Source organism: Geotrypetes seraphini, chromosome 16 (assembly GCF_902459505.1).
Source record: "Geotrypetes seraphini chromosome 16, aGeoSer1.1, whole genome shotgun sequence".
Classification (NCBI taxonomy): Eukaryota; Metazoa; Chordata; class Amphibia; order Gymnophiona; family Dermophiidae; genus Geotrypetes; species Geotrypetes seraphini.
The window spans coordinates 5,622,190-5,694,278 of NC_047099.1; the positions used below are offsets into that span (position 1 = coordinate 5,622,190).

Here is a 72,089-nt window from a genome sequence, read left to right on the forward strand (position 1 = left end):
AAGTTATAAGGGTGCTAGCCAAAATTCAGTGCTGGCATGAATGGACTGCTTTTTATGTGGGCCTATCTGTCTGGTTAGGTATATGGGCAGTGGCACTGAATATCGCCGGTGTCTTCATATCTAGCAGCTCCACCCTGGTGCTAACTGGACGTAAAGGAGAGGAAAAGTCCAAAAGAGACTGGTGAACTCAAGATATTGCACACAATCCTTTATTTCTTCAATACATCATATATCGACTCGACGTGTACATGTTTCGGCACAAAAGGCCTGCCTCAGGAGTCTCACAGGTCTGTATAAAGGTCAAGAAAATGCATCCAACGACCAATATAACGTAACTTAAATCACACTGTGAAAAAAGCCAACACTTGCAAACTGCATATTGGCAGTGGACAGTGCCATAGTGGTCATACCAGATTTTTCACCAGCATTTAAGCGGCTATGGGTTATTGCATAAAGACAGGACTAACTTTTTAAGTGATCTTATTTATGCAGTTCCCCCCCCCCCCTTTTTACAAAACCGCAGAAAAGGTTTTTAGCATCGGCCGGGGCGCTGAATGCTTTGCACTGCTCCAGTGGTCACAGAGATCCTATAAGCGTCGGAGCAGGAGCATTCAGCTGATTGCACTCCTAGAATGCCCCTAAAGTAACTGGTTTTCACTTAGGTTCTAACCACTAATTTTCAACAGCGATAATCAGTTAAGTGTCATTGAAAATTAGCAGATAGCCCCAAACGAGCGATTAAACTGGTGAGCGGCCATTTCTGACTGGTTAAATCATTTTGAATATCGACCCATTTATGTCGATCTGTATACTGCCTTGGACGAATCTCTTCATAAAGCCTAAGAAATAAATAACTAAAATAAAATATGTGATGATTTCAAGGTGGCAAAATGGTGTGAGTGCTGGGACGCTCAAGGGCAGGTATAATTAGGGAAAAGAAGAAAGCAATAATGCCTCTGTAGGATGTTGGCGAGACCTCAGCTAGATTATATTGTCCAGTTTTGGAGGCCAAATTTCCAAAAGGACACAGAAAGTCTAGCATCAGTCTAGAAATTTTGTATCAAAATGGTGCAGACTCTGCACCAAAAGCCCCTTTTCAAACTGCTCCAGGAGAGACCGGGTTACTCCTCTTCTGAATCAATTACATTGGCTGAAGATTGAAAATACAGTACATTTATAAATTGGTTATACTTATATATAAACTGTTGCATGGAATGGGACCAGAAGGTTTAATGAAGTATAAAACTTTCCCAATAAACAGTCCTTGAGGCTTGGCTACTCTATAAGTTCATAAAGTTGTTTGAAATCTTTGATGAACAAATCTTTTGAGTTTATAGGAACCAGGCTTTGGAATGATCTTCCAACTGCACTAAGAAAAGTTTCTTCTTATTTTATCTTTAGAAATTTGTTAAAACCTTTTTATTTTTAATGATTGTTAAATGAATTATTTTGTATGGACACAATATTTTTAAAATTGTTATTATCCACCTAGAATCTATTGTGAGAATAGCGCAGAATATGATTATGTAAGAATAGAATAGAATAGAGATCCCTGGGGCACTCCACTTCAATCCCTCTTCCTCAGACAACTTCATGTACTTCTACTTTCTCTTGTTTTGCCATTGAACTAGTTTATAATCCAGTCCACAACTTCGGATCCCAGCCTCAGACTAGTTAATTTATTTATGAGTTTCCTATATGGGACAGTAATGTTTTGACCTAACGTTGTCTTCATCTTTTTTTCATTTTTCTCTACCTGCAGGGTCTGGGCGGTGAAGCTGAGATGACCGCCCCATGCCCTTCTCCCCGCCATGGACACCCTTAAATCCCTTTCTGTTGCTGGACATGATGAGTGCTTTGCCTCCTTCTGGCCTGAGGATTCCTCCCTCCATTTTCACAATCCACTCACCAAAGATACCCCCGAACCACTTTCCCCCTCCTCCACCTCAGTGAACAGCATGAGGCCCTCCACGGAGCTCTGCCGCTCTCATCCTGGCCCCGAGGCTGCCAGCTGTGGGAGTAATGCTGTGGAGCTCACAAATGGCCTGGGCTTGGCTTCCTGCCCCCCTCCACCAAAGGAGACTCCTAACCCTCCACTCCAAAGCCAGAAAGGGACAGAGAAGGAAGATGAAGAAGACCAAGATGACAACAGCAATGCTGAAGAAGATGCACAGGATCTCCAAGACTGTGTTTACTTCTCCCAAGATGGTTCTGCTTACCTCCTGGACCACACTGATGGAAGTAGAATGGCTGGCTTGCCGGGACTCTTCAACCAATGTCTACCAAAGGGCTCGCCCAGAGGAGATCTAGAGCTTGCTGTGCCACCAGCTGCCATTTCTACTCTCCATGTCCACCAAGGCTTTATTACTGACCAAAAATCCCAGCATACCTCAGCCGGGGGAGGGGGCCCACCCGCCTTCTACACCCTCCATGTGACCAGCGTCCGACTCCGAAGCAAAGAAAACTACCTAAAGCAAAGCAAGGCTGCCAAAAACCAAGACGATCCCAAAGAAAACCATGAGGAGGAGGAGGAGGAGGAAGAACAAGACCAACAGTTGACTCTTTGTGAGGGGAATGCGCTTCCCCATGGGCTGAAGCCTCTCTGGATCTGCCTGCTGTGCAAACTCTCCTTCCACCATGGTGGCTCATTAGCCACCCATGCTACACACCTTCACCAGCTAGAGGTGCTGGAGGAAGAGCAGGAGGTCCTGGAGTCTGGACGAACCTCGGCCATAGTGCAGAGCCTCGGGAATGGGAGGGGACCTCTCCTCAGCTTTCTTCTACCAAAAACAAACAGCATCAGCCCCCACTCTGCTGAAGCTGTCTGGGAGCTACCAGGCTCCAATGGAAACCTCAGTGACGTAGCAGCTAAAATGTTCAACAGATCGGTGAATGTAGTTGATGCCAGTGCACCTGGCAAGATGCCGGCTAACCAGACCTCCTCCAGTTTGGAGTTAGGGGTCCTCAGTGGCCTCCTAGCTGAGGAGGACCAGGATGGGAGTTCAGAAAGCCCTGCAACCCTTTTTGGAGAGTTGCTTCCAAGGACTGCACCAGACACCCACCTTGACCCAAATCCCCAGAGCCCCAAAGAATCTGGTGACCCAACTGAAGCCAAAGATTTGACGGTTGGTGAACTGGACTGGATTCCTCCCTTCGATGGGGCTAGCCTCTGGGGAGAGATGGGAGAGGAGGAGACGGTGGAGCCTGAGGGGGCTCCAGTCCCTGAGCAACTTCTTACAAACCAAAGTGTATGTGAAAGTCCAGTGTTACCTGTGCAGGCTCATTCCCATCCAAAGGAAGATCACCCTGTTCTCCCTGCCTGTTCCCACCATGGTGACGAGACAGAGGACCAAAGCAACAGCCCCAAGTCTGTCAGCCACCCCAGTGTGAGGGAGAAATTGTTAGCAGTCGAAGACCCCACCAAAAGTTACAGCCCATCTGAGAGGACTGGGGCATCTGGGGGCCCTTCTAGCTTCAGCATCTTAACCAATGATGACTACGTCCCGACCTCAGGACCCAACGCCTTCCAAAGTCTCTCTCTCTCCAACCAGATGTCCATGCTGCACTCTCGCAACTCCTGCAAGACGCTCAAATGCCCCCGCTGCAACTGGCATTACAAATATCAGCAAACCCTGGATGTGCACATGAAAGAGAAGCACCCGGAAGCGGGCAGGAGCCACTGCGCCTATTGCAACTCAGGCCAGCCTCATCCACGTTTGGCTCGGGGTGAGAGCTACAACTGTGGCTACAAGCCCTACCGCTGTGAGGCCTGCAATTATTCCACCACCACCAAAGGCAACCTCAGCATCCACATGCAGTCTGACAAACATCTGGCCAACTTGCAGGGCTTCCAAGGCCCCGGGGCTGGCCAAGGGCCTGCGGTATCAACCAGCGGAGGCAATGGCAGTGGGACTGGGAGTGTCAGCCCCCCTGAAAGCAGCCTTCCCTCACCCCAGGACAAGCAGCCAAAGCAGAAGGCTTGCTGGCAGTGTAAAGTGTGCAACTATGAGACAAGCATCTCCCGGAACCTGCGGATCCACATGACGAGCGAGAAGCACATGCAGAATACACTGCTGAGGCACCAGGGCATGCCCCTTGGCCTGCCAGGGCTTCTGCAGCCAGGGCCTGACCTCTATCAGTACTACGGCCCTCAGGGGCTGCGTCAAGAAAAAGCCTCAATAGACTCCCATCTTCTTCTCAATGGATTCCATCTAAGCGCTGCCAACAGGAAGGGAACAGCTGCAGTTACAACCACCAGCCCCCCAGGTGAGATTCTACCACAGCATCTACCATCACAGCCAGCCCCCCAGGTAGGACTCTACCACTGCAGCTGCTACCACCAGCACTCCACAGGTAAGATATTGCCACTGCAGCCACCCTCTCCCCCCTTGAATAAAGTTCTGCTATTGTCATCATCACTGCCAAATCCCAGGGAAGATTTTCTCACTGGAGCCACTCCCACCACTGCAGCTGCCATTGTCAGCCCTCCCTGGGTAACATTCAGCCATTAATATCAGCACTTTCAACATCCCCAGCTTCCCCTTCCTCTAGCTACGGTTATGTTATTGCAGTGCTCCCAAGTGAGGGTTTACCTTCTGTTTGTGAATTTGTATCTAGCTCTCTGCTTAACTCTCTCTTTATGACTCCTCAGGCTGCGGCACTTCATCTCTGGAGACGCGCTCCTCAGTGGGACAGCACCTACCCAGTGTACCTTCCTCTGCTGGCCCTCCTCCGCCATCACAGGAAACCTCCACTTCCCCTCCATCCCCAGAGGACCCTTCCCTCAGAGTCTTCCGCTGCCTGGTGTGCCAGGCCTTTACCACAGACAACCTGGAGTTACTCCTCTATCACAGCAGCCTGGCTCGGAGCCTGCCAGAGCATGAGTGGAAGGAGGTGTCTGGGGACACGCACCGTTGCAGGCTCTGCTCTTATGGCACCCAGCTGAAGGCCAACTTCCAGCTCCACCTCAAAACTGACAAGCATGCCCAGAAGTACCAGCTGGCAGCCCATCTCCATGAGGGGGGCGTGGCTAGTGCCACTGCTGACCTGCAGCTGGCCAGCTTGAGCCCTGTCACTCCACCGCTCCATCTGCGCTGCAACCTCTGTGACTTTGAATCCAACAGCAAGGAGAAGATGCGGATCCATGTCCGAAGTGGGGATCATGAAGAGAACTTCCATATCTACAAGGTACTTGGTGTGGTAGGGGTGCAGGAGACCTCTGAGACCTTCCTTCCACAACCTACATTCTGAATTTTGGCAACCAATGGTATTCTGCTGTACCCTAGCAGATCAATGCTCTACAATTCCTGCTATATCTCTTCACAGCTATGCAAAAGGGCTTCAACCCCCTTCCCCTTCCCTCCCCCCCGCCCCCGCCTATTGGGTTTTCATATGCATGACAGAGACGATAGGGCTTTGGAAAGTTGTTTCTTGCTTCTTGTCACTCTTTCTTGTCTTTATCTCTTCTGCAGTTCCTGATGGATCTAGAGGGGGCCTCCTGCGGAGATCCTGGCCCATACCGCTGCACACTCTGTGACTTCCAGAGCAGTTCCAGGCTAGGTGTACTTCAGCACCTGCGCAGTCCCATGCACCGTGAAAACCAGGCACAGTGGAAACTGAAACTGCTGCACAGCGGGAGGGTGGCCGAGGAGGGGCTGGCTGCCCTTGAACGAATCATCAGCCTAGCTGACCCTGCCCTGAAAGAACCCGGTAAGTTCTCAGATGCTCTGCCTTTTTTCCCCACCTATGCCTTTCTCTGTTTCCACCCTTTGACCTCCTTTTCTTTCTCTATTGCTATGGCTGCGAAGTTAGGATAACTTAGAACCCAGGCCTAGATTTACTAAAGTCAGCGATCTTCGCTAAACCTGTTTTCACAGCTTTAGCGACTATCGCTGCTAACTGACCCGATTCACTAAACAGCCCATCACGTGTTTTTCCCCTCGATCGCCCATTTTCCGATTCGGCCAGGCAAATCAGTAAGACGGTTAGGTAAGTAGCATAACCTTAGATGGTAGTTTTCAGGATGATAGGCTGACATTAACTGGCTGTATCCTGCAGGTTTTGCTTGGCCAGTAGCTGATAAGGTTTCATAAATGTTAGATTTAGTTTAACTGGCCAGGTCTTGCAGAAGTTAGCTACGGCTTGTTGTTTTCCTTTCTCCTGTTCCTTTGGGTTTCTATCCTGTGGAATAACCTTAGCAAAACTGTCCAGGAATTGTTTCTCTATGTCATATCCCCTCTCAGTGAAGTGACAGCCTTTGGCTGAGGGCCACTCGAAGGTTCCTTTTGGAACCTGCTATCATGAGCCTAGCCACTAAGTGTAGCCATTGCAAGGTGACTGAGCATCCCTAAGCCTCTGCAACATCTCTAGACCTAACCAGCCCTGAGAGTGGAAGACCCAATAAGGCAATAAAACCCAAGTTCTTTGCATGAAGCCACTTGGCTAAATCTTGAACTAGCTCAGTATTGCAGGAATTAATATTAGCTGGCTAAGGCCCAGATTCTCAAAACTTTAATGCTGTTGCTAAACTGTTTTCCGACGATTTAGCCTACACGCATTTCAGCTGCGGATTATCAAAACGGATTATCTCTGTCTTTAGCGAGCTTTCTAGCAGTCTCCGACAATGACATACAAATGGGCTCTTCGACATTGAAATGAGCACTCTGGTGGATTATTGAAAATTGCTGAGCCATTTTCTAAGAGCGGCGTCAGCTTTAGGCGACAAATATCAGCGACTGGTCCAGGGGTGCCAGTACAGTGTCAGCACTATTAAAAATGCATCTTGTGGCGTGTGTTTTACATTGGCTAATGAAGAAAATAAGTTACATGAGTCTCAAACTGTAGTCATTTTTTTTTCCACAGGAGAGGTAAAAGCACGCTTCTTGAGCGCGTGTATGATACCCGCGTCTTATGTGTTTCTGGCTGTGGTTCATGATAAAATTTTACATTAAAAACAAATTACAAGATTTACCTGAATTATAGAAAATTTATAGGAGAGAAAGGCGTGCTTTATGCGCGCTTGTTAAAAGCCGACATTGCTTCTCTCCTTCTCTCCCTTCCTTTCTTGCTTTATTTTCACGCTGGGCTTTGCAACACGAACTGCTCATACTGTGCTTATTGCGTTGCATTGTTTTCCCGGCACATGCGCAAATTCACGCCTCTTTCCTGTGCATGTGCCGCTCAATATCAGCAGTGACTCGACGCATATAAATTTAGTCAATCTCCGCTACTGTCCGCTAACCTCATTTACATGCGTGATTTTTTGAGAACGACTCGCGCTTTTGAATTCGCTACAAGATCGCCTGTGACAGTGCCCGGTTGTTGTTTTTAACGCGGTGTTTTGAGAATCCTGGCCTAAGTCTTTTGAAATAAGGTTAATAATAGCTAAGTCTTGTGAGAATGAAGGTAGCGCTCTTTTGGGAGTTAGGTTAACATTGACCGGTTAAGTCTCATGGAAGTGATAACGGATCCTTGCCTTCTCTCGGACGCTCTTCTTCTGTCAGTCTGTGTAATTTTATTCTAATTAAAGATTATAATTGCTGAAAATATTACCATGGCCTCAGATTGATGGCGCTGTCATGGATGACTGGAGACCCCATCTGCACATGGACACACATTAATGAATATGAGATGAGATATGGGAGTGGTGGAACACTTCTGTAGGGAAATGTGACCATCTCTCTACATGTGTGCGCTTGGATCTAATGTAATTGAGGGAGAAGGAGCATGCATGTGTGGCTTGTGTGTGCATTATGTGTGCAGAATGACAAAGGAAATTGACACATTCATATCCATCTATCACACCGTGACTTGCGCCCTCCCTCTCACCCCTTCTGTCCTCTCTCCCTTTCTCTACATCCTTCCTTCCCATCCCTCACGCCCTTGCTGTCTCCATCTCCCCCTCCCCTCCGTCCCTTCCCCCCCTCCATTCTGCAGACTCCGTGTTTAATTTTCACAGCTCAGGGTGGATAAATTGAAACTCGCTTCCCTGCAGGAGGACAAGGCCTTGTGCCTGCAGAATGGATTGTGACAGAAACACCCAACACGTCTCTTAGCAACCTGGGAGACAGCTGGAGAAAAGACAGAGAGAGACCTACACAGAGAAATAGAGTAGAAAGGCAACAGAGAGAGAGAGAGTGCAAAAGGGACAGATGTGCAAAAGGGTTTTTACTATTTGTGGGAAAAATGCTCAGTATGCTTGTTTTAAAGAGAGAAAAAAAGAGTTGGGGGGAGAAGAGAGAAAAAGAGACACACACACAGAGTGATAGAGAGAACGAAGCATAAGATGAGGGAGCTGAAAGCAGGTTCGACAAACAAAGAGCTGTTTTTCCTGTGACAGAGACACATGTGTAGTGTGAAACTGGGTTATAAATGTGGTAACAAAAGCGCCCCCCCCTCCAAGCTTTCAGCATTTAAATCTGCAGGCATCTGCTACAGGAAGGATGCTTGGCTGTGTGTAGCGCCTGAGGCTGTGTAACTGTGCTTTGTGTGCGTGTGTTCTTCATGCCTGCTGTTGCTGGGTATGCATGCACTGTATTATGTATATGCATGTCTTTGCATGTGTGCTGGTGCTTATCTCTTTGTACTGGGTATGTGTGTATATGTGGATGTTTGTCTCAGCTGTGGATCATTTTCTTTGTGTCTGTGTACAAGATAAAGGGGAGCGAGACAGAGAGGACAAACAGAAGTGCGAGAGGCGCAAAAGGATGAACAGAGAGATAAAATGAAAGATGGCTACACAGGTGAAAGGCTGTATAAGTAGAAAAATAATGACTGCTTGATGGAAATCTGGTACCTCATTGTGATGGATGGATTAATATTTTGAGGACAGTTATGAAGGAGATTTATGCATGTGAAAAAAAAGGTTTCACCCGTATTTAATTACTATCACAAAAGTGCTAAAATTCTGCACCTAAGTTCCCTCTGAGAATTGGTGCAAAGCCCACAGGTAAAAAGTATACATGCTGTTTGCCCCAAAATGGATGGTTAGAAAATCACTTCCTTATCAGGTAGGTCGATGGATGGATGGGAAGAAAAGGGAATGGATAAGTGGAGGAAGAGATAGATACAGATGCATAAAAAGATGGAGGAATGGATGGCTGTAGAGTAGGGTGTTGCATAGACAGGAAGCTTGGGGGAGGCTGGGGGAAAAGATGAATATTGGCTAAGGGAACGTATGGTTAGCAGGCTGGAGAAGCAGATGGATAGAGCCTGGGTAAATAGATGGTTGCAATCTAGGGGAATAGATGGTTGTATATCAGGGGAGACTGGGAAAACAGATAGTGTGGTTGAGGGAAAAGATAACTTATATGCTACATTGCAGGCCATATGCCAAGAGAGCTCTGCAAATTTACTTGACTAGAAGTAGGCATTTTCATCAGTCTGGGAAAAAACAGGTATATGGTTTCTAAGCCCACACTATGTAGGGAGAGAGGTCTATTTAGCAGCAGCAAGTCTGTGCCATCCTATTCTGGAGAGAGCTAATAACTTCTGGAGTAGAGTCAACTTCCTTTGTTTCTCCGAAGGGCTTCTATACAGACCCATTCTAAATGAATTATCTTCAGATGTGGTCTTTGTCAGGAGACTCTCTTGATCTCCTGCAGCTCCCATTGTTTTGGCCATTGGTTCCCAGCCACTGAATTTTCAGGATACGCATAATGAATATCTATGAACAGGAGGTTCTGATACAGATAGATAGAGGTTAGATTAGGTTAGAAAATGGGGAAAGGTGGGTGGGAATGAATAGAGAGGCAGGATGGATGGATAATAGGAGGATGGAGGAATGGATAGTTAGAAGACTGGAGGAATATATTCATAAGAGGCTGGAGAAATGGATGGAAAGGAGTCAAATATTGGATAAACAAAGATGGATAAATGGATTTGTGGGAAGCCAGGTGAAAAGTTGATCGAGTTTTATGGCAGGAAGCCAGGTGACAAATTGACTGAGTTGGAGGAAGCTATGTAGATGCATCTTTGCCAGGATTCTGGTCTTTTGCTACTGATAATAAATAGATGGCCAGTGCATGAATTAGCATCTGAACAAATAGAATGATTGATTTGTGGAAGAATGGGCTAATGGACAGATGAATTGGTGAATTCAATTCATGGACCAGTGGACCAAGATCAGAGAGACTGAAAATGATTGGATGGATTATTAGCTGAATAAATAAGATGAAGAAAATACTGATTGACAGAAATTTAGATGGGCCAACTAATGAATGAACTAGGATGATTGGATGGATGGGTAGATGAATCAATGAACTAATTAATGGATTATGGATGCTAGATAGACAAGGGATAAGCTAGTGGATGGACTGATAGAAGGAACGTCAATAAGTTTAATTTATGGACAGGTGGATAGACATTGACTAGAATGATTGTTGGATGAATAGGGGAAAAGATAGAAAGAAAATCAACAGATGAACCAATGGATGTACTGAAGGGCTGATAAATAGAGGCTTTGGTTGAGAAACAGAAGGTTGTAGAAGCTGAAGGAACCTTCACTCTGTGGCTTTGATCTTATTGGTGCATTTTGCCATACACTTTCATCCCACACCCTTCAGGAGTGTGAAGGCAGGAGAAGATCCTAGGTGTCACATGGTGGAGGGGGTGTGGAAAATCATTCTATACCTGGTGAGGTAAACTAAAATGTATTTCCTTACATATTTCTTTAAATGTTTATTTACCACCTTACCACACTAAGGGCTACTAGCAATACATCCCCACGTCCAAGAATGATAATAAAATAAAAATTATATTTAAAAGACCCAAAACATGCCCACCCAGAGAAGAAACAATCTTCCATAACCCAGCTGTTTGGCCTGGGATTCACCATAGAGTAACTCAGGAGCTTCTGTTGAGGTTAGCCCTTCCTGCCCTGGCCTGATGCCCTCAGGCTCTTGCCTGTGACGCTCTTCCTTCTCTCACAGTGTGTATGTGTAAGGCAAGGTTTGGCTAGGGGAATAAGAGAGCCAATAGGGTGGAAAGGGAGATAAATACCTTAGAGCAGTGCTTCTCACTCAACCCAGCCGTTGAGGCACACCTAGTTCCATCAGGATTTCAGGATATCCACAGTGAGCATGCATGAGATAGATTTACATACCAAGGAAACGGTGCACACAAAACTATCTCATGCATATTCATTCTGGATATCCTGAAAACCTGATAGGATTAGGTGTGCCTCAAGGACTGAGTTGAGAAGTACTGCCTTAGAAAACCCCAGCAGAAAAGAAGATGATCCTTTATGTTTCCCATAGAAACAAAATGGCAGATAAAGGCTAAATGGCCCATCCAGTCGGCTCATCCACAATAACCATTATCTCTTCCTCTCTCTAAGAAATCCCATGTGTCTATCCCAGGCTTTCTTGAAATCAGACACAGTCTCTATCTCTACCACCTCTTCCGGGAAACTGTTCCACGCATCTACCACTCTTTCTGTAAAAAAGCATTTCTTTAAATTACTCCGGAACCTATCACCTCTTAACTTCATCCTATGCCCTCTCATTCCAGAGCTTCCTTTCAAATGAGACTCGGCTCATGCGCATTTACGCCAAGTTTGGTATTTAAATGCCTCTATCATCTCTCTTCTCTCCTGCATTTCCTCCAAAGTATACAGATTGAGATCTTTAAGTCTCAATCTTTAAGTCTCAATGATGAAGACCATGCACCATTTTAGTAGCTTTCCTCTGGACTGACTCCATTCTTTTTATATCTTTTTGAAGGTATGACCTCCAGAATTGTACACAATATTCTAAATGAGGTTTCACCAGAGTCTTATACAGGGGCATCAATACCTCCTTTTTCCTACTGGCCATACCTTTCCCTATCAACCCTAGCATCCTTCTAGCTTTCACCGTCACCTTTTCAACCTGTTTGGCCACCTTAATATTATCACATACAATCATACCCAAGTCCTGCTCTTCTGAGTGCATATAAGTTCTTCACCCCCTAAACCGTACCATTCCCTCGGGATTTTGCAGCCCAAATGCATGACCTTGCATTCCTTAACATTAAATTTTAGCTGCCAAATTTCAGACCATTCTTCAATCTACGCCAGGTCTTTCTTCATGTTAGTCACACCATCATGGGTGTCTACTCTATTGTAGATTTTGGTATCATCCGCAAAGAGGCAAATCTTACCCAACAACCCTGCAGCAATATTGTTTATAAAAATGTTAAAAATAACAGGTCCAAGAACAGAACCTTGAGGCATACCACTGGTAACATCCCTTTTCTCAGAGTGTTCTCCATTTATTACTACTCTCTGTTTCCTTCCACTTAACCAGTTCTTGACCCAGCCCGCCACTTTGGGACCAAAACCGAGAAAAGAACAAGACTACGATGGGAGAAACCTCAAAGGATGCTTGTGGGCTGGCAGGAGAGAGGGATGGACTCCTCCCCTGCTTTGTGTAAGACAGACTCCTCTGTCCTTGCATTATGTGACTGCAACAGAACCAGGAAATAGAGAATGACATGGGGATAAATTTTTCCCCGTCCCCGCAGGAACTCATTTTCCCATCCTGTCCCGGCGAGTTCTTTTCCTGTCCCTGCCCCATTCCTGCAAGCTCTGTCCTGATCTGCACAAGCATCAAACACTTTAAAATCATAAGTGTTCGAGTGTTGTGCAGTTAAGGCAGAGCTTGCAGGAATGGGACAGGGACAACGACAAAACTAATGAGGATGGGATGGGGAAGCTGAGTTCCTGCAGGGACAGGGAAAAATTTGTCCCTGTGCCATTCTCTAAAAGAGACAAAGCTAGGCAGTGACCCTTCCTGTCTCTGCAACCTGTAAGAAGGATTCCGAGCTGAAGATGGACCCTCCTGTCCCTGCAGCGTGTGAGAGAAAGAGACAGAGCCGGGGAAAACCTCCCATTGACTGGAACTTAATTGAAATGCCGATACAGTGACTGAAGCTAAGAGCCTGAGGGGACCCCTGATCAATAGCTAACGATTTTGGCATGTGCTGGTTGCTGTTAAAGAACTTTAACACGTTAATTAGGCATAAATTCCAGCAGACCTGTCAATTTCACTAGAGTAGCAATATCCAGGAGCCAGAGCAAGATTTTGTGCTCAATTCTTTTCTGTCTCTCCTTCCTTCCTTCCCTCTCTGCCAGCTTCATCTTTCTCCTTCTCTCAGATTCAGATACAGGACACACTATTGACGATCATTTGTACTTGTGTTATCACAATATTTCACAAAATGGTTAACTCTAAGAGGAGAAAAATATATAAATACTAGTGAAAACAGTAAAATACAATTACAGAATATGGAAAGGACAATACACATCCCTCTCTGTGGTTCCTTCAGTCTATCCCTTTACTTTCCCATCTCTCTCTTCATCTTTCCCTTTACCATAATCTCTCTGTCTCTCCATGACCTGCTGGGAACATAGGTAGGGCAATTCTATAACTGGGAGCCACAAGTTTTGCGTGCCTCGCATGCATAAATGCCGAGACAACTGGCACTTATACGCATAACTACAATTTTCACTATTATGTAAGGGTGATCATGTCTTAGGGCAAACTACAAGGGGGTGTACACATGGGAGGATGGAAAGGGTCTCAGAGCATCTCCGCTTATGTGCGTAATTAAAAGGTGGAGCTAGGGAAGGGCATGGGGCATAACTGAAATGGGTGTACACATAGGCAGAGCATGGGAGTGGCATGGGCATCTCCACTGATGTAATTGAAAGGGGGAGTACACATGGGTGGAGCATGGGAGGAGCATGGACATGTCTCCACTGATGTGCGTAATTGAAAGGGAGAGTACACATGGGTGGAGCATGGGAGGGGCATGGGCGTGTCTCCACTGATGTGGAAAATTGAAAGGGGATGTACGCTTGGGCGGAGCAATGGAGGGACATGGACATGTAACTAAAAGAGGTGAATACAAAGGCGGCGCATGGGAGGGGCATGAGAGTGTCTCCACTGATCTATGCAATTGAAAAGGGTGGAGTTAGGGAAGGGCATGGGTGCATAATTGAAATGGGTGTATACATAGGCAGAGCATGGGAGTGGCATGGGCGTCTCCACTGATGTGCGTAATTGAAAGGGAGAGTACACATGGGTGGAGCATGGGAGGGGCATGAGCATGTCTCCACTGATGTGCGTAATTGAAAGGGGGAGTACACATGGTTGGAGCATGGGAGGCGCATGGGCGTGTCTCCACTGATGTGCGTAATTGAAAGGGAGAGTACACATGGTTGGAGCATGGGAGGGGCATGGGCATGTCTCCACTGATGTGCGTAATTGAAAGGGGGAGTATACATGGGTGGAGCATGGGAGAAGCATGGGCATGTCTCCACTGATGTGTGTAATTGAAAGGGGGAGTATACTTGGGTGGAGCATGGGAGGGGCATGGACATGTCTCCACTGATGTGTGTAATTGAAAGGGGGAGTACACATGGGTGGAGCATGGGAGGGGCATGGGCGTGTCTCCACTGATGTGTGTAATTGAAAGGGGGAGTACACATGGGTGGAGCATGGGAGGGGCATGGGCATGTCTCCAGTCCACTGATGTACGTAATTGAAAGGGAGAGTACACATGGGTGGAGCATGGGCATGTCTCCACTGATGTGCGTAATTGAAAGGGGGAGTACACATGGGTGGAGCATGGGAGGGGCATGGGCATGTCTCCACTGATGTGTGTAATTGAAAGGGGGAGTACACATGGGTGGAGCATGGGAGGGCATGGGCATGTCTCCACTGATGTGCGTAATTGAAAGGGGGGGTATACATGGTTGGAGCATGGGAGGGGCATGGGCATGTCTCCACTTGTGTGCATAATGTATAGAATACTATAAGTTATGTGCACTGCAAGGCACAATAAGGTGCATCCATTTATGCCCTCCTCTTCACCTGGTGTAAATGGTCAGGCCTAAAAGTAGGAATGGCAACTTAGTTCTATGCCATTATTTTATAACATCTTGGCGCACTAATGCTGTTATAGAATTGGTGCTCAGCGAACAGCATCAGCACACCTAATTTGATGTGTCAAAGTGACTCCCTCAGGGTTACATGTACAGAGAGTCATGGCAGAGCAGGGGATTGGAACCGAATCAGAGGGTCCCACACATTCTGTGTAAGAGTCAGGGATTAGAACTGAGGCACAGGGCAATAAAGTGACTCCAACCTTCAATAAGAACTAAGTCCAGGATTTTCAAAAACCCGTGTTAAAAAGAGACGGTCTGCTAATGCAGCCGTTTTGATACCGAATCTTAAAACCCAAGACATTTTTTAAAAAATCACACATGCAAATAAGATCGGCGGACAGCAGTGAAGTTGTCCTACATTTGCATGTGCCGTGCAGAAAAATGCACACTCTCCTGCTGCACTATTGGATGAATGAAAGGGAGAGGAGGGAAGAAGCAACGTCGATTTTTATCAATCGCGCATAAAACATGCCTCTCTCGCCAAAAAACTACTGTAATTCAGGTAAATCTTGTAATTTGTTTAATCACTGCTAGAAATACACAAGACAAAGGTATCATACATGCGCTCAAGAAGAAACGTTGGTTTTTAACAAGCACGCATGAAACATGCCTGTCTCTTCCATAAACTCAAAAGAAGCGTGATTTTACTACCCTCCACTTATAAAATATATAGATACACTTTTTTTTTTCATTAGCCACTGTCAAAATACAAGTGCTGGCACTGTAACGGCACCAGTCGCCAAAAGCCAACGCCGCTCTTCGAAAATGCCTCAGTAATTTTTAAGAATCCACCAACGGGCTTATTTCAATGTTAAAGAGCACATTTGCATGCCATTGTTGGAGACTGCTAGAAACCTCGCTAAAGACAGAAATAATCCGTTTTGATAATCCACCGCTAAAATGCATGCAGGATAAACTGACGGGAAACAGTTTAGCGACCACACTGACGTTTTGAGAATCTTGCCTTAGAAGTAAATGTAGCTGAATCGTAATCTTCATTCCATGTTGTAAGCTACATTTCCCTTCAGACCTGATTAAAAACAAGTTAGAAAATACACTTAGAAGACACCTGTCTTCCTGCCTCTCCCCAACCCAGGACAGGCTGTTTGGGCTATTTTCCCTGAACTTTTTTTTAGCAGGTAAGAAGATTTCTTTTCTTAGACAGTACACGAAGTATATCTCAGACTGCTAGGTCTCAGCCCAGTTCCTGGGACACATGCAGTCAACTAATTTTTTCACTGCCACCACTGTATGCACGCTATCTAATGTATATTCATTGTGGAAATCCTGAAAACCAGAACAGTAGGGATGAGAACCATTGGCCAAGAGCTGTAGGGGACAGGCTCCTGTTAGACTGTATCAGAAGATAATACCTTAGAAACATGCATGTATGGAAGCCTATCAGAGAAACAATAGACGCAGACTATCCTACAGTCTTCCTCCAGAATGATATGATCTTGGAAGCCAGGTATCTACTTTTCCCCAGATGAAAAGACCTACTTCTAGCTAGGTAAATTTGCAGAGTTCTCTTAGCATGTGGAGTGCAATTTGGCTTCTATTCCAGAAGCAGCAGCTAGAGAAAGAGAGAGAGGGAGAAAAGAACTTTCTCATGATTGATGTAAGAACAGTGCCACTTTCAAAACACAGTGTAGGAAGAGACACGAAAATTACCTTTTTCTAATGAAAAATTGAGTGACCCTACCTGCAGGAAGGTGCCTGAATTCTGTCTGCTCCTGTGACAGAGGAAATAGCTGGCAACACAATAGAATTTGAAAGTGGTATATCAAAGGCCAACTCATCAGGGCTTTCTATTAACAATCCCACTTTGGGACAGCATCTTTCGAAGAAGTCCTTCCATATGAGGATAATCACTCAAGGGATCATGGGATATCTCACCTCAAATTGTGCTGATATTAAAACCTTGTACTTCACTCTTTTAATACTCCCTTTGTAGAAAATCCAAAGGTCGAGGGATAATAGCCACTGTACAGGAGAGTTTCTTTATAATTTACCACCTAACCTTATTCTGGAATAGACTACATTGGTGAAGTTGTTCCTTAACTACAGAAAAGTTACCATTGCTTTATCTGGAAATCTTTTTAGTGCTAAGGCTTGCTGAACAGAAATGTCAGAGCCACACAACCTGGAATACCAAATTCTCCATCAGGGACAGGGTAATAAGTCCAGGGAATGATGTACCAAGTACGCAAAGTCAATTAGTGAGAATACTATCGACTCCTCTCCAAAGCTCTCTTTTTGAGCCATGTGGACCTTGTTAGGATTAGGAAAAGATATTAATTAGAAATTCCACAGTTCCAAGAAGGTGTCTGTCATTGAGACACTCGGATAAGGAGCTCTGATCTTGTATTGTAGAGGAGCAAGTTTTGGGTCCAGGTGAGGCTTCTACTTGCTTTCCCATTTCCCATTCTGCTTTTAGGGGTCTTTTATTATATGTACTGCCAATGTCACGTTATCTGATCGGATAAGCTTTTGAAAATCCTTACAACACTCTGAATATGGCTCTTCTCTTTAGCAAAGAAAAGGATCTGGGTGTCATCGTAGACAATACGATTAAATCTTCCACCCAATGTGTGGCGGCAGCCAAAAAAGCAAACAGGATGCTTGGAATTATTTAATGTTATAATGCTCCTGTATCGCTCCATGGTGCGACCTCATCTGGAGTATTGCTTTCAGTTCTGGTCTCCTTATCTCAAGAAAGATATAGTGGCGCTGGAAAAGGTTCAAAGAAGAGCGACCAAGATGGTAAAGGGGATGGAACTCCTCTCGTATGAGGCAAGACTAAAATGGTTAGGGCTCTTCAGCTTGGAAAAGAGACGGCTGAGGGGAGATATGATTGAAGTCTACAAAATCCTGAGTGGAGTAGAACGGGTACAAGTGGATCGATTTTTCACTCCGTCAAAAATTACAAAGACTATGGGGCACTCAATGAAGTTACAGGGAAATACTTTTAAAACCAATCGGAGGAAAAAAATTTTCACTCAGAGAACAGTTAAGCTCTGGAATGCGTTGCCAGAGGATGTGGTAAGAGCGGATAGCGTAGCTGGTTTTAAGAAAAGTTTGGACAAGTTCCTGGAGGAAAAGTCCATAGTCTGTTATTGAGAAAGACATGGGGGAAGTCACTGCTTGCCCTGTATCGGTAGCATGGAATATTGCTACACCTTGAGTTTTGGCCAGGTACTAGTGACCTGGATTGGCCACCTTGAGAACGGGCTACTGGGCTTGATGGACCATTGGTCTGACCCAGTAAGGCTATTCTTATGTTCAATTATAGATAATTTGAATGCTCTAAGACAGTGGTTCCTAACCCTGTCTTGGAGGACCACCAAGCCAATTGGGTTTTCAGGATAGCCCTAATGAATATGCATGGAGCAGATTTGCATGCCAGTCGCTTCCATTATATGCAAATATCTCTCATGCATATTCATTAGGGCTAGCCTGAAAACCTGATTGGCCTGGTGGTCCTCCAGGACAGGGTTGGGAACCACTGCTCTAAGAGACCATCATTTCAAAGTGACTGCTGATATCACTACTCACTGAACTGGGCTTAGGAACATTTCTGAGTTTTGGTTGTAACCCCAGGAGTGAGTATTTGACCTTTGTAGAGAGACTTATCAGTTTACACAGGTTGTTCTGCTCTTCTGTCCTGACACCAAAAACAAGTCACCTTGGTCTCATGCATTAGCCCCTGTCTCTACAGACATTGTCTTCCAGTTACCCTTGCTGCTTCCTGCAGCTCTTGGAATCCTGTCCATCTTGTCTCAGGTTAACAATGGAATTGTGTTATGTATAGTCCTAGAAATTGTATTTCTTGTGTTAGAGAAATATTCCTTTTGGAAGTGTTTCTCAACCAGCAGTGAATCTCTGAGTTTTGAGGGGGGGGGGTGTTCTTTTTGCATACTGAACCTGGAATTTTTTTTTTATATAATCATCCAGCTGTCCAGGTATGGTGTTAAGTCTGGTCTTTCTTCCTTTTATGGAGCTACTACTATGGCTGCTGTTCTCGCATAGGCTCAGGTGAGAAAGGCTGAGGCCTGGTTGAACATGGTGATTAGACACCGCAAGCCCAAAGTATTTCTGGTACGTTTGCAAATGCTTGTGTTTTGCATTTGTTGATGCAAAAACCTCTCCACTCTTCCCATAGACTGCTGCTAGTAGTTCCCTTTAAAATGGTGGAATTTCAGGTCTTGATGCAGCTCTGTGAAGTGAAGATACACAGTAGAATGCCTAATTCAACAATTTTCTAACTGGAACCTTCCTCTCTTGCTCTCATGTTTATACACAGAGGTCATACCTGGATGGATCCCCTACCTTTTATCTGGCTGGTCTATACCCTTTTAGCAAGAGGTTCAGTCTTGCTGCTGCTCAATAACTTGGACTTATGCTGATTTCTCTAACATCTGTGTCCCTGAAATCCAACTCTTGTCTGCCTTACCATTATACTTCAGCATCCCTAAGATATCCTTGCTTGATTCTTAGCCTTTTTAAAACTAGGGTAACATAGAAACTCTACAAAACTAACTGATAGCAGACTGAAAAATAACTTAACAAAGCCATAAATTGAAGCCTTGTTGCTGGAAAATGCAGGGCAAAACATCTATCATAGCTAAGTTTAAAATATGAGAGTGTTAGATAACTTTTTACAGGACAGGCCCATTAATAGTTGGTGGCCAAGCAGATACTGGAGAAAGTATCCTCTTGCTTTTGGGAGCAAATGACAGGGAAGAGGATTCCTCTGTTAAGATCTGTCAGATACTTCCAAGTGGTCCTGATGGTCCACCAAAGGTCCAACTCATCATAACATTCTAAGATTTCTCTCTTGACCTTCCTAACCATTTCTGTCACAGTAAAGGCAAAGATTTAATTTACTACACAATGTGCTATGCTGGGTAATAGCTGCAGAGGTCCTTTGTTGCCACAGGGACTATTGAGTGTTGTTGGGTGACCAAGATGTTCAAGGGGCTGGAACTTCTCTCATATGAGGAAAGGCTACCAAGGTTAGGGTTCTTTTACTTGGTAAAGAGACAGCTGAGGTATATATGGTTGAACTCTACAAAATCCTGAGTGGTGTAGAACAAGTGCAAGTGAACTGATTTCTTTACTCTATCAAAAATTACAAAGACTAGGGGACATTCAATGAAGTTACATGGAAATACTCATATTTTTCACTCAAAGAAGAGTTAAGCTCTGGAACTCATTGCCAGAGAATGTGATAACAGCGGTTTGGTTTATGTAGCTGGGTTTAAAAAAAAGAATTGGACAAGTTCCTGGAGGAAAAGTCCATAGTCTGCTATTGAGACACAAATGGGGGAAGCCACTTCGTGCCCTGGGATCATAGAATATTGCTACTATTTGGGTTTCTGACAGGTACTTGTGACCTGGAGTAGTCATTGTGAAAACAGGATACTGGGGTAGTTGGACCATTGGTCTGACCCAGTATGGCTAGTCTTATGTTCTTACATTATGTTGCTACTTTCTCACTCAGAGTGGAAGCCTATCATTGAATTGTAAACCTCTTAAAGATCTTTTTTTAGGTTGAAAGAGTTAAATTACCATGGTGGCTTCTAGCTGCTACTATCATGATGCCCGCTGCTACTGTGGTAGCCCCCCTCCCCCCCCGGAGAAGATGATAGTCATTACTCCAGAAACCGTCTTTGGGCAGCTGCTGATATCTGGTAAACTGAGCTCTTGCCTGCGATGTGAGTTTACTGCTTATCAGGGAATCCCTCCAGCATTGCTGACCTGACACATCTTCCCAGAAGAAGAACTGGAGAGGAGGAGAAACTGGTTTCACCTCCACCTCGCTGGATCTCAGACAGAAGTCATACATCCTTCAGACAGGAGGAAGGCCTTTGCCTGACTGTTAGTTCATTTCCATTTAATGAAGGGAGCAAATGCACGGTCTGGGCTATTCTCAGTGTAACATTCAAGAAATAGAACATAAAAACTCGGGGGATAATGTCTTCGAATGAGTTAGTAGCAGTGTATAAAAAACAGAAAAGAAGGTACCAAATGAGGTTCAATGTGGATAATAATAATAACATAACATAACTTTATTCTTCTATACCGCCACAATCAAACGATTTCTAGGCGGTTTACACAGAAGAAAAACTGGACAATCAGCGAAATACAGAATATTAATGATAAAAGTACAACATGTTACCTAAAGAAAGACAATATAATATTTTTGTTGTAAAAACAAAACTTCGGTTAAGAGATTAATTTATCAAATTGTACATTACATTACATTACATTAGTGATTTCTATTCCGCCATTACCTTGCGGTTCAAGGCGGATTACATCCAAACTAAAACAAGAATTACATTCAAAATTTGAAGGAATAGAATAAGCGATGACATAAAATTTTTAAGGTAATAAAAAAACGTTGGGTAAAGAGTTACCAACGGGAAGTAGAAGTCTTTAGGAGATAAGAATAGGGTGAATTATGGGGTTTTAGATAACATAGTACAGTCTTAATTTCTTTTCGAAATGCGCCATAAGACAACATGGCACCACTAATATAATTACCCAACCAGGACGGTTGTTTACTTGCTTGAAACGCAATCATCCTATCCAAATAAGACCTGTATTAAGTGTATAAGTGTAAAGCGATGCATGTCGATAACAAAAATCTCATGCACGAATACAGGATGTCCGGGGTGGTACTTGGAGAGACCTCCCAGGAAAGAGACTTGGGAGTTCTGATCGACAAGTCGATGAAGCTGTCCGCGCAATGTGTGGCGGCGGCGGCGAAAAGGGTGATCAGAATGCTAGAAATGATTAAGAAGGGGATCATGAACAGATTGGAGAAGGTTATCATGCCGCTGTACCAGGCCATGGTACGCCCTCACCTGGAATACTGCATCCAGCCCTGGTCGCCGTACATGAAGAAGGACACAGTGCTACTTGAAAGGGTCCAGAGAAGAGTGACTAAAATGCTTAAGGGGCTGGAGGAGTTGCCATACAGTGAAAGATTAGAGAAACTGGGCCTCTTCTCCCTTGAAAAGAGGAGACTGAGAGGGGACATGATCGAAACATTCAAAATACTGAAGGGAATACATAAGAACATAAGAACATAAGCAATGCCTCTGCTGGGTCAGACCTGAGGTCCATCATGCCCAGCAGTCCGCTCACGCGGCGGCCCAACAGGTCCAGGACCTGTGCAGTAATCCTCTATTTATACCCCTCTATCCCCTTTTCCAGCAGGAAATTGTCCAATCCTTTCTTAAACCCCTGTACTGTACTCTGCCCTATTACTCCCTCTGGAAGCGCATTCCAGGTGTCCACCACTCGTTGGGTAAAGAAGAACTTCCTAGCATTCGTTTTAAATCTGTCCCCTTTCAACTTTTCCAAGTGTCCTCTTGTTCTTTTATTTTTCGAAAGTTTGAAGAATCTGTCCTTCTCTACTCTCTCTATGCCCTTCATGATCTTATAAGTCTCTATCATATCCCCTCTAAGTCTCCTCTTCTCCAGGGAAAAGAGACCCAGTTTCTCCAATCTCTCAGCGTATGAGAGGTTTTCCATCCCTTTTATCAAGCGTGTCGCTCTCCTCTGAACCCTCTCGAGTAACGCCATATCCTTCCTAAGGTACGGAGACCAATATTGGACGCAGTATTCCAGATGCGGGCGCACCATCGCCCGATACAATGGCAGGATAACTTCTTTTGTCCTTGTTGTAATACCCTTCTTGATTATGCCTAGCATTCTATTTGCTTTCTTAGCGGCTGTTGCGCACTGTGCCGTCGGCTTCATTGTCATGTCCACCATTACCCCCAAGTCCCTTTCTTGGTTGCTCTCATTCAATAATATCCCTCCCATCGTATAGTTGTACCTCGGGTTTCTGTTTCCAACATGCAATACTTTACATTTCTCAACGTTGAACTTCATCTGCCATCTCGCCGCCCATTCCCCCAATTTGTTCAAGTCCCTTTGCAATTCTTCGCATTCCTCTTTAGTCCCAGCTCCACTAAATAGTTTTGTATCGTCCGCAAATTTTATTATCTCACACTTCGTGCCTGTTTCTAGATCATTTATGAATATATTAAATAGCAGCGGCCCGAGCACTGAGCCCTGCGGAACACCACTCGTGACCCCCATCCAGTCCGAGTAGTGGCCCTTCACCCCTACCCTCTGTTTCCTACCCGCCAACCAGTTTCTGATCCATCTATGTACGTCTCCGTCCACTCCATGGTTCTTCAGTTTCCGGAGTAGACGTTCGTGAGGCACCTTGTCAAAGGCTTTTTGGAAATCAAGGTATATGATGTCTATGGGGTCTCCTCTGTCCATCCGTTTGTTAATTCCTTCGAAGAAGTGCAATAAGTTCGTTAGGCACGATCTCCCCCTGCAGAAACCATGTTGGGTTGTTTTCAAAAGTTCGTTTCTTTCCAGATGTTCATCGATGTGTTCTTTAATCAGTGCTTCCGTCAGTTTCCCCGGAACCGAAGTCAAACTCACTGGTCTGTAGTTTCCCGGGTCACCTCTTGATCCCTTTTTAAAGATGGGCGTGACATTGGCTATCTTCCAATCCTCCGGGATCATGCCTGTTTTCAAGGATAGGTTGCAAATTTGCTGCAGTAGTTCCGCTATCTCCTCCTTTAATTCCTTCAGAACCCTGGGATGGATTCCGTCCGGACCCGGGGATTTGTCAGTTTTAAGTTTTTCTATCTGCCTGTGTACATCATCAAGGCTCACTTCCATGGATGTTAATTTTTCTGCTTGATTTCCATTGAATATTTGTTCAGGTTCCGGTATGTTGGTTGTGTCTTCGTTTGTAAATACAGACGAGAAGAACATGTTGAGTCTTTCTGCGACTTCTTTCTCCTCCTTCACCGCTCCCTTCCTGTCTCCTTCGTCCAGCGGTCCTACCTCCTCCCTAGCTGGCTGTTTCCCTTTAACATATCTGAAGAACGGTTTGAAATTTCGTGCCTCCCTGGCTAGCCTCTCTTCATACTCTCTTTTGGCTTTTCGAACCACACGGTGACATTCTTTTTGATACTTCCTGTGCTCCTTCTGGTTCCCTTCAGTTTTGTCCTTTTTCCATTCCCTGAATGAATTTTTCTTATTGCCTATCGCTTCCTTCACTATTTTAGTCATCCATACTGGGTCTTTTGTTCGACCCTTTTTGCACCCCTTTCTGAATCTGGGGATGTGCAGATTTTGTGCCTCGCTCACTGTGTCTTTGAAAAAAGACCAGGCATGTTCTACTGTTTGCCATTTTTTGGAAGTGTTCCTAAGTTTCTTCCTTACCATTTCCCTCATTGCTTCATAGTTTCCTTTCCTGAAGTTGAAAGATGTCGCTATGGTTCTCTTTCCGTTCGGTATGCCTACTTCAACCTTGAACTTGATCATATTATGATCACTGTTTCCCAACGGTCCCACTACTTCCACTTCCTTTGCAGGTCCCCTTAGTCCATTTAGGATTAAATCCAGAGTGGCATTTCCTCTCGTCGGTTCTCTAACAAGCTGCTCCATGAAGCAATCTTGTATAGCCTCCAGGAATTCTGTCTCCCTAGCGCATCTTGAGCTTCCAAGACTCCAGTCTATCCCAGGATAGTTGAAGTCTCCCATAACAACTGTGTAACCACTTTTGCATTCTCGCTTCATCTCGGCATCCATTTCTTTATCGCTATCTCCGGTTTGCCCGGGTGGACGATAGTATAGGCCCATCTTTATTTCATGCCCTTTCCTACCCGGTATTTTAACCCATAGCGATTCCAGTTTGTTGATCATCTCCGCTGTGTCCATTCTTGTCGATTGTATGCTTTCTTTTACGTATAGGGCTATTCCTTCTCCTTTCTGACCTGACCTATCCCGGCGATAGAGCTTGTACCCCGGCAGTGCTGTATCCCATTTGTTTTCCTCATTCCACCACGTTTCAGAGATTCCAATGATGTCTATGTCCTCTGCATTGGCCATGGCTTCTAGCTCCCCCATTTTGTTTCTTAAACTCCTTGCATTAGTATATATGCAGTTTAGATCCTGGCATTTTGTCGTCTTCATTTCTTTTCCCTGTGCTTCAGTCTTTGGTGTCTTCTCTTTTGCTACAATCTTTCTAACCTCCTCTTCTGGGTTAGTTGACTCCTGTAATTTGTCTCTTGTTTCTTCCCTGCCTTTTTTCCCCTTAGTATCTTCACGGGATACCTTTTTCCGAATCATCGACGCTAGGTCGACTGTCGGCTTTCCCCTTTCTCTTAGTTTAAAGCCTGTTCTATTCCTCTCTTGACGTTGTTTGCTAGAAGTCTTGTTCCCGCCACGCTCAGGTGCAGTCCATCTCTCCTGTAGAGCTTGCTCTTGCCCCAGAACGTTGTCCAGTTCCTCACGAAGTGGAACCCTTCTTCCTCACACCATCTCCTCATCCATGCATTTATTGATTGTAGTTCTTCCTGCCTTTTCACATCTGCCCTCGGTACCGGTAGGATCTCTGAGAATGCTATCTTCTGGGTCCTCATCTTCAGTTTCCTTCCTAGAATCTTGAACTGTTCTATCAGCGTGCCTCTTCTGTAGTCTCTCCTGCTGACATCATTCGTCCCGATGTGGATCATTACTGCGGTCTCTTCCGTCTCCGCTCCTTCCAGGACCTTCCCAATTTTGTCCACGATGTCCTTGGTTCTCGCTCCTGGGAGGCAGGTCACCAGTCGATCCTCTCTTCCTCCTGCTATGTGGCTGTCCACATGCCTCAATATCGAGTCTCCCACCAGGATCGCTGACTTTCCCTTCTTCAATTTTCTTATCGGTCTCAGGTCAATGTCCTCGGTGTGCTTAGCTCTCTCTTCTTCTGGGCATCGACTAGCCAATTCTTCCCCCTCGTGTGGTATTCTTCTGTGGGTGTCTTCTTTGAGGTCATCTGCTTCTTGCTCCCCCTTCCAAGTTGGTGTTGCATCATCTCTCATCTGGAGTTCGTTCTCTTCCACCCTCCTCCTGTATGCTTCCTCAATGAATTCCTCGAGTTCCCTGACTTCCTTCTCGATGTGTTTCTCACTCCTGAAGTCTTCAAATGCCCTGGTAGGGTCCTCCGTGGTGTAAAGTCCTTCTAGCTCCTGTATCTTGTCCTCAAGTCGCTTGACTTCTTTCTTCAAGCTTTTCAGCTCCTGACACCGACTGCATACGTATGACTGTCTCCCCGAGGGGAGGTAGTCATACATATGACAGTCCGCGCAGAACACTGGAAAGCTCATCTTCTGGTTACCTTCTGCTTCCATCGGGGTTACTACTTTAAAAAAAAAACAGATAAGTTTACGTGTTCCTTCGGTGCCTGCTTCCTTCTGCACCTGCTTCTTGCTCCGCCCCCTTTTATGGGGGGTTCGGGTGCTGACTCCTCTGACGCGGTGGGGGTGGGCGGAGCTAACTCTCGCCCAGCCCCTAGCCTCCTGCTCTCCTCTGTCTCCCTCCTCTGCTCGTTTTTGCTTTTAAAACTGCTTTTCTCCCTTGCTGCTTCTACTCCTCTTGCCTGATGCTGTGCACCACGTTCGTCGTTGGCTCCGCCCCCTTTTATGGGGGGTTCGGGTGCTGACTCCTCTGACGCGGTGGGGGTGGGCGGAGCTAACTCTCGCCCAGCCCCTAGCCTCCTGCTCTCCTCTGTCTCCCTCCTCTGCTCGTTTTTGCTTCTAAAACTGCTTTTCTCCCTTGCTGCTTCTACTCCTCTTGCCTGATGCTGTGCACCACGTTCGTCGTTGGCTCCGCCCCCTTTTATGGGGGGTTCGGGTGCTGACTCCTCTGACGCGGTGGGGGTGGGCGGAGCTAACTCTCGCCCAGCCCCTAGCCTCCTGCTCTCCTCTGTCTCCCTCCTCTGCTCGTTTTTGCTTCTAAAACTGCTTTTCTCCCTTGCTGCTTCTACTCCTCTTGCCTGATGCTTAGATAAAGACAGATTGTTCACCCACTCCAAGGTAGGAAGGACGAGAGGGCACTCTCTAAAGTTGAAAGGGGATAGATTCCGTACAAACGTAAGGAAGTTCTTCTTCATCCAGAGAGTGGTAGAAAATTGAAACGCTCTTCCAGAGTCTGTTATAGGGGAAAATACCCTCCAGGGATTCAAGATTAAGTTGGACAAGTTCCTGCTAAACTGGAACGTATGCCGGTGAGGCTGGACTCATTTAGAGCACTGTTCTTTGACCTGGGGGCTGCCGCGTGAGCGGACTTCTGGGCACAATGGACCACTGGTCTGACCCAGCAGCAGCAATTCTTATGTTCTTAAGCCTCGGAGTAAAATGGAGCAACAAAAGAAGAGGCACAAGAGATGTCAAAACCAATATAAATGTGGTAAAGCAAGCCGCAGTTCCTTGTTGTCCCCTGAGGAAAGCGATGCAGTCGCCGAAACTTGGATCCTAGTCGGGACCACATTTATATTGTATATCAAGGACTTGTTTTTGAACTTTGGATAAACTAACAATAAAGTATATGTAACTGAAGATTGGTTTTGACATCTCCTGTGCCTCTTCTTTTGTTGCTTAGTAGCTGTGTATACCAAGACAGGAATGAACCTCACCTCTGGGCTAGGGTATGATGCTAGACGGATATCAGATTCATTGCTGTTTATCTCAACACTTGCATTTTTTATTGGAAGCTTCTATACTGCTACTAATGACCATGGAGTCAATTCTGAGTGGTTTGCATAAGCTTCCAATGAGAACTTCCTTCTGGGGTTTAGAGGGTATACTGTGCACAAGCAGTTGGTGTGGGAGGTCAGATGGTAACCCTTTCTCCATTTCTATTACAGCGAAATCTCTAAGCTCCCCTGCAGAGCCTTCAACGCTGGAGAAAGAGGGTGAGAAGAAAGGTGAGAACCTTGGTAAGCCCCCTTTGCCCCCATCCCCAACCAAGTACATGAATCAAAAGGCTCTCAGAGAAGAATCGAGGGCGGGGAAGACATAAGAAGAGAAGCAATATATGATAGCTCCTTGGTTAAGAGTCAGGTGGGGAATGTTTGAGGACAGGAGTCATACAGTTTGGCTCCCTGACAGGAATCAAATGAGAAGAAGCAAGGTCAGAGGCTCCATGATTCCAAGATGAGAGCCAGATGGGAATAAGGAAGAAAGAAGGGTGTTAAGAATGAGGCTGTGCATAATGGTGAGATGCACTGATGGATGAGGTGACCTTGAAAAAGGTTCTCTCTGTCTGGTTATCACTGTATTCATGACTTCTTGACAATACTGCTGCAATACCTTAGCCTAATCTTTTGTTAATTATTCTGTTGCAGATTTAGAGAAAAGTGAGATCAGGTCCAGCTCTTTGGATGGAGGCAGCCAGACCATGGTAAAGAGCCTGTTTCAGCCTTCACAAGCCCACATTCCTGTGCCTCCCCCTTCCCTACCTTCCTTCAGAGCAAAATGGAGACCCATCCACCAAGAGAGTTCATCCTGACTCAAAGCCTTCCATACGCAGGGAGTTTCCAGTCTCTGTGCTCTGTATTTTGCTGGAGTCTCCTCTGTGTTTTATGTATTAGTTGAAGCTTGTGGAATGGGTTAACAGAGGCCCTGGCCTTTCATTTGCTTGTAATCTGACACAGGGAAGAGCCAGAGAAGCCCAGAAGGAGGAGGAGGTGTAGGGGGAAAACCAGAGAGAAGGAAGAGGAGGGTCCCAGCTACAGCCATTGGGGGAGCTGTAGGGTTTGTTTACAAAAAAAAAAGAAAAAGAAAGAAAGAAAAAGCGAAAAAAAGGGAGAAAATCCTGAAGTACAAATCAGAGAAGAGAGAGTGCTAGGAGCAGGACGGGGTGGCTCTTCTCTCAGCTCTCATGGCGGAGGTGCAGAGCGAGGAGAAATGATTCTCCAGGCCCGGCGCACGGTAAGGAGAGAAGGCCTGGCTCAGGCTTTCAGGGGGGTGGAGGGAAGAGGAGGTGGAGAGAAAAGTTTCAGCTTTTGGGTTAGCTCCCTTCCAGAGGGCTGGGCAGTGCCCCCTGCCCTTCTCTGAGATTTTTAGAGAGCCTGCATGTGCAGACAGGACATAGAGAGAAGGCACTGCTGCTGTTACAGCTGCTTCCTTCCTCACTAGGCCTGCCCGGTGCCCGCAGGGAGGGGTGGTGGAGCCCTGCCAAAGCTGCACCTCCACCAGGAACTGGCGTCCAACTTTATTCTGCGGCTTCAGCCGGGGCCTGCGGCTCCACTGTGCCGAGGCCTGGGGACGGACAGGAGTTCTTGGCATCTATTGACACCAGAACTCTGCCTGCAGTATCCAAGGTCACTATTTTATTTAGGAAAGGCTGATTCAGTCCTCGTTTTATCCTACAGCATGCAGGGGAAGCTGTAAACCGCTTAGATATGCTATTGATTTAGTGGTACATCAAATAAAGTTGAAAAGTGAAATGTTAAGATGTGCAAACAGTAACTGCAAGGTTATGCAAGTAACAGGCTCATCCTGTCAAAAGAGGATCAGCTGGAGTTTACCACCGCCTCCCCTCTCCCTTCTGGCATACTCTGCTCTCTCCTTTTCCGTTTCTTCTGCCAGATGTTGTGCCTCTGCTACAGGAGCTCTCCTGCCCATTCTCCTAAGCCAACGATTCCTAAACTGGGTTTTGCGAACTCTCTTAAGGGATTCTGCGTCTGTCGGGGCAAGAGTGATCCCCAATCACTCATGCCCAAGCTGGCTATCCTGACAAATGGTTGCTGGGACATCCCACTCTTGCCCCCTTCTAGACCACCAACAGAAGATGGGTGGGGGGCTTCCATGTGGTTCTCTATTATTTCCTCTACCATAATCTCCCCAACCTGAGATGCCCTGTCTATCGAATTAGATTGTTAGCTCTTCTGAGCAGGGACTGTCTATTGTATGTTAAATGTGCAGCGCTATGTACACCTTTCAGCGCTATGGAAATAATAAATAGTAGTAGTAGTAGTTCTGAGAGTGGTGGGGGGGGTACTTTGTGTTGGGGAGGGGAAGGAGGGGGTGGAAAGTGGGGTTCCTCAGTGTATGAAAAATAATTTAGAGGTTCCACCGTAGAAAAAAGTTTGGGAATCACTGCCCTCCCTCTCTCTCTCTCTTTTCCAGGTGTTCTGCTGCCCCTACTGCAGCTTTGTTAGTCAGGTGGTTGAGCAGGTGCGGGCTCACACCATATCCCAGCATGCAGTGCAGCCCAGGTTCCACTGCCCCCTGTGTCAGGAGCAGCTCATGGGAAGAACCAACCTGCGCTTCCACCTTACCCACATCCACAACGTGGTCTCTGAATGCGTGGAAAAGCTACTGCTTGTGGTAAGACGCTGCCTCTATAGGAATGTTACTGCAAGGATGCTTGGCAGTGTTTCCAAGGTGTGAGGGAGTCCTCTGTTTGCATTCCTACCATATTGGGGGGGGGCAGCATATCACAGTTTCAATTGTGAGGGGCAGGTAAGTTTTGCGGGACTCCCAGCTGTCTTTCTGAGCCTTGCAATTGGAACCGTGATATTGCTGCACCAGCCCCCCTTAAGACTTGTGGGAACATGATGGAGGAATCCTGCAGGCCACGGTGCAAATGGCTGTCTGCACTGCACTGTTCGGTATTAAGGACAAAGTTGATGGGACATGATAAATCACTTTTTCTGTGTGGTTTGCACAGTCAAAGTGGTTTACATATTTGAGACAGGTACTTATTTGTACCTAGAGCAATGAAGTGTTGAGTGACTTGCCCAGAGTCACAAGGAGATACAATGGGAATCAAACTCACAACCTCAGGGTGCTGAGGCAGCTGCTCTAACCACTAGGCCCCTCCTCCACTACTACAGCAGGGCGTAGGAAAAACGCAGCAGGCTAGAGGGCTACGAACCAGGGAGTGACACGTCACCCTCCATTGCCTTGGGAACCATTTAAATTGTAACTCAGTTTGGATAGGGAAATAATTCTTACACTTGAAAATCTAACTTGTCTTGAGCTTAAGTTTGTGAAAAGGTTAATAACAAATCTGGAATTCAAATACAAATTTATTCTCAGCAGAGCATGATATTAATCCAGCCACAGGGACACGTTTACTGTCAGGAGAACAACCCTGTGCAATATTAATCCAGAATCTGGCCACGGGGACATGTTTACTGCCAGCACAGCTAACCTGTGATATTAATCCAGAATGCAGGACACGGGGACACATTTACTGTCTGCACAGCCATCTAGTATTAATGCAGGACCATGCCACGAAGCTGAGCTGGTGATTATTTTCTTTTGCAGGCAACCACTGTGGAATTAACCTTCACAACCAAAGTACTGCCCGTTCCCAACCTCACAAAGGATGAAGAAAGCCAGAAACCTACATGCTCTACTCCAGACCTCAAGCCAGCCAAAGACTCTGATGGTGAGTTGATATCCTGGATTGCTGGCTTCATAAGAGCTGCTTCTATGTGGCTATCACACTCAGAAGAAATATCTTTCTATTCCTATCTTACCCAGAAACTGGACCAAGGAATACATTTCTGGGCATTTCAGCCTCACTGTCTCTTCCTCAGTATCCCTGTCATGCACAGAAAGAAATCTAGAAGATAGGAGATTTTTATAGACTAGAATAGGCCACAAGATGTTCAGAAATGTATTGTTTAGCTTTTCCTATCTCTTTTTATTCCTGCTACACAGATGAGCCCTCAAGCAGCACACCTGGAAATCCCCCAGAGTCCTCTTGTAAGAACCACCCTACTGAACCTGGGGAAGAGGAGGCGCCACTGGACAAAGACCTCTGTAAAGACCATGAAGAACCCAACTGCATCACACATGATGAGGAGAAAAGCCCGAGTGACCCATCATGCCTCTTGACCTGCCCCTGGTGCCAGCAGCGAACGGAGAGCCTTCCTGAGCTGAAGGAACACTTAGAGAATGAACATGCAGAACTTGGTGGCTCTGAGATCCAGCAACTATGCTTGCCCCAACTCGAAGCAGCTAGTCGGGTCCCCGAAGATGAGGATGAAAGTTTCAGCAGTGCTGGTTGCCCACCAGACCCAGAAGGACTAGAAGACAGATCAGTGCCTGTTGACCATGAGGCCACAGTAGCCACCGCTACTTCTAGCTTCCTTGTTGACCCCCGCCAACCCCTCTCCTACCGTAAAAGCACAAACTTTGCCCTAGACAAGTTTCTAGATCCCTCACGGCCCTACAAATGTACTGTGTGCAAAGAATCCTTCACCCAGAAGAATATCCTTCTGGTGCATTACAATTCAGTGTCCCACCTCCACAAGATGAAGAAGGCAGCCATAGATCCATCTCTGCCCTCCAGAGCTGAGGTCTCTGGTGCCCAGGACAAGCCCTACAAGTGCACCACCTGTCGGGTATCCTACAACCAGAGCTCCACTCTGGAGATTCACATGCGCTCTGTACTGCACCAGACCCGATCCCGAGTTGCCAAGCTGGAAGCAGCCAGTAGGGGTGCTTCAGACCAGAGTGCAGGGCATGAGAAAGCCGACACTGAGCCCAGCAGCAGGAATGACTCCCCACAGAAACTGGATACGGTCCCATCCACTGCATCTCATGAACAGGCAGATGTATCAAGCGCTCCTCCTGTGGAGGAACCACTGACAACAGAGCCCACCAAAAAGACTTTAGAGAACCAGTGCTTGGCAAGCTCGGGACTTCCCTTCATGCCCCCTCAGATGCAGATGACACTAGACCTCCACCGGCATGCCTCCTTGCTTCAGGCCCCACTTTTTACACCCCCAGTCCTTCCTCATTTTCCATTGGTGCCAGAGTCCCTGCTGAAACTTCAGCAGCAGCAGCAGCAACAGCAGCAGCTTCTCCTGCCTTTCTATCTACATGACTTGAAGGTGAGCCCAGAAATGGGCCTTGCTGGGGTTTCACCTGTGCTGTCCATCCAAAGATCCTCCCCTATGGCAATTGGTGGGGGTAGTGTACCCAAAAAGTCTCCAGTGCCAAAGGAAGATTTACAACCAGTTGTCCCATCACCTTCAATCTCCAACGCTCCTGCTCCCAGCACAGAGTCGATATCTCATACAGCTGCTGAGGAGGAGGAGGAAGAGGAGGAGGAGGAAGACGAAGATGGAGAAGGCACAGCAGAGGAGGGTAAAACAGAAGTTGAAGGGGAGCAGGCAAGCAACCAAGATCCTGAGCAACCAAATAATGGTGCCATGCCTCCACCACGAATCCCCACAGATGTCTCGCGAACAGCGGCCAAGGCCCTGCTGGAGGACTTTGGCTTTGAACTGGTCATTCAGTACAATGAAGGGAAGCAACCGCCACCACCGCTACCACCACCACAGCATCAGCAGCATTCAGCCCCAGTACTGCCTCAGCCACCAATACAAATGGCACCAGTCCAACAGCAGCAATCCACCAGCACTACTAATAACGTGGAAAAACTGAAGTGTGAGGCATGTGGCAAACTCTTCTCCAACATGCTAATTCTGAAGACACATGAGGAGCATGTACATCGACGTTTCCTGCCATTTGAGGCACTCTGCCGCTATGCCACTCAGTTTCGCAAGAGCTACGACAGCATGTATCCTCTCAGACAGACGGTCGCTGCCACTTCCACTGAACCATCTGCCCCCCCTACTAAGACATTACCACTGGAGACTGCTGTGACCCAAGCTGCAGCTTTGCCAGTTCCTCAGTTGCCCATTCCACTGGACTTCTCGGTGTGTCCTCCATTTCTGATGCAATCCATACCCCTGCAGGCACTGCCTGCTATTCTTCCATCACCACCACCACCACTGCCGCAACAACTCCCAAATGTGAACACATTGGTGACCACTGGGCTGGCTAAGGTGAGTGACTCAGCAGAAGCAGAACCAACGATGGAGAGCAGAAGCCCCCGCACACGCATCACGCCAGAGCAACTGAAAATTCTCTGGAATTATTTTGATATTAACAATCTGCCATCTGAGGAAACTGTGCAGAAGATGGCAGAGCACACAGGACTGGCAGCCAAGGTGGTGAAGCACTGGTTCCGCAACCGACTTTTCAAGGAGCGCCAGCAAGACAAGGACAGCCCTTACAACTTCAACAATCCTCCAGCCTCTTCTATGCCACTGGAGGAGGAAGAGGAGGAGCCTGGTGAGTCAGCCACTGCAACTGCACTGCGGCCTGACCGCCTGGGCAGTCGTCGTTTCTCCAGGACTAAGTTCACCGACTATCAGTTCCATGCTCTGCAATCCTTCTTTGAGGCCAGCGCCTATCCCAAGGATAGTGAAGTGGAGCGCCTCTCACAGCTGTTGGGTCTTCCCAGTCGTGTGGTGGTTGTGTGGTTCCAGAATGCTCGTCAGAAGGCACGGAAGAATGCTGCTGAGGCTCCCTTTCAATCTACTGGGAAGGGTCAGGACCCATCTGGTGGAGGAGACCGCTGTGTCTTCAATGGCAACAAGCAGAATCTCTGCAAGAAGTGTCTTATGGCCTACCCTTGCATCTTCCAGCTCATTGGGCATCTCAAGAAGTGTTATAAAGACCAGCTCTGTGATGAGGACTCTGAGGAGGCCCCAGGTGATGCTGCTGCTAGCAATCTTGAGTCAACTAAGTGTGCTACTAATGACTCACAGAACCATGAAGCCAGTCCATTGATGACTACCACCCAATTTCCAAAGGCTTCAAATTCCCAGGAGGATCCAGTCATGTCTGTCTCTGACATCCAGGCGCAGGCCACCCCAGAAACTAGTGAGTACCAGGAGGATGCCAAGGTAGTGCAAGAAAACAAAGTGGATGAAATGGCATCTCACATACCAGAGGTCACCCCAGTTCAGACTGAGTTTGAAGAGGAAACAGATGAGCTAAGCAAATCTTCACCTAAAGATTCTATAGAGGAAACAAAGTCCTTCAGCACCACAATTACTGTCCCAACAGAGCAGCCGGTGCTGTCTCCTGAAGCCACACTAGCGCCATCTCTAAGTGGAGATGTCAGTAACATTTATTCATGCGAGCAGTGCCGGGCCACCTTTGCTAACCCTGAATTGCTAGGTAAACACCAGAGTCTCCACATTTTGGCCTCCACTCAGTTGCCAGGATCCTTATTGGAGCCACCCTTGCTGATGTTTGACCACAGTGGCCCATTACTGCAAGGGGCTCTGTTGCCTTCAGGGCCTCTCCCCCTGGCCCCATCTCCCCTTACTGACAGTAGTGCAGCTGCACAGACCACCCGAAAGCGGAAGCTGGAGGAAGAGGGCCTTTCACCAACAGAGAGTGAAGCTGGCTATCTGGGAGATGAGCCACCGAAAGATAAGAGACTAAGAACCACCATTCTCCCTGAGCAGCTGGAGATCCTCCACCGCTGGTACATGCAGGACTCCAATCCTACACGTAAGATGTTGGACTGCATCTCAGAGGAGGTAGGGTTGAAGAAGAGGGTAGTCCAAGTGTGGTTCCAGAACACCAGAGCCCGTGAACGAAAGGGCCAATTCCGCTGTGTGGCCCCTGCTCTTCCACCTGCCAAACCCTACACCAAGTTCCTCTCCCCAGTAGGAAAGGCAGAGATGGTAAGGGAGACACCAGTGCTCCCCAGTACTGATACCTCACCTGCTGTCCCACCCATGGCTCACCGAAGCCCTCTTGTTGGAGTTCAGGAAGGCTTGAAACGAGATGCAGCTACTTTCTATGGTGCAGTAGGGATGTCACTGTCCAACGCCCTTGTGGGTATGACAGAGGCATTTAGTTCTGGGAACACACCTAATGTTACTATAGCTCCACTGCTGGCAGATAACATCACTAATTTGTTGAATCCCCCACCCGATGCTCAGGAAGCAGAGAAGGAACATAGAATGACTCTGGAAATTGAAGAGGCAAGCCGCAAGAGGTCCCCACCATTACCACAAGAGATGGAAGACCTTAGCGATTCATCCAGCTTCGCTGACCCCGAGTCACCCAACCCCAGCTTGGCGGCAGCTTCCCGCCAAGGAGATGGATCTATGGACTCGTTGGGCCAGCGGCGTTTCCGTACACAGATGAGCAGTCTGCAGCTGAAGATCATGAAGGCATGCTACAACAGCTATCGCACACCCACAATGCAGGAGTGTGAAGTGCTTGGCAGTGAGATTGGGTTACAGAAACGAGTCATACAGGTATGGTTCCAAAATGCCCGAGCCAAGGAGAAGAAGGCCAAGCTGCAAGGGCTGGCACCACCTGAGTTCATTGTCACTACTGAGGTTGCCCCATCTCCCCGTGGTGAATGTGCCATCTGCAATGTGAAATATGACTTCTATGTGTCCTGCCGCAGCCACATCTTCTCACGCCAGCACATCACTCGGCTGAAAGAAGCCATCCAGCGACAGCTGAGCAGCGAGGTCAAATACTATGACACTTCTGCTGCCAATTCTGCCACGCAACTGAAGCCCCCGGCCGCCACAAGCAGTGTCTCTCCAGGGTTCTCCCCTGCCGTGGGGTTCCAGAGTACTAGTGGGGCAGTAGGGGCCACTTCGCTCCCCAGGCTTGGCCCCCTTCTCCTGTCTGGACAAGGGATCCCTGCTCCCATCGGAGGGCTGACACCTTTTAATTCAGGTGAGGGGATTGGGGGCTGATTTGAGTCAGGTGAGTGTGAATAAGCTGGGAAGGATTCTAGTGTTGTACAAGAACTATAATGCACCCTACATTGGTGAAATCTGAAGAAGAGGGATTGGGAGGTCTAGGAGGCTGGTGTAGTAAGGGGTGGGGGTGGGTGGGAGGGTGGTCCTTCCCAGGCAGCATCTTGGTCGGGGAGCCACACCCATCCTCCTTTCCGCCCCTGCTCCTTCCCCACCCCCTCCGCTACTTTGCGCACCCCTTCCCTCGTATCGCAACCCCAACCTGCTGCTCACGCCAGCGTTGGCTCTTCCTCCGACTTCACTTCCTGGACCAATGCCTGGGAAGTGATGTCAAAGGAAGAGCTGTCACTGGCGCATAGGGGCAGAGCAGGGGCACTGGCATGGCAGGAGAGGGCAGGAAAGGAGTGGAGGGGCGGAGAAGGGGTGCCACCGCCCTGGGCGCCTCTCACCACTAGCTTTACCCATTGTTAATTTTAAAAGAGTTATATACACTCATCCCCCCCCATCACACACACACAGGGTACAACGTGCCAACACCTTTTGTGTGCTTCCGGATTCCCTGCTGCAAGGCACTCTGGACCTGGGATCGCTGCCAGAGCGTGAAGCATGAATACAGACATTCTTCCTGTCCTTTTTGTGAGCCTGCATTGCAACAATGTTGCCGCCATCTTCAGCTAGCTCTGATGTCACTGCATTCCTCATCTATCTGCCAGTAACAGCAAATAGATTGGCTCTGCCATGGCCACTGAGCTCTGATTCCTGTAGCAGAGAAAATGAACAATGGCTGCATTGTTTCTTCACACTCGGGCAGCAGCTCTTTAGCTGTAGTCACTCACTAGCCCAGAGTGCCTTGCAGCAGGAAATGCAGGATGGTTGGTTCAGACTTCAAAAGCACTCTGTCAGGTCAATTTTCAGTCAAATGCCTTGGCAATAGTTGGAAATGTCTAATCTAATCTTCTATTTGTGCATCATTCATACCTATAAAGGCTCAAGGCGACATAAAGAGCGGGAGAGGGGGAGGGGGAGAGGAAGGGTGGAGAAGGAGGAGAGGCAAGTGAGTGGGAGAGGAGGGGGAAAGAGGAAAGGGAGAGAAAGGAGGGATTAAGTGTCAAAAAGATGGGTCTAATCTAGTCATTTCTAATTATTCCCATATTCAGTGGCACTATGGGCCCGATATTCAAATGATTTTTAAACGGCCAGGAGAGGCTCCTAGCCATTTAAATCACCTGTCTGGGCCTTAATGGGCGGTACATATTTATTTCATATAATTTGATATACCGCCTTACAACCAAAATATATCAAAGCAGTTTGCAATCGAAATGTTCTCCAAACAAAAAAAATGTTTTATAAAGACAAGAAACAAAAAAACCAGTGACACAATAGGAAATAAACTGCCAAACCCACAGTAATACATCCAACTAAGTTAAACTGACCCCCCCCCCCAAGTTTTCAGTTAGTTCTTAAACTTAAGAACTGAAGGCTCCGCTCTTGAGTGGTAAATTATTTCAAAGTCTAGGAGCAGTGGCGTAGCGAGGGTGAGAGGTGACCGCTCGGGGCATTGGCGCCTCTCCCCCACACTCTTCTCCACCCCACCCACTCCTTCCCCACCCTTTCCCTTCTCACATGCCTCTGTAATGTTCCTAGTGCGAACAGCAACCCCAACCTGCTGCTCATGCCAGCGTCGGCTCTTCCTCTGACATCACTTCCCAGGCGCAGGTCCAGGAAGTGACATCAGAGGAAGAGGTGATGGTGGCGCAAGCAGCAGGTTGGGGTTGCTGCTCCTGCCGTGAACGTTAAACAGGTACGAGGCTAGGGAAGGGGCATGCGCGGGCGGTAGTGGGGGTGGGGTGGGGTGGGGAAGGAGCGGAGGGGGTGGAGAGGAGAACAGGTCCCGGCACCCCCACCAAGACGGCGCATGGGGTGGACCGCCCCCCCACTACATCACTGCCTAGGAGCAACTACATGAAATGCAGGGCCACTGAAAACATCTGAATAGTTTTCAAGCTGAAGCCGCTAAATCATCCATCTTTATACCACATTTCTATCCAATTTTCGTCCAAGTGAAAAACGCCTAGAACAAGCCCTTTTGGACGTGGGAGGGGTCTGCAAAGTGATGGACTGAACACCCAGACATGGCACCTAAATAGTGGGGTACCTTACAGGGCACTGTTGTGAACTTCACAAAAAGGGTGCCATGTCTCATCATCTCACTACAGCTCCCTTATAGGTCACTGTGAGCCCCCCAAACCTCCTCCAGAATCCCCTAGACCCACTTATCTACCACCCCAATAGCCCTTATGGCTGCAGGAGCCACTTATATGCCAGTACAAAAGGGGGGTTTTGGGGGTGTATAGGGGAGTGCACGTTTATTAATAATAATAATAATAATAATAATTTTATTCTTATATACCGCCAAAGCCATGATAGTTCAAGGCAGTTTGCAACAAGATGTGCTGTACAATAGTATCAATGCAGTGATTACAGGGGCTTATGGGCATGGGTCCCTAACCCACCCTCAAGATGGCTTAAGCTGCCTCTGTGCTGGACGACTAGGCTTTCCTATGCCAGGCGGCCAGATGATGATGGTCTGGAGGCTGAATTTTTTAAAGGTGTGATTAATATTTTTATGGGGGTGGGGGGGGGTCGGTGATCACTAGGGTAGTGTGTGTGGGTCTGTTTTATGTGTTTGCAGTGCTTATTTGGTGACTTTAAGTGGGTTTTTGTGACTTAGACCATGTTTTACATGGTCTAAGTCACAACGTCCAAGTTCCATCGATCCTGGGCTGTATAACTTTCGGTTATAAATGCTATTCGACTAAGTCTAAGCCGGCCCATGTCCCGCCCAACTCCCGCCCTCGACACTCCTCCCGAAATGCCCCATTTAGCTTTGGTCGTTCAGTGGCACTATGAAGGCCTAGGTCATTAGAAATATGTCCAAAACCCGTTTTTATTATCGGTACTTGGACGTTTTTGGGAAATGTTCTTCCAAGTGCCGACTTAGGCAGGTTTTTGGACGTTTTTCTCTTTCGATTATGAGCCCCTAGCACTCAATGGAGACTGCCCCAACTTTGTTAGTCGGGCTGAGAACTTTTCAGCGGCCCCTCCTACATATTGGCATTCACAGAATTGGGAATTATGCATGTAATTGCCAAAATAAAAATTGTGCCTGGTGAGCAGCATCCCGGCACCTAACTTTAGGAGTGACTACTTATGCTAAATAAATGTTTGCGCATAACTGCTTTCAAGCATGCTCCTCCCACATCCCCACCCCCTAGCAGTTGTGCTCTACAAAAATTACACAAAAGGATTATAAAATACTAACCCCCTTTTCACTAAACCGCGATAGCGGTTAATAGCGCAATGAATGCTGCGCACTGCTCCCGATGATCAGAGTTCATGTGAGCATCGGGAGCAGCACAGAGCATTCTGCACAGCTCCCTGCGCTAATAACCGCTATCACGGTTTGGTAAAAAGGGGGAGGGCTAAGTGCAGCGATGGGCATGATCGGCAATTAGTGCTAGTGAACCGAAATTATAATCAAATTATTATTAATGCCAATCAGTGCCTAATATAAGAATTAAGTTATGTATGGAACTGGAATTGTTCTATAACCCGGGTGCGCAGTTTTACGCACTAAAGGCAAAGATGGACACGCAAGCTTATAGAGGAATCTTTAAAAAAGTGAAAAAAGCACGCACTCTGAAGAAAGGATTGTAAGGCACAGATAAGAAATTATTATCCTTATAACAAGATCTTTTGGCATTTCTCTTTCTTTCCTTCTAACTCTGTCCCTTGTTTCTCCTCTCCTTCCTTTTACATTCTCCGTGTCAGGAGCATCTGCTCTGAGTGCCAGGCTGACGTCAGTCTCGCATCACCCCACAAACAAGTTCCTCTCCCTTGCGCAGATGCTCAAAATGTTACCGATTAACCCTAGAGGAATCACCTTTGGCACCAGAAACTTGTGCATGAATTTCTTCTGCCTTGTAAACAAGCCATCTGCAAGGATCCAGGGAGACTCCAGGCCATGAAATCATAGTTTAGCACTCTTAAGATATATGTCTGCATCAGTAACCTTATGAGATGAAAACCTAAGGTCTGCATGGTTACCCAGTTACAGCAGAAACACTTTGGCCAGGTCTGAATTTAAAATATGGATCCAGTGGTGTACTGAAGGTGGGTCAGTAGATGCATGCAATAATGGGGTGCAACCAACCCCTTTCTCTCTCTCTCAACCCTAGCAGGAGCTGCGGGACTGTGTGTATGTGGAGGGAGGGGGTGTTTCTGTGATGTATCCAGTCAGCCAATTTTGGGCAAGCCTGACCCAATGTAAGCGGCATCTCTCTTTCCTTTCCTTCCCAACCTGTGCAGCCTCGCTCTTTTCCTCCCTTCCCACCGCCAAGCTCATGCAACCTCTCTCTTTCCTTCCCCACCTCCCCAGCCCGTGCAACATTTCTATTTCTCTTCAAGTCACCGGCAGCGGCTCCTACACACTGCCGGCGGCTGACCCGGAAGCCTTCCCTTTGACACAAAACAGAAACGTATCAGAGGGAAGGTTTCCGGTCAGCTGCCAGCAGCATATAGGAACTGCCATCAGCATATAGCAACTACTGCAGGCAGCCTGTGGCTACTGGGTGGGCCAGACCTGCCCCGTGGCTATGTTATCTGTGGCGTTTGAAAGAAAAGGAGCTGCTAGATTGTGTGTGTGTGTGTGGGGGGGGGTTGTCTGAAAATGGGGGAAACTGATGGATCATGTGACTCTGTGAAGCGCTGCGTGCGTCCGGTAACGCTATAGAAATAATTAATAGCAGTAGTAGATTCAAGCCCAGAAGTACAAAGCACTTGCACCCCTTTAATTAACTTTCAGCCCACTAGCACCGTCTCCCCAAAAAGATTACATTAATTAAACTTTGTAGTCCAAATCACACACACACTCCACCCTTCCTAGAATAATCCTGTAAAAAAATGTTCAACTGAGCACAAACACGGTGAAGATGACCCAGAGCGCGATAAATGTTTTATTATTCAAATTCAAACAGACTCGACACGAACATGTTTCGGCCCTATGGCCTGCATCAGGAGTCTTTAATGTTTTACAAAATGATGCTGTATTGCAGAACATTAAGGGGTCCTTTTACTAAGGTGTACTAGCCATCTTAGTGCAACCTAAATATTAGTGTACACTAAATGCTAACGCGTCTATAGAATATAATGGACGCGTTAGCATTTAGTGCATGCTAAAACAGCTAACGCGCCTTAGTAAAAAGACCCCTAAGTGGCATGGCTGTCAGGTGCATAGACTGAGGTCTATGAAAATTCTTTGCATCGCTCTGTATTCTGCAATTCAGCATTATTTTTTAGACATTTTGAAAAACGTTAAAGACTCCTGATGCAGGCCATAGGGCCGAAACATGTTTGTGCCGAGTCTGTTTGAGTTTGAATAATAAAACATCAATAGCGCCCTGGGTCATATTCACCGTGTTTGTGCTGAACTTCACCTTGCAGAGGCGTTTCTCTCGTTGTTAAAATATACAATTGTACATCATTACTTGCATTACATCGGTCATTTCTAACCCATGCTAGCCATAAATAGTTCATCGTGGTTTACAAAACTACAGTAGCAGGATGTCACCCTACAAATTACAAACTATTACAAACTATTACATTCCAGTTTCTAAACATTAGTTAGTATAAATTTCTGAAATAAATGGGTCTTTTGCAACTTACGAAATTTACTAAACCCGGGCTTGCATCTGATTTCTCAAGGCAGCTGGTTCCACCAGAGTGTGGCCTGATAAGACAAATCTTTAGTTAGACTCAACTTATAAACCACATGCTTTACTGGCAGATAATTCAATCTCAAATAGTGTCTGGAAGAAATATCACTGTTTCTAGAAGAGAGGGATCACATATCTAGGTACACTATCATGTAACATCTGACATACCAAAGGGCATAATTTAAAAAACTAACCTTGCTCCGCCTGGCAACCAATGTAATTTAACAAACAGTGGGGTGACTCTTCCAAATTTGGGAACCTTATAAATTGAATGGGCAGCAGCATTTAAAGCAGTTTGAAGAGTCTTGCAAACTATTTCATCTCGTCCCACATATATGACGTTACAGTAATCTGCATTATACCTTTAAGTGTTAAACTTTAGTTCCTTTATACACATTAGGGGGTAACGTTCGCCCTTTTTGATGTCCTAACTTTATATGCTTACTCAGTGGTGTAATGAGAGTAGGAGGTGCCTGGGACTGTGGTGCCCCCTGCTCCTTCTCTGCCCCCATGCCACACTTGCACCCTCCCTTTCCCCCTGTACCTCTTTAAACCTTCGCCAACGCAAGCAGCTTCTCTGACCTGCTGCTCGCGCTGGTGTTGGCTTTCCTTCTGACATCACTTCCTGGCCCCGCAACCTGGAAGTGATTTCAGAAGGGAGCCAGGCCATGTGAGCAGCAAGCCAGAGAAGTTGCTCATGTTGTTGAAAATTTAAAGAGGTACCGTGGGGGGGGGGAATAGAGGGCGCGAGCAGGGGTGTGGTAGGCAGAGAGGTGCCAGTGGCCTCACCAAGACAGCGCCTGGGGCAGTCCGCCCCCCCACCCTTTATTATGCCACTGAGCTTATTTAGCTAGCAGACTATGTATCTCTGCTAATTGGCTGGCTCCATGCAAACTCATACCCCCCCCCAACCAAACCAGTTAGCGGAGATATTCAGCAGCACAGTCTAGTTGGCATTGAAAATCAGTGGCCAGTCAGCTCATTGGTGTTTAACTGGGCAGCAACCTCCCAAAAGCCATTCACCCGGGTAAATGGGCTGTTTGTAAACTGTTTATCCTATCTTTGACAGGGGTGGGGGGTTGTGGCTTTTGTGCTGATGGTTTATGCTACAGCCACAGAAGCTGCCGCCCCATGCAACAACCAAGTCTCTCTGATGGTTAAGCCAATCCTGGGACTAAACACCATGCAGACATCACAGGCCTCTCTGATAATGACCATCAAATACTTTAAAAGACGACGGGAAGGAATACAATAGAAACTTTCTAATATGTCAAAATGATAATTAATACACAAGAGGCAAACTCTTTCCAGTGGAAAGAGAGTTAAAATAAGAGGCCACTCAATGCGATATTTGAAGGGGTTAAGTTGGGAGGAATGTAGCAGGTCTGCTAGAAAAATGGTGGATGTACAAAAGTGAGAGAATTCAAGGTTCCTCAGTGGTGAGGGCATGAGGGAAAAGCTTGGAACATGCTTGGATGATCCTCAAAGGAGGGGGGAAGGGTAGTAAGAGGTAAAGCCTCAGTGGTGGTGTAGAAGTTAGGGATAAAACTTGGGATGGAAATAGAGCATCCTCCATAATGGAAGAAAACAGGGAAAAGCCTGGGCAGAGCACAGAGGATCCTCGACTGGAGAGTAAGGAATAAAGTCTGTGATGGTCACCAAGGATCCTTGGCAATGAAAACGTGAGTGGTAAAACCTGGGATAGGTAAAGGGGATCTTCAACAGAGAGGGAGACGGGAGTGAGGCAACAAAACTGAGATCAGTCCAGGTCTCCTACCCTGCTAGAAGAAGAGAGAGAATAAGGGCAATTCTCTAACTAAGCACCTGCAATTATCCAAGCTCACAAAATCCTGCCATTACACTATGCAATTATCTATAAAATACTATAGCACAAAACTGCAAAGGGGCTGTACACATGGGTTGGGCACAGGCGTGTCTGCAACATAAGAGCACAACCTCTTAGTTTGCTACTGAGATAGACATGGGGGAAGACACTTCTTGTCCTGGGAGCGGTAGCATGGAATGTTGCTACTGTTTAGGATTCTGGAATCTTTCTATTCTCTGAGATTCTGCATGGAATCTTGCTACTCTATGGGGATTCCACATGGAATGTTGCTACTGTTTAGGATTCTGGAATCTTTCTATTCTCTGAGATTCTGCATGGAATCTTGCTACTCTATGGGGATTCCACATGGAATGTTGCTACTGTTTAGGATTCTGGAATCTTGCTACTCTTTGGCGATTCCATATGGAATGGTTGCTACTGTTTAGGATTCTGGAATCTTGCTGCTCTTTGGGATTCTGCATGGAATCTTGCTATTCTTTGGGGATTCCACATGAAATAGTTGCTACTGTTTAGGATTCTGGAATCTTGCTACTCTATGGGGATTCCACATGGAATGTTGCTACTGTTTAGGATTCTGGAATCTTTCTATTCTCTGAGATTCTGCATGGAATCTTGCTACTCTATGGGGATTCCACATGGAATGTTGCTACTGTTTAGGATTCTGGAATCTTGCTACTCTTTGGCGATTCTACATGGAATGTTGCTACTGTTTGGGATCCTGGAATCTTGCTGCTCTTTGGGATTCTGCATGGAATCTTGCTATTCTTGGGGAATTGCACATGAAATAGTTGCTACTGTTTAGGATTCTAGAATCTTGCTACACTTTGGGGATTCCTCACAGAATATTGCTACTGTTTAGGATTCTGGAATCTCTATTCTCTGAGATTCTGCATGGAATCTTGATACTCTATGGCAGTGTTTTTCAACCTTTTTACACCTATGGACCGGCAGAGATAAAAGAATTATTCTGTGGACCGGCATCGGTCCGTGGACCGGCGGTTGAAGAACTCTGGGCTAAGTCGTGGGCCAGACCCCGCCCATCTCTACACAATCTCCACCCCCAGACCACGCCCCCATAATAGTACTAATTGCACCTTGCACGTCCCGTGCCTCATCTGGAAGCCTTCCCTCTGACGTTGCAATGTCAGAGAGAAGGCTTCCGGTTCAAGCGCAGGATGCCCGTAGGAGCCACTGCCCGTGGCTTTGTGCACTGAATCAGTTAGGAAGAGGGAGCTGGCTCGAAGATAATGCCGCATTGATCGTACTGTGGACCGGCGGTTGAAGAACACTGTTTTGGGTCTGATGCACGTGCTGGTCCTGTGGACCGGCAGGAAATTTCTGTGGACCGGCACTGGTCCATGGACCGGTGGTTGAAGAACACTATGGCGTTCCAGAATCTTGATACTCTTTGAGATTCCAGAATCTTACTACTCTCTGAGATTCTGCATGGAATCTTGCTACTCTTTGGGGATTCCTCATGGAATGTTGCTACTGTTTAGGATTCTGGAATCTTTCTATTCTCTGAGACTCTGCATGGAATCTTGATACTCTTTGGGATTCCAGAATCTTGATACTCTTTGGGATTCTAGAATCTTACTACTCTCTGAGATTCTGCATGGAATCTTGCTGCTCTTTGGGGATTCCGCATGGAATGTTGCTACTGTTTAGGATTCTGGAATCTTGCTACACTTTGGGGATTCCACACAGAATGTTGCTACTGTTTAGGACTCTGGAATCTTACTACTCTTTGGGGATTCTGCATGGAATGTTGCTACTGTTTAGGATTCTAGAATCTTGCTACACTTTGGGGATTCCTCACAGAATATTGCTACTGTTTAGGATTCTGGAATCTCTATTCTCTGAGATTCTGCATGGAATCTTGATACTCTATGGCAGTGTTTTTCAACCTTTTTACACCTATGGACCGGCAGAGATAAAAGAATTATTCTGTGGACCGGCATCGGTCCGTGGACCGGCGGTTGAAGAACTCTGGGCTAAGTCGTGGGCCAGACCCCGCCCATCTCTACACAATCTCCACCCCCAGACCACGCCCCCATAATAGTACTAATTGCACCTTGCACGTCCCGTGCCTCATCTGGAAGCCTTCCCTCTGACGTTGCAATGTCAGAGAGAAGGCTTCCGGTTCAAGCGCAGGATGCCCGTAGGAGCCACTGCCCGTGGCTTTGTGCACTGAATCAGTTAGGAAGAGGGAGCTGGCTCGAAGATAATGCCGCATTGATCGTACCGTGGACCGGCGGTTGAAGAACACTGTTTTGGGTCTGATGCACGTGCTGGCCCTGTGGACCGGCAGGAAATTTCTGTGGACCGGCACTGGTCCATGGACCGGTGGTTGAAGAACACTATGGCGTTCCAGAATCTTGATACTCTTTGAGATTCCAGAATCTTACTACTCTCTGAGATTCTGCATGGAATCTTGCTACTCTTTGGGGATTCCTCATGGAATGTTGCTACTGTTTAGGATTCTGGAATCTTTCTATTCTCTGAGACTCTGCATGGAATCTTGATACTCTTTGGGATTCCAGAATCTTGATACTCTTTGGGATTCTAGAATCTTACTACTCTCTGAGATTCTGCATGGAATCTTGCTACACTTTGGGGATTCTACATGGAATGTTGCTACTGTTTGGGATTCTGGAATCTTGCTGCTCTTTGGGATTCTGCATGGAATCTTGCTATTCTTGGGGAATTGCACATGAAATAGTTGCTACTGTTTAGGATTCTAGAATCTTGCTACACTTTGGGGATTCCTCACGGAATATTGCTACTGTTTAGGATTCTGGAATCTCTATTCTCTGAGATTCTGCATGGAATCTTGATACTCTATGGCAGTGTTTTTCAACCTTTTTACACCTATGGACCGGCAGAGATAAAAGAATTATTCTGTGGACCGGCATCGGTCCGTGGACCGGCGGTTGAAGAACTCTGGGCTAAGTCGTGGGCCAGACCCCGCCCATCTCTACACAATCTCCACCCCCAGACCACGCCCCCATAATAGTACTAATTGCACCTTGCACGTCCCGTGCCTCATCTGGAAGCCTTCCCTCTGATGTTGCAATGTCAGAGAGAAGGCTTCCGGTTCAAGCGCAGGATGCCCGTAGGAGCCACTGCCCGTGGCTTTGTGCACTGAATCAGTTAGGAAGAGGGAGCTGGCTCGAAGATAATGCCGCATTGATCGTACCGTGGACCGGCGGTTGAAGAACACTGTTTTGGGTCTGATGCACGTGCTGGCCCTGTGGACCGGCAGGAAATTTCTGTGGACCGGCACTGGTCCATGGACCGGTGGTTGAAGAACACTATGGCGTTCCAGAATCTTGATACTCTTTGAGATTCCAGAATCTTACTACTCTCTGAGATTCTGCATGGAATCTTGCTACTCTTTGGGGATTCCTCATGGAATGTTGCTACTGTTTAGGATTCTGGAATCTTTCTATTCTCTGAGACTCTGCATGGAATCTTGATACTCTTTGGGATTCCAGAATCTTGATACTCTTTGGGATTCTAGAATCTTACTACTCTCTGAGATTCTGCATGGAATCTTGCTATTCTTTGGGGATTCTGCATGGAATGTTGCTACTGTTTAGGATTCTGGAATCTTTCTATTCTCTGAGACTCTGCATGGAATCCTGCTACTCTTTGGGATTCTGCATGGAATCTTGCTGCTCTTTGGGGATTCCGCATGGAATGTTGCTACTGTTTAGGATTCTGGAATCTTGCTACACTTTGGGGATTCCACACAGAATGTTGCTACTGTTTAGGACTCTGGAATCTTACTACTCTTTGGGGATTCTGCATGGAATGTTGCTACTGTTTAGGATTCTGAAATCTTTCTATTCTCTGAGACTCTGCATGGAATCTTGATATTCTTTGGGGTTCCAGAATCTTGATACTCTTTGGGATTCTAGGATCTTACTACTCTCTGAGATTCTGCATGGAATCTTGCTATTCTTTGGGATTCTGCATGGAATGTTGCTACTCTTTTGGGATTCTGCATGAAGAAACTACTAAGCCATGGAGTAGGAGGAGAAGTGCACAGATGGATCGGCAAGTGGTTGGAGAACAGAAAGCAGAGGGTTAACTTAAATGGGAAATTCTCGGACTGGGAGAGGATGACTAGCGGAGTGCCCCAGGGCTCGGTTCTTGGGCCTATCTTGATCAATATTTTTATAAATGACCTGGAGGAAGAAACAACTTGCAATATAATAAAGTTTGCAGACGATACAAAACTATGTCGGGCTGTTGACTCTCAAAGGAACTGCGAGGAACTCCAGAAGGATCTGAACAAGCTAGAAGCATGGGCAACAAAGTGGCAGATGAATTTTAACATAAACAAATGCAAGGTGATGCATCTAGGAAAAAAAACAAAGAACACGAGTATAAGATGTTGGGGGTGACATTAGCAAAATGTGAACAAGAAAGGGATTTAGGGGTACTGATTGACAGAACCCTAAAACCTTAGGCACAATGTGTGGCGGCGGCGAAGAAAGCAACAGGATGTTGGGCATGATTAAGAAGGGGATCACGAGTAGATCGAAAGATGTAATAATGCCACTTTATAGAGCAATGGTCAGACCGCAATTGGAATACTGTGTCCAACACTGGTCTCCATACCTCAAGAAAGATATAATTCTGCTGGAAAGGGTACAGAGGAGAGCCACGAAACTTGTCAAGGGATTGGAGAATTTGAGCTACAAAGAGTGCCTTAGGAAATTGGGATTGTTTACCCTCGAGCAGAGAAGACTGAGAGGGGATTTAATAGAGACTTTTAAAATAATAAAGGGATTTGATAAAATCGACCAAGAAGAAGCATTGCTGACTTTTTCGGATGTGACACGGACAAGAGGTCACAGACTGAAACTGAGTGGCAGCAGGTTCAGGACGAATGTCAGGAAGTTCTTTTTTACACAGCGCGTGCTGGGAATTTGGAATACTCTCCCGGAGGATGTTGTGACAGAGATTACTGTTCTGGGATTCAAGCGCAAGTTGGATGCACACCTTCTTGCAAATTGTATCGAGGGCTATGGTATAACTGAGTCTCCAATCAGGAGTACTTAAATGGGCTGCCGCGTGTGCGGATCACCGGACTGGATGGACCTCGGTCTGATCCGGTGAGGGCTTTTCTTATGTTCTTATATTGCTACTGTTTAGGATTCTGGAATTTTGCTACTCTTTGGGGATTCCACATGGAATGTTGCTACTGTTTAGGATTCTGGAATCTTGCTACTCTCTGGGGATTCCACATGGATGCAGGATTCTGGGCTACATGGACCATTGGTCTGACTATTCTTATGCATTATGCTCTTAACTTATAGAATACTGTAAGTTACAAGATTTATACAAGCGCCCATTAATGCCTGCTATTAAGCTGGCAGAAATACGTAGTTGCATCTCAATTTAGGCATGCCGATTCAGGTTTACGCTAGTATTTTTTAATGGTATCAGCACCCAGATGCCAATCTAGAATTGGTGATTAGTAATGGTGCACCTAACTGGAGATGCCAACTTATAGAACTGTCGCCAAAGAGGCTTGGAAGATTTCAGCTGCCATCATTTTCCTTTAAGAACATAATAATAGCCTTACTGGTTCAGATAAATGGTCCATCAAGCCCAATAGCCTGTTCTCATGGTGGCCAATCCAGGTCCTTAGTACCTGGCCAAAACCCAAGGAGTAACAACATTCCAAGCTACTGATACAGGGCAAGCAGTGGCTACCCCCATTTCTTTCTCATTAACAGACTATAGACTTTCCCTCCAGGAAATTGTCCAAACCCTTCTTAAAACCAGCTATGCTATCCACAACCTCTGGCAATGCGTTTCAGAGATTTAACTATTCTCTCAGTGAAAAAATATTTCCTCCTATTGGTTTTAAAAGTATTTCCATGGAACATCGAGTGTCCCCCTAGTCTTTGTAAATCTTGATGCAGTAAAAAATCGATCCACTTGTACCCTTTCCACACCACTCAGGATTATATATTTCCTCTCAGCTATCTCTTTTCCAAGCTGAAGAGCCCTAACCTTTTTAGTTTTTCCTCATACGAGAGGAGTTCCATCCCCTGTTTGTTAAATGAAAAATTTCTAGATCTCAAATCTCTCCTTACAAATGTGATGTCTAGAATCAGCCTTTTCCTTACAAATCTTTGTCTTCCAATACCCTTGTACACATCGCTAGAGAGTCCAAATACCTCCACGGTACCAGTCAGCTAACTGCCCATTGTATGCTTGCATGAGTGAATGGATGCTTTTGGATTTCCATCCCTGGCAGCCTGTGGCTGAGAAGGTTAGATATCTACATTGGTGAACATGAGAAGAAGAGCAGAGACAACTGCAGGCCATTCCCTGGTGCTCTCACCATTGACACCACAACAATCCAATTAACACCTTTCCCATTCGTTGCCAAAGAATGTGATGAAAGCATTTAGCTTAGGAGGGTTTAAAAGAAAAGTCCATAAGCCATTATTAAGATGGACTTGGAGAAATCCACTCTTATTCCTAGGATAAGTAGCGCAAAATCTACTTTATTCTTTGGGATCTTGCCAGGTACTTGTGACCTGGGTTGGCCACTATAGGAAAGAACATAATGGGCTTGATAGACCTTCAGTCTGTCCCACTATGGAAACGTGTATGTCCTTACGTTCTCTCTTCACTGCCTTTTAAATCAATTCCTTGCTCACTGTCTTTTTTTCCCACTTCCTGCCTGTCTTACTTGTCTGTCTTTTCCTTCCCCTCTAAGACAGACAAGCAGGTGTGTTGGGGGAGTAGCCAGATTATGGCAAGTTGGGACACATATATGATGGGGAGGGGTCATCAGAGTATAGAATAACAGGACACTGCGTAAAACAAATTGTAGAGAGATTTTGTTTCATGCAGCACTCAATGAAGCTATGTGATCTGTGGTCAAAGTGACTAATGTAGCAGGGGTTCAACAGAGGTTTAGACAAGTTCGCAGAGGAAAAGCCCATATAACATTATGAGCTAGAGAGACCTGGAAATGAGCCAGGAGCCGGGTACTTGTGACTTGGACTGGCCACTGTTGGAGTTAGGATACTGGATTTGTGGAAGAGGTAGAGAGTCAGATTATGTGGGTCAGGTGTATGATGAGGTAGATACAGTAGATTTTTGGAAGAGGCAATAATGAAAGGGAGACTCTTTGCTAATACTGAGATATGAATTTCTTCCAGGTCCTCCATCAAGCATTCTAGGAATCACTGCCTCCGTGGCCCCGGCTCTGCTGCCTGTACCATCCCTTCCGAGCCGTCCTGTACCTCAGAAACCTCCAGACCAAACCAGCGCTGACCCTAATGCTGAAACCTCACCAGAGAAACAGCGCAGTGAGGGACGCGTCCCGCCGCCACCACTGCCGCCACCTGGCAAGCCTCACAACCTGCCGGAAGCACCAGCCACAGTAATTTCAGTGCCACGGTCCAAGAACCTCAAGTCTGTGAAGGCCACCATCACCGGGGGAGGAGGAGGGGGCTCAGGATGTGCCCCTCTCCTGGGGGGGCAATTTCTACCCTTCTCCCTCCCTGGGACCCCTACACTATTTAGCCCCCAGATGCAGGGGGCCTATTTTCAACAGCTTTACGGAATGAAGAAGAGCTTATTCCCAATGAATCCCGTCATACCTCAGACTCTCATTGGTCTCCTCCCCAGTTCTTTACTTCAGCCAGAGTTGCCCCCAAAGCCGATGCCAGAACCTGCTTTGCCCTCCCATGCTTCCCCCACCGTGGATGACATTCCCTCAGCCCCTTGCCAGCCAACCACCGGCGGCCCTCAACCAGAGGTCCAGACCAAAGTTATGGGCGAGGACCCCCTGCTGCTGCAGAGCGCAGGCATATCCACGGTGGACATTGCTCACAAGTACCTCTGTCGCCAGTGCAAGGCCGCATTCGAGGAGGAAGGGGCAGCTGTGGCTCACCAGGCCGCCTCCACCTGCTGCTTCTATGGGGCGATGCCTATGCCCCCGCCGCTCCGCGTAACGGTCTGCACTTACCACTGCCTGCCATGTGAGGTGCTGCTGAATGGTAGGGAGGCGCTATCCGAGCACCTGCGGTCTCCCGCGCACCAGCGCAGCCAGCTCCGCCAGAAAGACTCCACTTTTGCCAAAGAGGACGTGAAGATACCTCATACAGACTCCAGCCCAAAAAGTGTGACTACCTCTGCGATTGTGGCTTAAGGGAGCCCATCTCAATATATAAATATATATGTATCTATATATATCTCTGTCTTTCACTCACTCACTCAAGTCACCCACTCACTCAACTGCCCAAGAATATACACCTCTAACACCCAACATATGGCAGACTCTTTCCTCTCCTGTCCATTCTTCTCCCTTCTCTTACTTTGCTTCTCACCACAACCCCTCTTTTCTTCTCTGCTCTCTTTCTCTCATCTCACATCCCTTCTCATCTTTTTCCCTCTTGTCTTCCTTTCTCTCGTCCCCTCCACTGCCACCTCACACACTGCTCACTTTTTCTTCTTCTTCAAAAACAAAACAAAAGGCCAAAAATAAGAACAATCAAAAGAAAACCAACACAAAGACTTCCCAAAGTATTTTCCATCTGGTTTTCCTCACTCTTGTGGAGTATATACGTTTTTGTTTTTTTCTCCTTGTCTGGGGGTGCCATTTGAAACAAAACAGAAAAGAAAAAAAAACCTCTAAGACGCTACAGTGTTTTCAAAGAACTCTTGTAAAAAAAAAAAAAGTTAAAAAATTTACAAAGATAAGAAAAACTTAGAAGACTTCTTCAGGACATGTGAAGAACTGTGATGATCTTTTTTTATTTCCTTGTACTGGGAAAACTCAAAAGAAAAATTTTCAGACTGCATTGGGGGATAAATGAGGGCATCTGCTCTGCTCCTGGCCCTCCCCGTCTCCTCTCTTCCTTCCCCTCCCTGAAACTACGCTGGCTGCCAATGCAAACTCCTCTTCCAGAACTGAAAATTATAGGGACAAAGAGGTGAGGGAAGTTGAGTAGAATTTATTTATTGTCTGTTTATGGGGGAGGAAAGTGGGAGGAGGCGATATATTTATCTGGTTTTTTTGGGGTTTTTTGGAGACTAGGAACTTTTTTTGTTCATCTTAACAGTCTCCCGTTTTCTTGTCTCGTCTCCAGTTTTCCTGAAATGAGAGATGGACATCTTGGGGACAAACAGAAAAATCAAACTGTGCAAATCTCTCCCACCAGCAGCTGGGAGGGGAGTAATGGGGGGAAGGATAGGATTTAGGGGGGCTTTAATCCCCTCTTCCTCCTCCCATCTACATATGGCTTTAATTTTCTCAGCGGAGCATCTAATTTCTCAGTGGAGCTTCTACTACTCCTTTCTTTTCCTGACTCTTCTTCATTCAGTCTATCTTTTTTTTTTCTTTTAGTCTTGCTGTTTTTTCAGTCTTTATCTGTGTATTTTTCTTTGCCTCTCTCTGTCTCTTTCATGGTTCCATCTTTTTTTTTGTCTCTCTCTCTTTGCCTTTTCTTTATCTTCTTTTTTTATCTTTCTCACACGCTTGGTTTATGTTTCTTTGTCTCTCTTTATTTATTTATTTATTTTTTACAAACTATTTAGTTGTTAGTCTGTCTTCTTATTTTTATTCTCTCTGTCTGTCTTCCTCTCATTCACAAGCTGCCCAGTGCATGCATTTCCTCACACGCTCACTCTTTTTTGCATTTATGTGGACTCGATGCATTCCCGTTGAGAGACTTTGTATTACTGTTATAAATTAGGTTATTTTTTTCTGGGGAATCCAAAGTTCTACAAAAAAAAGGAAGCGGAAACGAAACAAAACAAAACTTTAATACTGCACCAAAAATAGAAAGGTTTAAAAGCAAACTATACCAACATGGTTCAAACTTTAAAACAAAGAGGGAGGGGGGGAAAAGATAAAAGTGTGTGTATGGGGGGAGGGGGTTGTGTCATGTGCTCAAAAATATTTCTTTTTCTTTTTCCTCTGGTTTGATCTATAAATATAAATATATATATATAATTTTGAGGGCAGGGTTTTCCTCCCCCCCCTTTTATTTTGATTATTCTTATTTACTGTTTTCTCCTCTAACAGAGGCATTATGGGAAGGACATTTGAAGGGATAGGGTGGGCTTGTTCCACAGTGGTTAATATTCCTTCCCCTGAATGTCATACAAAAAAGTATGGAGACTGTTTTAAGCTTATTTAAAAGTGAAATAAAAATGACAGATTTGGGGAAGGGGAGAGAATAAAGTGAAAATGTGAAAATGGAGTGTTTTACGCCTTCCTGCACGCCACCCACCCATCATCAAAATCTTGTTCTCAAGGAGACTCACTGAAGAATATGTGGACAAGGAAGAAAACCTATTAATTTCTGGGGTGAGGGATATGTATATCATTTTGATTTAAGTCTTCTATCTTTTCTCTACAACTCAATACATACAAATCTGTGGACTACTCTCCCCACCCCCACGAGTCCCATTTGATTGATTTAATTTGAAAATGAAGATTTAGAGGGGAAGTTATCAATCTGGGCTACCGTTAAGGTGTGTTATTTTATCACAGATCCCATTTTATTCAATGAGACCTAGTTACTAATAACTGGGGTTAACAGTACCCATCTTAACGTCAGCCTACATTGATAACTCCCCCCTTAATTAAAGAAAAAGGAAATGTTTCTAGAAATTGAAATCACTACAATATGCAATAAAAGTGAGCCAAGTCTAGGACAATGAAGCCATTGTGACATCACTGATGACGCTGGCTCTTAGGTATTGGTGGAATGAGGCATTATGACATCACAATACCAGCTCTGGTTATCAGAGACTGAAAGGGCAGGGGAGTTATCAACGTAAGATTCCGATGAGTTAATTTAGCACATGTGCTATTTCAGAATGGTTCTGTAACTAAAGCGCGCATGGCAATGGGGCACTGACAATGGTGCGCCGACACCTGCGCGCAGGACGATTTTGCTTCACCCTTTCTACCGGTTTTATGGCTTATTGGGAGCATTTTGAGGGGAGTTGGGGGGTTGTACACTTGTAAGTGGTCGTGCTCCCATTGGGGGGGGTTGGGAAAGGGAAACCCCCCCAATTCGATTTCGATTTCAAATATTTTTATTAGATTTTTAACAAAGAAAAACAATAAGAGGAACAATACTGCATACAGTAAGATCTCGCTGTTTGGGAGTTTTCAGTGTATTTGGGGGGGGGTCTCCCTCAGCGGGAACATGAGCATTTATAAGTGTAGTACACCCCCTCAAAACGCTCCTGATAAGCCGTAAAAGCACTGGAAAAGGTGGCGCACAATTGTCCTGCTTGCAGGTGTAGGCGCGCCATTGACCGCGTGATTGACGTGCCACCTTCAGAAGAGGTCCCATTTTATACTATGAGCCCTAGTTACTAATAACTTGTCTTAACGGTAACTCATGTTGATAACTTCCCCCCTTAATTACTAACCTTTCCAAATTCAGGTTCGATCGAGGTGAGTTACATTCTGATCAAGCTGGTGGACTACTGCTTCTTTCTCATTTGTTCCCATCTCTTCCTCAGACACCCCTCCTCGCTCTGTTTTCTTTCACCACAGCATTCAGGCTATTATGGATCCTGACACCAGAAGGCGAGGGGGGCTTCTGGATGAGAGAGAAGAATCTCTCATCCTATATATATTTTTAAAATCTAAATGTCACTTTCCTTTATAAGGGTTGGACAAAATTAATTTGATTACTCTCCGAAGATAAAAATGTGTGCAAATTGAAGGTTGTGGGTTTTTTAAGTCATGCAAATTCTAATGAGACCAACAGGCCTGTGAACCTCAATTTGTTTTAGGAAAGGGAGAAACAGAAAACTGAAGGCCGATAAAGACCTATCTAGTCTGCCCAACCATGCCATCTGCTACCCCCTCCTCTCCCTTACAGCCAAACAGTTGAGACAGAGTTGGAGAGTAAGGTTGTTGCCTCACCTAGGTCAACCCATAGCAGCTCATGCTGTCTAAGTCCTGCCCCATTGCATGTATGGAGGTGTAGTTCTGCTTTTCAGAACTACAAAACCATGCACTGCAGTCACTGTGGCCCATTACATTGAAATTTTCATCCCAGCCTGCCGTGGCTGCTAAAAAAGCAAATAGGGATTATTTAAAAAGGGAGAACTGGGAATGTCATTACACTTCTGCATAGGTTCTCGGTATGTCCACACCTTGAACAGCAGGAAGTAGCGCCAAATAACTTGGAGCTAAGCCACTGCCCCATACCTTTTTAACTTTGGCATGAGCAGCGACAAACTTATTGCTTGCTTCGGCTTCGAGACTCTCTCTGACGTCACTTCCTGAAGTGATGTCAGAGAAAGTTCCAAATTGGCATGGGCAGCAAATTTGTCGCTGCTTGTGCTGTAAGTTAAAAGGTACAGGGAAGGGGTGTGGGCGCAGGTGCACGGCAGGGGGAGGAGTGGGAAGGAGGGTGGAGAGCAGGCGGGGTGGCAGTGCCCCCCCATGGCCCCCTGACATGTTAATGCCCCTCCCACTTTAATGCCTTCTTTGCATTTGTGTGCAAGAGAACTTAGGCGCACTGGTTATAGAACAGGGGTGTGTGTTCCATGCGCAATAGCAAACTAGAACTTGTTAACGTTAATCATTAGGATTTATCACCAATTTAATGCAAATTAGCTAATTATGTTCACAACTAGCCCTATTCTATAACTGCGTCCAATTGCACACATAATAATAATATTTCACATTTGCTATAGCGCAATTACTGCATTAGGCAGATCTAAGCAATTTACAATCTACAAAAAGAGTTCAGCGAAGTGAGAAAAGTATGCTAGTGTGTAAAAGGAAACTAGAATATCAATCGTTCAGTATAAAGTGGGGTAAGAGACAAAAGATTGGGGATAATGACACATATAACTGTTCTCTTAGGCTTCTGCGGCTGGCGTCATGATTGTTGCTGTTTTCTGGGTCTTGCCACATCTGTGTAGGTAGAATCGACGTTTCAGCCATCATGCTGTGGTTTTCTTAAAGATGGCTGAAACGTCGTTTCTACCTACACAGATACGGCGAGACCCAGACAACAGAAACAATCACATCTATCTTTGGGTGCTATGTATAGAATGGGTGGGTAGGTGGGGGGGGGCGTGCAGTTCTGGTTACCTCATCTCAGAAAGAATATAGTCGAACTAGAAAAGGTTCAGAAAAGAATGAGAAATTAATAATGGGGAAGAAAGAGAAGTTGGGAATTTTCAGCTTGGAGAAAAGGGGATACAATAGAAGTTTATAAAATCATGAGTGTGGTAAAATGGTTAAATAGGTCAACCAACACCAAAGCAAGAGGACAGTCTATGAAACTAATAACTAGAAGATCAAAAACAAATTAGAGAAAGTTCTTTTACATAGAGAATAATTTAGATCTTGAATCCTTGCCAGAGGATGTGATCAAGGCGACCAGGAAAGAGCAAGTTTCTGGAGAAAATGACCGTGAAAGACTTCTAAGCAGGTAGACTAGAGAGACATTGTTCATCCCTGGAAATGAACTCTGGAAAATAGATCTACTTTTAGGATCAGTTGGGTAGTTAATAATAATAATAATAATAACAGCTTATATACCGCAATACCGTGAAGTAGTTATGATCTGGACTGGTTGGAGACACATTAGAATATAAGCATAGCCTTACTGGGTCAGACCAATGGTGCATCAAGCCCAGTAGCCCGTTCTCACGGTGGCCAATCCAGGTCACTAGTACCTGGCCAAAACCCAAGGAGTACAATATTCCATGCTACCGATCCAGGGCAAGCAGTGGCTTCCCCCATGTCTATGGACTTTTCCTCCAGGAACTTGTCCAAACCTGTCTTAAAACCAGCTACGCTATCTGCTCTTACCACAACCTCTGGCAACGCGTTCCAGAGCTTAACTATTCTCTGAATGAAAAAAAAATTCCTCCTATTTATTTTAAAAGTATTTCCCTGTAACTTCATCGAGCGTCCCCTAGACTTTGTAATTTTTGACGGAGTGAAAAATCGATCCACTTGTACCCGTTCTATTCCACTCAGGATTTTGTAGACTTCAATCATATCTCATAAGCACATAAGCATTGCCTCTGCTGAGTCAGACCATAGGTCCATCATGCCCAGCAGTCCGCTCCCATGGCAGCCCCCAGGTCAATGACCTGTAGTGATCTATTAATCAAGAGCATTTTGTACTGTATAGTAACCCTCTAATTGTACCCTTCAATCCCCTTTTCCTTCGGGAACTCGTCCAATTCCATTTTGAAACCCAAAATCGTACTCTGCTCTACCACCTCTTCTGGAAGCAAGTTCCAGGTGTCCACCACCCTCTGGGAGAAGAAGAACTTCCTAGCATTTGTTCTGAATCTGTCTCCCTTCAATTTTTTTGAGTGCCCCCTAGTTTTTGTTGTCCCCGCCAGTCTGAAGAATCTGTCTCTCTCTACCTTCACTATACCCTTCATGATCTTATAAGTTTCTATCATATCCCCTCTAAGTCTCCGCTTTTCCAGGGAAAAGAGCCCCAGCTTCTCCAGCCTCTCAGCATATGGAAGGTTCTCCATGCCCTTTATCATTTTTGTTGCTGTTCTCTGGACCCTCTCGAGTATCGCCATAGCTTTCTTTAGGTACGGCGACCAGTACTGGACGCAGTACTCCAGATGCGGTCGCACCATTGCCCTGTACAGCGGGAGGATAACTTCCTTGGTTCTGGTAGTGATACCTTTTTTGATAATGTCCAACATTCTGTTCGCCCTTTTAGAGGCCGCTGCGCATTGTGTTGCCGGTTTCATTGTTTTATCCACCAAAACCCCCAAGTCCTTTTCTAGGTTGCCTTTTCCCAATGTCATCCCCCCCATCATGTAGTTGAACATCAGGTTCCCTTTCCCTATGTGCATAACTTTACACTTCTCCACATTGAAGCTCATCTGCCATTTATTTGTCCACTCACTCAGTCTGTTCAGGTCCCTTTGGAGTTCTTTACATTCCTCAGCAGATCTAACCATACCGGAGAGTTTTGTGTCATCCGCAAATTTTATAACTTCACACTTTGTCCCTGTTTCCAAGTCATTAATAAATATATTGAATAGCAGTGGTCCCAGCACTGACCCTTGTGGGACGCCACTTGTGACCCCTTTCCAGTCAGAATAGTGTCCCTTTACTCATACCCTCTGTTTCCTGTTTGCCAGCCAGTTTCTGATCCATCTGTGTATGTCCCCTTCCACCCCATGGTTCCACAGTTTCCTTAGAAGGCGCTCATGGGGTACCTTGTCGAAGGCTTTCTGGAAGTCCAGGTATACTATGTCTATGGGGTCACCTTTGTCCAAATGTTCGCTTATCCCCTCGAAGAAGTGTAGCAGGTTTGTTTGACAAGATCTTCCAGTACAGAAACCATGCTGGCTTGTTCTCATCAGCTTATTTTTTTCTATGTGCTCACTGATACTGTCCTTGATTAATGATTCGGCCATCTTCCCCGGAACTGAGGTTAAGCTGACCGGTCTATAATTCCCCGGGTCGCCTCTGGATCCCTTCTTGAAGATAGGTGTAACATTCACTATCCTCCAGTCTTCCAGTATTACCCCTGTTTTCAGGGATAGGTTGCAAATCTGCTGCAGTAACTCTGCTATTTCGTCTAAGTTCTTTTAGTATTCTTGGGTGAATTCCGTCCGGGCCCGGGGATTTGTCAGTTTTTAGCCTATCTATCTGATTGAGAATGCATTCGAGGCTTACCTCCATGCACGATAATTTTTCCTCTTGGTCCCCCTTGAAGAATTTTTCCGGTTCCGGAACATTTGATATGTCTTCTTTCGTGAAGATCGATGAGAAGAATGTGTTTAATCTGTCTGCCACTTCCTTTTCCTCCTTTACCACTCCTTTCCTATCCCCCTCATCCAGGGGTCCCACCTCCTCTCAGCTGTCTCTTTTCCAACCTTTTTAGTTTTCCTCATATGAGAGGAGTTCCAGCCCTCTTATCATCTTGGTCGCTCTTCTTTGAACTTTATCTAGCGCCACTATATCTTTCTTGAGATAAGGAGACCAGATGAGTTCGCACCTTGAAGCGATATAGGGGCATTATAACATTCTTAGTCTTGTTAACCATTCCTTTTTTAATAATTCCTAGCATCCTATTTGTTTTTGTGGCTGCCGCTGCACATTGGGCAGAAAGTTTAATGGATGTTGGTCTGACTCAGTATAGTTTACTTAAAATTCAATATACCGCTATGCCTGCAAATATCATCAAGTGGTTTACATTTTAATAAGATAAATATCATGATATTGAATAAAAAACAACGCCAAATTAAAACAGGAAAGTAATCATTCGCACAATTTAAGAGACTAAGGTAATAAAATACAAACAATATAAGGTTTAGTGGACCTACTGTCAGCCACTACTTCTCTAAATGTCCTCTGGAATAAATATGTCTTTCAGGCAGTGTGAAATTTAGACTATGATAATTCTAAATGAACTTGGGAAGGGCGGGCATTCCATAAGAATTGGGCAATACAGTAAAATCATTGATTCTAGCATAGCATATGGTTGTTCTTATGCTCTTATATATGTAGGGGATCGGCTTGCTCAGGTAAGGTGACCATTTTTAAAAGAGGGAAGTTTTAATCAGTTAGAGTTGGAGAAACCTTTTGGAGAGAAACATACAAATTTGTGGATGATATGAAGTTATTCAGAGTAGTAAAGACGCAGGGGGATTGCGAAGATCTGCAACGTGACATAATCAAGCTCGAGGAACGGGCATCGACATGGCAGATGAGGTTCAACGTGGATAAGTGTAAAGTGATGCATGTCGGTAACAAAAATCTCATGCACGAATACAGGATGTCCGGGGCGGTACTTGGAGAGACCTCCCAGGAAAGGGACTTGGGAGTTCTGATCGACAAGTCGATGAAGCCGTCCACACAATGTGCGGCGGCAGCAAAAAGGGCAAACAGAATGCTAGGAATGATAAAGAAGGGGATCACGAACAGATCAGAGAAGGTTATCATGCCGCTGTACTGGGCCATGGTACGCCCTCACCTGGAGTACTGCGTCCAGCACTGGTCGCCGTACATGAAGAAGGACACGGTACTACTCAAAAGGGTCCAGAGAAGAGCGACTAAGATGGTTAAGGGGCTGGAGGAGTTGCCGTACAGTGAGAGATTACAGAAACTGGACCGCTTCTCCCTTGAGCAGAGGAGATTGAGAGGGGACATGATTGAAACATTCAAGATAATGAAGGGGATAGACCTAGTAGATAAGGACAGGTTATTCACCCTCTCCAAGATAGACAGAACGAGAGGGCACTCTCTAAAGTTGAAAGGGGATAGATTCCGTACAAACGTAAGGAAGTTCTTCTTCACCCAGAGAGTGGTAGAAAGCTGGAAAGCTCTTCCAGAGGCTGTTATGGGGGAAACACCCTCCAAGGATTCAAGACAAAGTTAGACAAGTTTCTGCTGAACAAGAACGTGCGCTGGTAGGGTTAGTCTAAGTTAGGGTGCTGATCTTAGACCAGAGGGTCACCACGTGAGTGGACTGCTGGGCATGATGGACCACTGGTCTGACTCAGCAGTGGCAATTCTTATGTTCTTATGCTCATTCAATATTCAGGTAAATGCCAGCATACTAAATTCATTTGAGGGGGTGAAGGGTGGACGTAGGAAGATTGGAATACTGCACATTTTAAAATGAGTGTTCTTACTACCCATGACCAAGGAAAGATACATTGGTACCCACACTGTCACCTCAAGTTTGGGGTATCATCATGTAATGGAAGGGTATCTCAATGATCACCAGATTTGGGCTTACCCAGGTCTGGTTTTAAGCCTAATGCACCTATGGACCTCGTGTTGCAAATGCTTTTAAAAAGGCAGGAGGTTCAAGTGCCATCGAGGGAGTGAAAGTAAAATCAGCTCTGCTCGCCTTATTCTAAATCACTTTTCACAGGGGTAAAATATATTAACAGGACTAGTCAACCATCAACGAAAAGATCAAAATCGCCAGTCCAACATCTCAAAACTACTCTTTGCAAGAGAGAACAACTTGATATGTATAACCATAATTGAGTACTTTTGAGATGTTGGACTGGCGATTTTGATCTGTTCACCTTATTCTAAAGATATGTAAGAAATAAACCATTGTGTTTTCCCTTCATTCAGAAACTAAATCTGCTCACATTCTCCCTCCTGTGTCCCAACTAACTTGAAGAGACCTTAACATGTTGAAAAGATATCTGTGAACTGTCACAGAAAGGATGGAGGTGGTCCAGACAAGGGATACAAAAATGGTACGAGGTTTACACCAAAACTGTAGATGAGACTGGAGGACTTAAATGTGTATAGTCTAGAGCAGGGGTAGGCAATTCTGGTCCTCGAGAGCCGGAGCCAGGTCATGTTTTCAGGATATCCACAATAGATATCCATGAGATAGATTTGCATCTCAAGAAGGCAGTGCATGCAAATCCATCTCATATATATTCATTGTGGATATCCTGAAAAGCTGACCTGGCTCCGGCTCTCGAGGACCGGAATTGCCTACCCCTGGTCTAGAGCAGTGTATTCCAATCTTTTGGAAGCCCAAGGTATACCTATGTTTTTCAAAAATGTGAGGCATGTCCACCTCAGTTTAGCAGGAAGTGTGGACATGGAAGAGGCTCATATAAGCAAAAAATGCAAGGTAAATACCAAAAGAGCCATCAGAGGGTAGAAGGACTTAAAGGGGAAAGCTCAAGAGAAGGAGGTATTGTTTACAATGTGTATGCTATACAAAGCAGGACCTGGCTGTCCATACCCTACGAGTCTTGTTAATTTCTATACTTTGGGCTCATGAGGAATATGTGTGAGTACACATTTTCAGAGAGGAACGAGCTCCTGCACACTGAGTGCCTCTGCTCGTGTTCGTGCCTGCAGTGTGCTGAGAGCACAGCATCAGACAGTGGTGACTTTATTCATGACACGTCAGATTGTGTTTGAAGGCACAATGCCTGGAAAACCCTGTGCTGTGGGAGAGAAGAGACATTAGATCAGGGGTGTCAAACTCAGGCCAAATGTCTACTAGAGCTGGCCCGCTGGGTATGTCAATCGGGTTTTAATTTATCATGTGCCAATAGATTTCTTTAGTGTCTAACCTTTTTATTCAGATCTTTGGGCGTTTTTTTTTATGCCACTTTTTCCTTATGATTACGGTTGTGACTACGGCACTTGCCGGCGATTTTCAAGCCGGTTTTACTTTCGGTTTGCTCAGCTCAGAGTGCTACATATTGTCTCTACTAGGTAAGAGCCAAAATGGCTTGATTTCATTCTTCCTTTTTATTTTTAACATGCACATAGTGATTTTAAGTTATCTTAAGTTCCTATATAATATTAGCTGATGGCTGTTATGTTTTCTATAGTCTATTGCCACACTGCTACGTTTGTTAGTGCAGGACAGCTACACTTTTTTCACAGTTTGCAGCAGAGACTTTTTATTTATGCATTTTTAAACCTTTCCATATGCAAGATTTTGTTATTATTTATTTTTCACTATTTATATTATAATTTTTTAGGGATGGGTTTTAGTTTATTATGTGCCCGTGATACTTCTTTGGCCACTTTTATGTTTACACTCTTAGTTTCTTTTGCCGAACCTTGCACTTAAACATAGCTATGACCACGGCACCTGTTTTGGTTGGCCCGTGCCTTTGTCCAAGTTTTTAATTTTGGCCCACTGTGTTTTTGAGTTTGACACCCCTGCATTAGATAGTAAAGATTATGGAACAAGAAACAAACCTTTTTTTCAGGGGAAGGAAGATGCTAGAACAAGAGGATAGGTTGTGAGTTTCCAAGGGGTGAAACTCAGGAGCAACAGCAGAAAATATTTCTTTGCAAAAATGATGGTGGCTGCATGGAATGGTCTCGCCTGTGGAGGTGGTGGACACAAATGCTGTGTTTGAGGAAGCCTAAGGTAAGCACAGAAGACCCTTACATGTAACGAAAATGAAGAAGAGATGGACATCAGTTGAGCTCTATGGCTGCTCATCAGGAATGAATTACAGCAGCCTGGACAGGCCTTGAGTTCCTCATCTGCCTTCATTTTCTAAGCAACACAATTGTAATTCTGTGAGATAACTTTCGGGTAAATAAGTTTAAACAAGGACAAACAAGGTCAAGGGGTATCCATATATCTTCAGCCAGACGCTCAGAGTAGGTGCTGCAAGTCAAATGGTAACCAATTTCTAGAAGGCATGGGACAAGCACAGAGAATCTCAGGTCAAAAAAACGGAAGAGATAGAAGCATGACCTAGTCACATTTATTTTAAGTGCACTGCAGACAGCAGCCCAATGGGTGTGAGGGTAAGTACACTGCAGGAAGAAGCCTGAAGGGTGTGAGGGCAGGTGCACTGCAGGAAGAAATCCAAATGGTGTGAAAGTGAGTGCACTGCACACAGCAGCCCAATGGGTGTGAGGATGAGTGCACTGCGGGAAGAAGTCTGAAGGATGTGAGGGCGGGTGCACTGCAGGAAGAAGTCTGAAGGGTGTGAGAGCGGGTGCACTGCAGGAAGAAGCCTGAAGGGTGTGAGGGTGGGTGCACTGCAGGAAGAAATCCAAATGGTGTGAAAGTGAGTGCACTGCACACAGCAGCCCAATGGGTGTGAGGATGAGTGCACTGCAGGAAGAAGCATGAAGGGCGTGAGGGCAGGTGCACTGCAGGAAGAAGCCTGAAGGGCGTGAGGGCGGGTGCACTGCAGGAAGAAGCATGAAGGGCGTGAGGGCGGGTACACTGCAGGAAGAAGCATGAAGGGCGTGAGGGCGTGATGCACTGCAGGAAGAAGCCCAAATGTTGTGAAGATGGGTGCACTGCAGACAGCAGCCCAATGGGTGTGAGGGCGAGTGCACTGCAGGAAGAATCATGAACGGTGTGAGGGCGGGTGCACTGCAGGAAGAAGCCCGAATGGTGTGAAAGCGAATGCACTGCAGGCAGCAGTCCAATGGGTGTGAGGGCAGGTGCACTGCAAGAAGAAGTCTGAAGGGTGTGATGGGAAGTGCGAGTAATGATAGTTGGAGATTAGGATGTAAAACAACTCACTCAGAATCATACAGAGTAATGAAAAAGCTAGAGGTAAAGGGAGTGCGAGTGATTCCTCCAGAGAGAAAAAGTAGAGAACCAGGAACTGGGGATTATCAGTAAGGCACAGGGAGATAAAATAATTCCCCCAGGGTCACAGAGAGAGTCCATGACACAGCTGAGAATTCAATTTTGACACAAGGAGATAAAGTGACTCCCCAGGTTTACATACAGAGAATCAATGACAAAGCAGGGGATTAGAACTGAGATACCGGGAGATAAAGTGATTACACATCTTAGGTCAGTGAAACAGGATCATATACAGTTAGTGATGTCCAGAGAAGAATGTAATTTCCACCCAGTGTCACCCACGTAGACTTACAGACTGGTCAAGAGAGACCTCAACTAGCCGAATATTGCAAGAATAACAGAATTCATGCCTACCAGCTAGAGAACCAAAGTCTGCTGAGCCTCTCCATCCCAAGAGCTAAATGAAGTCTGGACCTTATAGAAACAGACTACACCTACAGACCTGTTCAAGATATCATCAAACGTGGCCAAGCGTCTCACACAACAGAAGGAATGATTGAGACCCCCATGCACATGCAGAGAAAGAAGAATGAGAAAAATCTCTCTTTAAACAGAAGAACCGGCAAATACAAAAAAAAAAAAGATTCTTTAACTAAATGACCTCCAAAACCTGACATAAGATAACGAACTGCACACATCCTATTAGGCAGAGAGAAAACAAACCCAAGCTGGTCGAATATCTGGAATAGGGAGATGGTTTCCCAACTCTTTGACATGGTATTTTCAGAAGGTCTGTATACAGAAAGGTACAATAAGGTGGCCTATCCGCTGGAAACTTTGTCAACACTAACCTCGCTGTACCCAAACCAAATTTTTAAAAAAACACTACAACCCAGACAGAAGTATAGAGAATGACGAGGCTGTGATCACCTGCAACACTCCCACTCCAACAATTAAAAAGTGTGATGCAACGGTAGAGGAGTCAACCACAAAAACAGAATTACTAATACTCGTAAAAGTGACAGTACCAAGCAGCTCTTCTATGCAACGTGTGAAGAGGATCCTCGGGTAATTGAATAATGCACTCGGAGAAAACACACAGAAATACTCCCAGTTCTCTAGGTAGCTTGAGATATTGCCTTTATCCGTATCACACCATATATGCTCCAGAAGGAAATGTTCTTTGGCACAAAGTAAGTACTTTTTTGCCTGATTCTTATATTCAGCTTCCAGCTGCACTGAACCCAACATCTTCTAGACCACAGCACCATGAGTCTTCATTCAGAATTCCCCAGACAGTTTTCCATAAGAAAATAATCCTTTTCAGCTCATCTTTGCTATCAGAACAATAGTTTTCAACCAGGGGTTAAAAATTGTGGCTCCTTCTAGAGCTGAAGTAATGTATATCCCTAGTCTGGCCACTAGGCATCGCTGTTGGGTAATTGCAGAGACTCCCTGCCCCTAGGGCTATCTCTGTAGTATTTCTGGTCTCAGACAGCACAGAAAGGTGTCCTAATAGGAGCCAGGCACATAGCCAGACACCCAATTTTGGGTGGGCCTGGACCCATGTCGGGTGGGTAGATCTCTCCCTCTTCTGCCAGCGTGATCCAGCCCCATCCCCGACACTTTGGTATCTCAGGCTGCTCCTCTCCAGCCTGGGCGATCTGGTGTCTCAAGCCAGACACTGCTTACCTTTTAGAGGGTCGATCTTCACCGGCAGCGAGCAACCTGACTAATACATGCTGCTCACACCAGACTGACAGCCGTCTTTCTGATGTACTCCACCTATGCAGAACAGGAAGTTGCGTCAGAACGAAGGCTGTGGATCTGGCATAAGCAGTGTGTTATTGGTCACGCTGGTCTCTGCTGGTGAACATCAGCTCTCTAACAGGTATGCGACAGGAGAGATTTCAGGAGTTTTTAGCTGGTGGGGCTTGAGGATCCCCACCAGCAACATGTAGGTGTGCTGCTATTGGGTGAGCCTGAGATCAATGTAGGTGGGCCTAGGCCCACCCATGGCTATATCACTGATGTCAGCAACACATGCCTTTTAGTCACCAGGCCAACCAAATACCAAATCTTGAGATAGAATCAGTCCAAGCTTACAACTGAGGGTCATTCCTGTCACTGTACACACAGTTTCTCAACCCACTTCTAAAGCCCCTAAACATGGCTGACTTTCAGGATGTCCTCAAGGAGACCCTGTGAACATCCTGAAAACCCAGCTGGCTAGAAGGTATACCAAGGCTAGGCTAATAAACTACCATAAGCAAACCCATTTGGAGACCCCAATCCAAGAGTCAGAACCAGGGATTAGAACTAAGGCACAGGGAGATAAAGGGGTCATTCTTTTCAGATCTGCATAGATTTAGCATGTGCGAATATCCACACACGTACTAGCAATAATCTGGCCACATGCTATTCCGGATGTACACATCTATCTTCAATGGTACCATGCAAGTGGGCATGAGCGTGGGCGGAGCATGTGAAATTTATTTATTTAATTTATTTATTTAGTCCGTCCTTCCAAAGGAGCCCAGAACGGGTTACATAAGTACATTCACATTATAGACAGGATGGACATGAGTGAAAAGTACTTGGCAGACATAACTTAGTTGATATTGCAGCTTTCACAGTATAGATATAACATAACGTACATAGTGTCATTAATTTTGCAGTAATCACAGTACTGACAGGACATAACATAAAGGTAATACATCTTTTACATAGCAGGATGGTCAGCGTTTGGGTTCCGGCAGGTAGCACAGATAAGTTTTACTGGGAATAACATTTGAATTTTTGTATTTGGTACAGTTTGGTTAAGTTTGGAGCGTTTGATAGGATTGGAGACTGTTTAAGTTATATTTTGGTGGCATTTGAGTTACATGGTCTAAGTCACAAAAACCCACCTAAAGTCACCAGATAAGCACTGCAAACACATAATACAGACCCCCACACACTACCCCAGTGATCACCGACCCCCCCCAACCCCATAAAAATCATAATCACACCTTTATAATTCAGCCTCCAGAACATCATCACCTGGCAGCCTGGCATAGGAAAGCCTAGTCGTTCTGCACAGAGGCAGCTTAAGTCATCTTGGGGGTGAGTTAGGGACCCATGAAGAGGAGGGCCCATGCCCATAAGCCCCTGTAATCACTGCATTGTTATTGAAACATGTGCACTCCCCTATACACCCCCAAAACCCTTTTGTACTGGCATATAAGTGGCTCCTGCAGCCATAAGGGCTATTAGGGTGGTAGATAAGTGAGTCTAGGGGATTCTGGAGGTGGTTTGGGGGGCTCACAGTGACCTATAAGGGAGCTGTAGTGAGATGATGACATAGCACCCTTTTTGTGAAGTTCACAACAGTGCCCTGTAAGGTACCCCACTATTTAGGTGGCATGTTTGGGTGTTCAGTCCATCACATTGCAGACCCCTCCCACATCCAACAGGGCTTGTTCTAAGCGTTTTTCACTTGGACATAAAGATGGACGATTTAGCGACTTGGACGATCAGATCGGCAGGACGTATACTTAGACGATTTTCGAAAGGGAAAAAAATTTAGACGTATTTTTCGAAAATGTGTCCTAAGCTGTTTTTTACTTTGGACGACTTGCGACTTAGACGAAAACGGACTTAGACGTTCCTTTCGATTATGCCCTCCATGTGTTTAATGACAAATTTTTGGAATACTGCGTCCAACATTGGTCTCCCTACCTAAAGAAGGATATAAAACTGCTGGAGAGGGTGCAGAGACGAGCAACCAAACTAGTGAAGGGTATGGAGAAACTGGTATATGAGGATCGACTTAAAACACTGGGATTGTTCTCCCTTGAGAAAAGGAGACTGCGTGGGGATATGATCGAGACCTTCAAAATACTGAAAGGAATCGACAAAATAGAGCAGAGAAGATTATTTACATTGTCCAATTTGACACGGACAAGAGGACATGAAATGAAGCTAAGGGGGGACAAGTTCAGGACTAATGTCAGAAAGTTCTGTTTCACACAGAGAGTGGTTGGCATCTGGAATACTCTCCCAGGGGAGATTATTGCAGAATCGACAGTCCTAGGCTTCAAAAGCAAACTAGATGCATATCTCCTTGAGAGAGGCATATAAAGTATGGTTGGCTATAAAATAAACCAGGTGTATACCTGGCAGGGCCTCCGCGTGTGCGGATCGCCGGACTTGATGGACCGAAGGTCTGATCCGGAGATGGCGCTTCTTATGTTCTTATGAATGTTTTGATATTGGAAACTGCTTAGATATTAGGCGGTATAGAAATGTATTATACTGTATAAACAAATTTTCTTAATGAAATAGGCACCATTTATAGGATTGGTTTCAAGTTTAAAAAAAAATTTGATTCAAACGCTTATCAATATTTCTAAACGATGTACAAATAAAAAGGGGACATAATAACATACGTATTCAATTTCATATAAACCAAAAACAAAACAACTGACTGACCAAAAACTTGAGGAAAAGGGGAGGGACAGAGTACATTTAAAGTATGAGCATAAGAGATGAGAATAAAGATTAAAGTCATAAATGACTTGGAAGGTTAAAATAAGAAAATCTAATGCTGCCGAAATATCCAATTATTTTTCTTCAAAGCCATCCCTGAAGAGAAAATTCTTCAGCAAACTTTTAAATTTGTCTAGTGACTCCTCCAGGGTTATGTACATAGGCTGAGTTGGAGGGGTCAGAGGTGTGGCCTTAATTATATGTTTTTATGTACTCCACACAGATTTTGGGATGTGCGGGATATAACATAACATAAAAATGCATTTCTGTACCGTAATACCATTAAATGATATGCGGTTTACAAAATAGAATACAAAACGGCACATATACAGTTGAATATAATACAGTACTGCCCCGAAATTCGTGGGAGTTCCATTCCAGGAACACCTGCAAATTTTGAAGAGCGGATCGGAGTCAGGAGAGGCAGAAGGCAGCTGGGGTGCCGTCGGGTGCTAAAATCGGGTGCTGGATCATTCTTGGTATTTTCCGACCGTCTCTTCCAGGAATTAAAGTCAGGCTACACCAATCAGGAGCTGCTTTGACATGCTATCTGGCGTGTCAAAGCAGCGCCTGATTGGTGTAGCCTGACTTTAGAACCAGGAAGAGGCGGTCGGAAAGACTGAGTCCGCGATTGGCAAACCACGAATTTGCGGGGGTATACTGTACATTAATTTCCTAAAAATCTTGTAAACAAATACATTTTCAGTTGTCTCCTAAAAAGCTGATGTGAGCAAGAGGTCACTATTAGAGAATTCAAATCTTTATCCCATATTGCAGCTTGAAACAACAGAAGACGTTGATGATATTTTTTTATATATGCAGGATATACATATTTTAAATAAATAAATAAACAAACAAATACTAGAGTGGCTAAGTGGGTGAGGTCAGAGGTGTGTTTTAAAGGCAGACACAAAAACAGAAGAACAAAATTCACCGCAGACAATGTCGAACACAAGGAAACAGTGACGGAGACAAACAAAATGGATGGCTAGATCACATTCAATTGTCTTTATTATGGACATCAATGGATGACATGAAAAAGATTCGACACGATTCGTTTGTCAGCTCCTAAGTCTGCATCAGGAGTAACACCTGGAAATACTGTGGATTTATAATAAATCTGAATGCTGACACGTACACAGCAACTGGAAGTGGGAAGTGCGAGCATTAATGAACAATTGCTGTGTATGTGTCGGCATTCATAACATAAATATAACTAGAAACAAGACGTCTCAATATATAAATCAAATAATAAGGCTTGAATATAAATGTTGAAAATATAATGCAATTTTTCACATACACTCAGATTTGTGTAATCCGACCAAGAGCCGTAGCTCCTATAGTCGAACCCACCGTCCCGTCACTGTGTATGACTTTGATGTAAAAGATAGTAAGTGAGGCTACATGCTCTACTGATTAATAACTTTGTTCTCAATGGCAATGAGAGGAGAAAACAACCCCTCCACTTAGCTTTAAGGTGAATTAGCAGGTCCCGACAATGAACAGTTAGAACAATTAGACAATGAACAATTAGAAGAGATCGTATCAACTTATGAACACAAGTTGTCGTCCGATTCACACAAGCACCCATTTCTCTGGCATTTGAAGTCTAATATTTCTCCTTTGGGTTCCTTGAAACAGACCCTCGAAACATGTCCCATGTCGGGACCTGCTAATTCACCTTAAAGCTAAGTGGAGGGGTTGTTTTCTCCTCTCATTGCCATTGAGAACAAAGTTATTAATCAGTAGAGCATGTAGCCTCACTTACTATCTTTTACATCAAAGTCATACACAGTGACGGGACGGTGGGTTCGACTATAGGAGCTACGGCTCTTGGTCGGATTACACAAATCTGAGTGTATGTGAAAAATTGCATTATATTTTCAACATTTATATTCAAGCTTTATTATTTGATTTATATATTGAGAAGTCTTGTTTCTAGTTATATTTTTGTCATTGACTTTGACTTCTCACTTCTGTATATTTTTGAGAGCATTTTCCTCACTTCCTATTATTTTTGACTCTGCATTCATAACATAACATAACTTTATTTTTGGATACCGCCACAATCAAGAGAATTCTAGGCGGTTTACACAAGAGAGAAAAACTGGACAATTAGCGAAGTACAATATTAAAAAGAGAATAAAGCATATTAACTAAAAAAGACAAAAAAAGTTTAAGTAAAAGCAGTAAAATTATTATTAAGAATAAAAACATCGAATTAAGAGATAAATTTATCAAATAATACTGTCTTAATTTCTTTTCGGAAGGCGCCGTAAGATAACCTGGCTCCGCTAATATAGTTACCCAACCAGGACTGTTTTTTTCTTGCTTGAAATGCAAGCATCCTGTCTAAAAAAGACCTAACTTTACAGCCTAAAATCTTCAAGTATGCAAATAAGTTACAATTCCTGGTTACCCTTACAGGATTATATAGCACAAAATGAGATAACAAGTAGGTAGAGGCTAATCCCCAGACCAACTTGAAACAAAGGCAACCAGTGTAATAATCAATAATAGGGGCTGATATGATCACTTTTCTTCAGCCACAATATTTCCAGGTGTT

The 72,089-nt window shown here is 45.5% G+C and overlaps 1 protein-coding gene across 1 annotated transcript; it reads left to right on the forward strand.

Annotated features, from left to right (window-relative positions):
* The first annotated feature begins 1,811 nt into the window (after positions 1-1,811).
* On the forward strand, positions 1,812-54,214 carry ZFHX2 (zinc finger homeobox 2). The gene is made up of 10 exons (XM_033924659.1): positions 1,812-4,320; positions 4,736-5,187; positions 5,472-5,713; positions 11,336-11,344; positions 27,673-27,731; positions 28,140-28,195; positions 29,926-30,126; positions 31,072-31,195; positions 31,471-36,324; positions 51,164-54,214. The coding sequence occupies exons 1-10, from the start codon at positions 1,812-1,814 to the stop codon at positions 52,156-52,158; spliced, it is 9,501 nt and encodes a 3,166-aa protein (XP_033780550.1). The 3' UTR covers positions 52,159-54,214.
* The last annotated feature ends 17,875 nt before the right edge of the window (positions 54,215-72,089 follow it).

Coding starts and splice junctions, on each gene's coding strand:
- ZFHX2 (XM_033924659.1), top strand. CDS start 1,812: ATGGACACCCTTAAATCCCTTTCTGTTGCTGGACATGATGAGTGCTTT. Junction 5,188..5,471: donor AGAACTTCCATATCTACAAG/GTACTTGGTGTG, acceptor TCTCTTCTGCAG/TTCCTGATGGATCTAGAGGG. Junction 30,127..31,071: donor TGGAAAAGCTACTGCTTGTG/GTAAGACGCTGC, acceptor TTTCTTTTGCAG/GCAACCACTGTGGAATTAAC.